At 32.5% G+C, this 72,089-nt stretch overlaps 6 protein-coding genes, 1 long non-coding RNA gene and 1 other non-coding gene across 8 annotated transcripts; 7 read left to right on the top strand and 1 right to left on the bottom strand.

Annotated features, from left to right (window-relative positions):
• The first annotated feature begins 4,773 nt into the window (after positions 1–4,773).
• On the top strand, positions 4,774–11,220 carry LOC11443825 (RNA polymerase II C-terminal domain phosphatase-like 3). The gene is made up of 12 exons (XM_003621596.4): positions 4,774–5,711; positions 5,811–5,937; positions 6,038–6,093; positions 6,194–6,248; positions 6,362–7,711; positions 7,941–8,480; positions 8,560–8,706; positions 8,800–9,053; positions 9,159–9,270; positions 9,349–9,606; positions 10,123–10,169; positions 10,271–11,220. Exons 1-12 carry the CDS (start codon positions 5,098–5,100, stop codon positions 10,338–10,340), a joined length of 3,630 nt encoding a protein of 1,209 aa, XP_003621644.2. The 5' UTR covers positions 4,774–5,097; the 3' UTR covers positions 10,341–11,220.
• A 9,563-nt stretch (positions 11,221–20,783) lies between these two features.
• LOC120577160 (uncharacterized) lies at positions 20,784–21,774 on the top strand. Its single transcript, XR_005643217.1, has 2 exons — positions 20,784–21,054; positions 21,489–21,774. It is a non-coding gene; the product is annotated as an uncharacterized lncRNA (long non-coding RNA).
• A 12,278-nt stretch (positions 21,775–34,052) lies between these two features.
• Positions 34,053–39,096, top strand: LOC11441814 (serine carboxypeptidase-like 45). The gene is made up of 10 exons (XM_003621593.4): positions 34,053–34,430; positions 34,544–34,645; positions 35,143–35,238; positions 35,557–35,649; positions 35,976–36,055; positions 36,465–36,746; positions 37,054–37,178; positions 37,692–37,784; positions 38,458–38,575; positions 38,759–39,096. Exons 1-10 carry the CDS (start codon positions 34,187–34,189, stop codon positions 38,906–38,908), a joined length of 1,383 nt encoding a protein of 460 aa, XP_003621641.2. The 5' UTR covers positions 34,053–34,186; the 3' UTR covers positions 38,909–39,096.
• Positions 39,097–46,946: 7,850 nt separating this feature from the next.
• Positions 46,947–47,543, top strand: LOC112416549 (uncharacterized). The gene has a single exon (XM_024770762.1). It carries the CDS (start codon positions 46,947–46,949, stop codon positions 47,541–47,543), a length of 597 nt encoding a protein of 198 aa, XP_024626530.1.
• An 8,624-nt stretch (positions 47,544–56,167) lies between these two features.
• On the top strand, positions 56,168–57,056 carry LOC112416548 (ankyrin repeat-containing protein BDA1-like). Its single transcript, XM_024770761.2, has one exon. It carries the CDS (start codon positions 56,266–56,268, stop codon positions 56,893–56,895), a length of 630 nt encoding a protein of 209 aa, XP_024626529.1. The 5' UTR covers positions 56,168–56,265; the 3' UTR covers positions 56,896–57,056.
• Positions 57,057–57,368: 312 nt separating this feature from the next.
• On the top strand, positions 57,369–58,260 carry LOC11437784 (uncharacterized). Its single transcript, XM_024769902.2, has one exon. It carries the CDS (start codon positions 57,623–57,625, stop codon positions 58,205–58,207), a length of 585 nt encoding a protein of 194 aa, XP_024625670.1. The 5' UTR covers positions 57,369–57,622; the 3' UTR covers positions 58,208–58,260.
• A 9,583-nt stretch (positions 58,261–67,843) lies between these two features.
• LOC11438833 (U4 spliceosomal RNA) lies at positions 67,844–67,993 on the top strand. Its single transcript, XR_003007408.1, has one exon. It is a non-coding gene; the product is annotated as a U4 spliceosomal RNA (small nuclear RNA).
• A 1,330-nt stretch (positions 67,994–69,323) lies between these two features.
• LOC11439760 (60S ribosomal protein L30) lies at positions 69,324–71,454 on the bottom strand. The gene is made up of 5 exons (XM_003621585.4): positions 71,295–71,454; positions 71,089–71,194; positions 70,712–70,813; positions 69,717–69,785; positions 69,324–69,635 (listed from the first exon to the last, which is right to left on the bottom strand). Exons 1-5 carry the CDS (start codon positions 71,313–71,315, stop codon positions 69,595–69,597), a joined length of 339 nt encoding a protein of 112 aa, XP_003621633.1. The 5' UTR covers positions 71,316–71,454; the 3' UTR covers positions 69,324–69,594.
• Positions 71,455–72,089: the final 635 nt, after the last annotated feature.

Genomic DNA, 72,089 nt, shown 5'->3' with positions numbered 1-72,089 from the left:
AAAACTGACATAAGTCTTAACATAAACAAAAATTGATAAATTAGAATAAAGAACAAAATCATAAACTAAAATAACTTAAGTACATTTGACACTAAAATACAAAGTCTCGTTCATCTCTGACATTGGAACATCAACTATGACTTTCGGGCCCTCATAAATTATGCGAGCTTTAATCATAAGCTTCTACTGTCCAACAATTCTAAAGTGTTTATATGGAAGTGACTCAAAAATTTGAAAGCAATCGAATTTGTTGTTGTAATCATCAACCATAACAAACGAAGTAGTCTGTTTGTTTAATGTTAACTCGCAAAACACAAGATACTCAAGAATTTACAAAAAAAAGTTCAATAAAAACTGAACTTATTGGACATATGTGTGATTTTCTCTGATACATCTATAAGAAATAAACAACTTACCAAAAATTCAGAAATAACATCATATGGAGATAGTCTTTTCTCATCGGAAAACTGAAAATAAACATGACCATGTTGATATGGCGGTGGAATACTATTAGGCACATGACCATCAACATCAGCTATTTCAACAACAAATTTCATAGGAAATGATCAAATTTAGGATATATCATCGTTCGATCATCCATGTCCTTAAGAATAATTTTAAATCAACTCAAACCCACAAAATTCATCGTGACCAAAGCTCCTAAACAAATATCATAAAAATCAAGAAGAGTTTGTCATCCTTTTGTTAAAAAAACACTACCATTGAACTTTTTTTTACCACTTCTTGGAATTCATTGTTGTTTGGATCAACCAATATTGCATAACAACCGATTTGATCACCAAAATCTCAAGTAAACGTATTTGGTAGCATTACGGTACCCCGAACACAAACAATTTTTTTGGCCAAAAATAATTTCGAAAAGGTATATACAAATTTGTGCATCATCATGTACAAAAAATCTTTATCTTTATTTTTTTTTTTTTGACAAAAATAAACGATATTCATTCATTCAAATTGATAGAGCACATCGATACAATACAAATTCAAATTCGCTAAAAACAAAAAGGATGAATCTATGAACAAACTCACAACATCCATGTTAATAGCATAAAATGGCAAAGTACATATGCCTACAAATATGACTAGTGTGATTATATTTATGTCTCCGGAATACTCAGGTCTTCGGATCTGCAACGTTGACGACGCCAAAGTCATTGTCATTGATCAGATATGCACTTGATCAAAGCCAATCTTTCAACTTGAGTCAATTAAACACCGCACTAAGACGGAAAATAAAAAACACACCGCACAAAGACGGGAAATCAAAACAAACAGAGTTGTTCAGAGACGACGAAATCACAGAAACAAACAAACAAAACAGAAAATATGTGAAATCACTTATTCAAATTAGAATAGAAGAAAAAACAATTCGGTGGGGTGATTTTTGGGTCAAAATTGACCCTAAATCACTCCTCTAAAAAGAAGAAGAAGAAGAAAGGGTGACGGCTAGGGTTTGAGAAGGAGAGAAGAGAGATTATCTTTATTATATTATATGTTAGATAGTGTTGTAAGTAACCCTTATTAACCATAACCCCGCCATTTTTTATTAGCTTAAAAAATCTTTTTATTATATTAAATGTTAAATAGTGTTGTAAGTAACCCTGGTCCCGAAATAATCCTAATCCCACCATTTTTTATCAGATTAAAAAATCTTTAAGACTATAAACCTTTGCAGGGATTCAAAACAGAGAGCTAATGGCTCCATCTCAACATTTTGACCACTAAGCCACTAGCAATTTTCTTGAATTAATTTTGCTTCCATTAATCCATATCCAATATCACACACCCTTCATTTTTAATTTGTTGCTTTAGACCTTAAAAATATGAAAATTTTCCAGATCAATTATATCCTTAAAACATGATTTTGGTAGTTTTTTCTTAAACCTCAAAATGTATCTTTTTTGTTGCCCTTCATGTTTTGATTTCAATCCTTCTACAACCATAATAAATTGTAGTGGTGTGTACTGGTGGTTTCAGATAAAGGACTATTTATACCTCTTTTATTTTTCCTCTCATTTCTATCAATTTATTAGGGTTTACAAATCTCTACTACCAATTTATCTTTGCCAACCATTTTCCTCTGCATATGTTTACTCTCAATGTAAAATTAGACTCTCTGTTCACAAATTCTAAAATGTACAAGAGGTTATGTAATTGATTACTTTTATTTCTAACTATTGATTTACAAATAATAATTTATTGCAATATTAAAATAGTACATTAGACCCGTGCATATACTTTCACATGGTGTGCATTAATCTCCAGGTAGTATGTTCTATATTTGATCCTTAGTTTGTTTACCACACTGTCAAACTCAGTCACTAGAAGCGAATCTAGAGGTGCTAATACATAAAAAACAAACAAGGCTACACGTTAGTAACATCAGAAGAAACTAAAATATGAAAAAAATAAAATATGAAACAAACGAATATCGGTCAAACAATGATACAAAAACAATTTCTCCATATTACGATCAACCATTGCGAAAAAGAGAGATGAACAACAACAAACTATGGATTAAGAAATTAGAAATACCAAAAGCAAAGATCTGAATTTATGGAGGAATGGGCGGAAACATAATTCATATATTTGAAAGGAACACTATTAATTTTAAATTTGAATATATCTCATTGAATCTCTTGTTATAAAAAGCGTGTTAAATTTCATTTATGTTAAAAAGAATTATGGCACGTTGTTAAACGTCATGTTAAATGCCACTTAATAGAAAACAATGGGAATGACAAAATTACCCTAATGGAAAGCAACCAGGGTCCTAATAGAAAGCAATGAGGTACAATTGCAACTTTTCAAGTGGTTTAAAAGGAAAACTTCAGGTATAGAATTTGCTCCACTTAATGAGCTTTTATAATAAAAGATTACTAAATTGACAAAATAACCCTAGAGACAAAATCACATTTTATTATTCATTAAACAATTTTAAATTATAATTGATTTTCATAATTTTTAAAATTCTTTTTATTGATTTAAGTTTTTCTAAAATATTATTTTTAATTCACTATATTTTAAAATGTTTTTTCATTAAATTTTTCAAAATCTTTAATATTTTTTTTTGAACAAGATCAAAATCTTTAAGATTGATTTATATTTTTCGATTTAATTTATCCATGAGACAATTAAATTCAGATTTTAAAATTAATTATCATACTTAGTTGGTGTCTTGTAGTTCAATTGATTTAAACTAAAAGATTAAAGTAGTTTTTTTTTGTTGTTGAAAGAAACATATTAAAGGAGTTAAAAGTACATGACTCAAATTCTGAAAAGTAGAAAAACTAATATAATTATTAACACATTAATATTTGTCCTTCAAAAAATTACCATACTTAGTAAAAAAATTATTATTATACTTTTTTCCCACCATTTTAAGACAAAGACAATAATTAATTTTAAGAAAATAGAACATTCACTGTCATTGCAGTCTGTAGATCAATCTTACATAGATATCCAATAAAAATTACAAGACTAACACTTTTTTAAACAATTACAATATATTCATTCTTACATGATACGATGATGGATTTCAATTGAATGATGTGAATCAGCAATTATTTTTAATAACGGTAGAAATATATTTTTACATGATAAGATAATAGATTTCAATTGAATGACGCAAATTGACGGTTGCTTTTAAAAAATGATTACAATATCTTACATGAAACGATGATGAGTTTTAATTGAATGGCAGGATAAAACTATTTTACACTATTTTTTTTTTTTTGAAAGGAACTATTTTACACTATGTGTACCTCCATTAAACCAGTTAGATTCACCTTCACATTAAACTCTTTATTTTTAATTCACTATATTGTAATATTGATTTACATTTTTCCATTTAATTTATCCATGAGACAATTGCATTCAGATTTTAAAATTAATTATCATACTTAGTTGGGGTCTTGCAGCTCAATTGATTTAAGCCAAAAGATTAAAATAGTGTTTGCTATTGAAAGAAACATATTAAAAGAGTTAAAAGTAGATGGCTCGAATTCTGACAAGTAAAAGTATTAATATAATAATTAATACATTAATATCTGTCCTTAAAAAAATTACCTTAATTAATAAAAAACTAATATAATAATTAATACATTAATATTTGTCCTTAAAAAAGTTACCTTACTTAGTAAAAAACTAATATACTAATTAAATGTACATGGCTCGAATTTTGACAAGTAGAAAAACTAATATAATAATTAACACATTAATATTTATCCTTAAAAAAATTACCTTACTTAGTAAAAAAAATTATTATACTTTTTTTTTTTGCATCAATTTGAGACAAAGACAAATACTTAATTTTGAGAAAATAGAACATTACAATATATTCTTACATGATACAATGATGAGTTTCAATCAAATGATATGAATTAGAGGTCTTTTAAAAAACGATAACAATATATTAGATTGTGGATTTCAATTGAATATTACAAACTCAATGATACTTTCGAAAAATGGTAACAATATATTCTTACATGATGAGTTTAAATTAAATGATGCAGTAAAACTATTTTAGCAATTTATACCAAAAAAGAAAAAACTATTTTAGCTATGTGACCTCCATTAAACTCGTTAGATTCACCTTCACATTGTACTGCTAACTGTCATTCTCCTACACTAGCCGCACGGTATTTACTCCCTAGATCACTGACGTGTACGGTCCAGATTCAATTCTTAGATTCACCTTCTTAATCACATTCACATGTCCCTATAAACTCTCTTTCTTCTTTCGTCACACTCAGATTAATATAAATTACTCATTAACTCTTATCGTATTCAATTTTTTCTCTCTTCATTTTTCATTCTTCAACGTTCGCAATTTTTTTCATCGGATCTGAAAATTCCGATCACCGGAAACTCGATCCGCCACCGCGAATAACGGATTTTGTTCTAACATTAATAGATCTAGAAGAATCCAAATCGGAAATTGAAAATTTGTAACCCTAATTTATTAATTATTAACCTAATTTTTTTCTTCAATTTTGAATACGTAACCGATTAACGGTTTTTTTGTTTGTATTGTTGTTGTGTGATTTGTTTTTTTCGTTGTGTGATTAATTATTCATGGTTTTTGGATCGTTATTGGATTTTGAAATTTCGAAGAATTTGATTGAAATGGGGAAAGAAGTTGAGGATGTTGAAGAAGGTGAGATTTCTGATTCTGCTTCATTGGAAGAGATTACTGAAGAAGATTTCAAAAAGGGTGATGATGTTAAGGTGAATAACAGTGATGTAAAGACGGATAAAAGTGATAATAAGGTTAAAACTGGTGGTGGAGGTGGTGGTGGTGGTGATTCTAGGGTTTGGGCTGTTCAGGATTTGTATTCGAAGTATCCGACTATATGTCGAGGTTATGCGTCGGGATTGTATAATCTTGCTTGGGCACAAGCTGTTCAGAACAAGCCTTTGAATGATATTTTTGTTATGGAACTTGATAAAAATGCTAATGCTAATAGTAACAATAGTGGGAACAAAGATGGTGAGTTGAATAAGTCGTCGAAGGAGATTGTTGTAGTGGATGATGATGATGAAAAAGAGGAAGGGGAGTTGGAGGAGGGTGAGATTGATGGTGATGCTGATGATGATTGTGTTATTGTTGGTTCTGAGAATTTTTCAAATTCTGAGGTGCTTGGTGTTAGAGGTGTTCTTGAGGGTGTTACTGTTGCGAGTGTGGCGGAGTAAGTGAGAATTGTTTATGGGTTTTTTGTTGAATTGCGTTGCAAATTTGCAACTTTGAATTGACTTGTGTTTTTATTGGGTGATTTTTGTTCTTGTAGATCGTTTGCTGAAACTTGTAGAAGGATTCAAGGTACCTTGCAGAGCAAAGTGTTTTCTGGATTTGATAGTGCCGAAAAAGATGATCTTGTTCGGTTGTTGTTTAACGCTGTTGAAGTAGTTTATTCTGTAAGACCCCTAAGAGATCATCATTTGCTGCACTTTTTGATGTATCATTTTGGTTTCTGCTGATGATTTTACTACAAATTTATTCTGTGTGTCATTGTAGGTGTTCTGCTGTATGGACAATTTGCAAAAGGAAGAGAATAAGGATAATATATCCAGGTTTTAAAAACATTAGTTCTTAGTTTTTTAGTTTGTAATTCTTTCTAGTTGCAAAGCCATATATCTCTAAACTATTATTTTGGTTATATTTTCATGTTAGATTGCTTTCTTTTCTGAAGAACCAACATTTATTTACTATGGAGCATATGAAAAAGGTGATTTTTAATGCTAACTTGTTTAGGTGTCATGCCCCATTCCTTCATTTAATGCCCAGTTTATAAAGTGAAAATTTAGGCAGAATCTAAAAGTTGTATGCTTTTTTGTACAGATTCAGGTCATGATTACTGTAATTGATTCTGTATTTGCTTTGGGCAATAATGAGGTTGTTGGCAAGGAAGAAAAAGTGGAGGCCCTTAATACGACTGAGCAAATTCCTGGTTTAAAAGCTGATGAGTATATTTCTTCTAGTCAGCTTGTCCATGATAACTCAACATATGCATCTGAAGCCTTGCAATATGGACAAAGCAATGTTGTAGGAAGAGGGCTTATGCTCCCTCTGTTTGACCTACATAAGGACCATGATTTAGACAGTTTACCGTCACCCACACGAGAAGCTCCATCGTGTTTCCCTGTGAATAAATTGTTTTCGGACCTTGGAGATGGGATAGATAGATTTGGGTTGCCTCCTGCTGTTTGTACAGAGGCTGAGAAGATGGAACTGGATGGGAAAGATTCTAAGTTGCACATCTATGAAACTGATGCTTTGAAAGCTGTTTCCACATATCAACAAAAGTTCAGTCGAAGTTCATATTTTACAGATGATAAGTTTCCAAGTCCAACTCCTTCGGGTGACTGTGAGGGAGAAGCTGTAGACACTAATGATGAGGTTTCTAGTGCTTCTATAGCTTCTTCGCTAACAAGCTTTAAGCCACCTCCCTTGGATCAGATTCCTGTTTCTTCTACTTCACTCGATAGGCCTAACATGCATGGATTAGTTGATTCAAGAATTGATGCCACAGGTTCTGGGTCTTACCCAGCAAAAAGTTCAGCGAAGAGTAGAGATCCTAGGCTTCGTTTCATTAATCCTGATGCAAGTACGTTAGATCTTAATCAATCTTTAGGGACACATAGCATGCCTAGAGTGGAATATGGTGGAAGAGTAATCTCAAGAAAGCAAAAGACTGTTGAGGAGCCTTCATTGGATGCTACTGCTCCCAAAAGACTTAGAAGGTCTTTGGAAAATTCCGAGCACAATACCAGGGAGGAAAGAGCTATGGCTGGAAAAGGTGGTTGGTTTGAAGAAAATACGGTGGCTGGATCTCAGTTGGCAGAAAGGAACCATTTAATGCAAAAAGGGGAAACTGAACTCAAAAGGACTATCAGTACTAGTTCTAGTAATTTGACCGTGTCAAATAATGGAAATGAGCTGGCATCCGTTACTAGTAGCAGCGCCACAGCTTCCTTACCCACTTATTTATTGAATAATGTTGCTGTAAATCCAGCCATGTTAATACATATGATTTTAGAGCACCAACACAATGAAGCAGAAGCCCAAAAGAAACCAGTTGATTCAGCGAGGGGAACGGATGCAACTGTTAACACTGGTCCAGCAATGACTGCCGGTCTTACGCAAAGTTCTGTTGGAATACTTCCAGCTTCATCACCAGCAACTTCCATGGTAAATTCCTTTTATGAGATTATTTCTCTTAACTAAACAAATCATAAGTTAATTCTTGATATTCTCCAGTGGCTTTGGTGTTATCTTCCCAATGATTCATTATTTTCTTTGACTTAAATCTGAGGATTAACATGAAAAGTTTTAACATTTTGATCCGTCGTTATGATTTATCATGGAGGCCCCTAAAGGCTAACTGTTGTTTAACTTTTTGCATGTTTTTGATACTCAGACACAAACCCTACCAGAGGATTCTGGAAAGATTCGCATGAAACCCCGGGATCCACGTCGTTTTCTCCATGGAAGTAGCACTCTCCAGAAGTTTGATGTCAGGGTTGAGACAAAATTGGCACCTATTCAGTCAATTGCACAACCTGATATTACTCGACAGTTTACCAAGAATCTGAAAAACATTGCTGATATTATGTCCGTTCCCCAAGAAACATCATCAAACCCTCCTGCTACTCAAAATGTTTCTTCTGCATCTGTTCCCTTTATGTCAGATAGATCTGAGCAGAAATCTGGTGTACCTAACTCTCAGAACCTGAAAGATGGTGTAGGATCAGCTCCTGAAACATGTGCACCAGGTTCCTCTCGACCCCAGAATACATGGGCAGATGTTGAGCACCTCTTTGAAGCTTATGATGTGAAGCAGAAAGCTGCTATACAAAGAGAGAGATCTAGGAGGCTTGAAGAACAGAAAAAAATGTTTGCTGCTAGGAAGCTGTGCCTTGTATTGGACCTTGACCATACACTTCTTAATTCTGCCAAGGTAATCTGCATAGAATGGGTTCTCTCCTGTCCCATGGATTAAAGTTTGGACGATGGCTTATTAACCTTCTGTCTTTCAGTTTGTCGAAGTTGATCCTGTGCATGATGAGATGTTGAGAAAGAAAGAACAAGAAGACCGTGAAAAGCCTCAGAGACATCTTTTTCGTTTTCCTCATATGGGAATGTGGACTAAACTCAGACCAGGAGTCTGGAACTTCCTGGAGAAGGTAATATAAATTTTATATTTTATGTTAGGTATGATATTGTTCCAGGCTTAATTTTGTATCAAAGCATTCACATCTTTCCCTGATGCTTTACAGGCTGGTAAACTCTTTGAGATGCATCTTTACACTATGGGAAACAAACTATATGCAACTGAAATGGCAAAGGTGCTTGATCCAAAGGGAGTACTGTTTGCCGGTAGAGTTATTTCTAGAGGTGATGATGCTGAAACAGCTGATACTAAAAGCAAAGATTTGGAAGGCGTTTTGGGTATGGAATCGTCTGTTGTAATTATAGACGATTCTGTGAGAGTCTGGCCTCATAACAAACTGAACCTTATAGTGGTTGAAAGGTCAGTTCGTAGCATGCAATTCTCTTACAAGCAATTCTTTAGTCTTTACTGTTATTATTTTTGAGTTGATGCATTCTCTCTGTATTAAGTTTTAAGATATTGCAGGTACACATACTTCCCATGTAGCAGGCGTCAATTTGGGCTTCCTGGCCCCTCTCTTCTTGAGATTGACCACGACGAGAGACCTGAATCTGGAACTCTGGCATCCTCTTTGGGGGTAAGTTATATTCAATTTTTCTTTGATATGGGATTTATTATTTTTTACAGTTGATAATTCCTTCTCTTCCCCGAGTAGGTGATTGAGAGAATACACCAAAACTTTTTTGCGTCTCAATCCTTGGAAGAAGTGGATGTCAGAAATATCCTAGCTTCAGAACAGAGGAAAATCTTGGATGGTTGTCGTATAGTATTTAGTAGGATGTTTCCTGTTGGTGATGCCAATCCCCACCTTCACCCATTGTGGCAGACAGCTGAACAATTTGGTGCTTCTTGCACAAACCAAATTGATGATCAGGTTACTCATGTAGTTGCTCATTCCCCTGGGACTGATAAGGTATACTGTAATTTCGAAACTTTCACCTTGTTATGTTAGTGCCTCCCCGGGTGCACATATTTTGTTCTGTTTGATGGTTGTATTAGAAAAACAGACACAAAACTACAGTAACTGTAAATAATCATATAAGATTAGCACTTGATGGCATAAAAAGAACAACACCCCAATGCTTGAAGAAATTCAGCGTATTTAAATAAATTGTTTTATTTGATTTTCATCTAACCAAAACGTGGATATCAAGGCGATCCATGCAGCTACGCTTGCCCTATTTACCATTTGCTAATATGGTAACTTAATTACTGAATATTTAGTAACATTTGTTGAAATCAACAAATAAAAAATGAATTAACTCATCAATTAGAAAAATCCCTTCCTTTCCTGTCCTATGTTTTTCTCCCCAATTTCTTCATTGGGGCCAAGCATATAGTAAAATCTTCATTACTGTGATAGATGGGACAGACATGGTGTGCTGTGTAATAAATCTATTTCTGACGAGTGCTACTTTGTTTTGCACAGGTGAATTGGGCTATTGCCAATGGAAAATTTGTTGTCCATCCTGGCTGGTGAGTACCTTATAAGTTATTATATTTGTATTATATCCTTTTCCGTCTTTTTAATTTGAATTTAATTTGTGCTGCTTCTTTCCTCCTTCCTAAAAAAACAGGGTGGAAGCATCAGCATTGCTTTATAGACGGGCTAATGAGCAAGATTTTGCCATTAAACTAGACAAATAACCACCTAATAATCCTCTGGTAAATTAAAATACGTGAAACGTAAATCAATCACATTGATTTCGGGTGTGTGAATTCATTAGGTCCGAACTGGTCAGGGAAAACAGTTTTAAATTGTGACCGCCTGTCCATTGGAGGTGGTTATTGGTGAGTGGGTATTTATTTGGCTGGCCCGATGCTGAGGAGTTTACGGAGGAATGTATAAATGCCCTTTGATTGTTGGGATTTTCCTACTGGCTTTGGTGGCTACGGTGGGCTGAGAAAATGAGTTGACTGCTTTAGGGACTAGGTGAGTGTTATTGTGGGGATGACTTATGTGAACCAGAGATGGTGACAAGAGGGAAATATACATCTGCCGACAGTAAAATTAGAGGCCTCTGCATTTAGAGTGTTAAAATATGGAAGAATTCAGACTGAAGATATATTGACTAAACTAATTTAGGAAATTTTTTCCTTGATTAGTCCTTGAGTCTAAGGAGGTGAGGGCGCTAGACAAAGTCAGGATTTTTTTGGAGGTGGATAGTTGGCCCAGCAAATTGAGTTTCTTATAATTGAATTTGTATAACAAAATGTGACTGCATAAAGCATTTTAGGGGGATGAAATTAATTACCATTCACCATTCCCTCCCCCAAAAACAAATAAAGTTGGTTAGGGAGGGAGAGGATAGAAAATGATAGAAAGTGTGTCTAAAGTCTAACCACAAATTGTAGTCAAGGTCTTTTATCCCATTGGTTGCTTCAGCCTTCAATTTATGCCAGGATTTGTCTTTAAAACAAACCCAATTGGAAAATTTTGAGAATTTGTAAAAACGGCAATATCATTCATCATGTTATTTTTGCTGAGAATCCCATTATGGCCAAAACAGTAAGAAGTTTGAAAAAACAGTATCTAATGTTCCTAAAGGATAATAATGGAGAGATTCCTGCGCATTACTGAAAAAGAACTACGCAAAGGTTACCCTGATGTTGTCTTTGTTGTGTTGCCTGTTCAAATTTAGAAACATTAATGGTCCCATATTCTCTGTCAGGTTCTCCTAGCTGTGGCATCTGTCATGCAGTTGCAATGTCTGTCGATGGAAACTTGTCATTCCAATAAATTAAGGCAACTGTACCGTGGTGTTTCAGAAGCAAGAGATTCTAGTGTTGAGTGATAACACCTTCAATAATAATGTGTTAAGAAACACTGGATAAGTGTGTTTCTATTGCTGTTTGCTTCCTACCCAAACCACTCTACATGTTTGAGGAAACATTTCCATTCTGTCTTATTCTAACTCTGTTTTACCCTTCTACTTGAAGACACATCTTTAAGACACAGCCTTTTAACTTGTGAGTTTTGTTCTTTAAGACACATCTTTGGAGTGTTCAGTGGCTATAAAAACACTAAAAGGGCTACACACATCTTTTCTATCGTGAAGCTAGTTACCTGGTTGGTTATTTAATGGATGCAACCAAAGGAGGATCGAGCTATAGTCAATGTTCCCTTAATGTAACCAAGTTTTGATTTGAAAATAAAAAACAATTAATGTTAAACTTAGGATATCGTCTCAAATGAATTGAACATAAGTTAATTGTCAAAACAGTAATAACACTTAAACATAGTTATTAAAGAAGATATTTTCTTCGTACAAAAAAAGAAGATATGTTTCTAATTTTGGGTGTGTTTCTTTCAAGTTTACTAAATTTATTCTTAGGAATAAACATTCCTTGGAATAGAAATATGAGAATTTTATTCCAAGGTATTTGGAAAAAATATGTTTTGTTAACTTTATAATATTTCTAAGAACCAAAAAAATATAGATTATAATAGGTAACTATTTATGACTTTATTCCCATCTCCATGGGAACTTTATTCCCATATTTTTCATTGGGAAAACTTTTCTATTCCCAGAAACATTTTATACTCGAAAATAAATTTAGTAAACTTGTAACAAACATAGGCATATATATTCATATCATTTATTTCCAAAAATCAACAAATATAACTTGAAACAAACACATATGAATTTTTATTTTTCATAATATTCTTAGGAACCAAAAAAATACAGATTATAATAGGTAACTATTTATGATTTTATTCCCATCTCCATGGAAACTTTATTTCCACCCTTTTTATTGGGAAAACTTTTCTATTTCCAGAAATATTTTATACTCGAAAATAAATTTAGTAAACTTATAACAAACATAGGTATATATATTCATATCATTTTATTTCCAAAAATCAACAAATATAACTTGAAACAAACACACATTTATTTTCATTAAGACATGCGGGTTTGTTTTTCATAGACCTATTTTTGACTTGATAAATTCATATGAATTGATTAAATAGTAATTACATCTGAAGTGACTGAAAATGGTAATATTAAGTATGAATTTTAAACTAAGTGATTAATTAAATGTATTCCATAACAATAGCAAATATAGTGAAAGAGATGCACTTTGATTAATATTTTGTAATTTCAACGATCATTTTGAAATATATTGATCACATGGGAGATCAGGTTGATTAAATCTAACGGTTATTAATTTTGAAGTGATAAGTTTATTCGAATTTTACTCAACAATAAAGATGCATTAAAGAGTATGATAGAGTGAATTTTACTCAATAGTAAAGATGCTTTAAAAGGAGTATGATAGAGTGTGTTGTTTGTTTTTCTTTGTTCTTGGCAAATAGAGTGTGTTGTTTGTTGGGTCTTCCTGAACAATGATTATTTGTTTTCTTTTTATATGAAGAACAATGTTATTTTTGGAGTTTATCCCCCTTCTATTCTACCGTTATTATAATGAGAAATGATATTTGTAAAATCATTTTGTGATAATTTTTAGATAATTTTTTTCTCTCATACTCACATTATATTCTTACCCTCTCCTCCTTTTTCTCTCTCCATTGTTTTTAACCAATGAAAAGAGATAAAAAGAAGATTGTCAAAAAGATTGTACCAAATGGTTGTTTAAATATCATTGCTCTATTATAATCCATCAATAAATTTCTATTTTTTCTAAACTTTCTTTTTATATGCTCTCTTTTTATAGCAAACAATTGTTAGTTACTCTCCATTTTTTCAACAAATTCATATTTTTTTTAACATATTCTTTTATTTTTTTCCTATTAGAATTGTCTTTTCATTTTGCACTTGAAACTTTTAACAATGTTGTTCATCATATTTATAGAAATAAACTCTTCGTGAAATAATTATTATAAGTATCAAAATTTGTTTAAATTTGTAAACAAGAAAAAAAAAACTTTATTTAAAGAAAAATAACTTAGAGTTTTTCAAATATATAAAATAAATCAGTTTTATTGAAAAAAAGCAAGTAAAAATAATTGAGAAATGGTATAATCGACAAATGATACTTTAAGCTATCAAAACGACAGTTAAGTAAAAATGTTAAATCTGTACTCAAATGATAGATAAAAAGAAATGAATTGGTCCCAAGGGAGTACTACTTTTTTCTTAAAAAATATCTTATTTTGTAAAATTATTATTCCAGTATATCTTCCAAAGGAATGTATTTTTCTTATATTTTTTGCTTAAGAGAGGGAGGGTGTGTATATTTTTTTTTGTGTGGTGTTCGAGATTCGAACCCTGTATCTAGTATATATTATGTATTGTTTTTACCAACTCACAGGGAGGGAGGGTATGTATATTTTGACGTAAGAGGAAAGGGTATTATAATTTAAGCATCTCTTACAGGAGGGAAGTTTTATTTACTCTTACTTTTTTGGGTGAGTTACTTGCATGTATTTGAAATATAATACTCATTCATTTCATTTGAAGTGTCATTTGATGCTTGATTTTATGTTCATATTTAAGTGTTTTGATAGTGTAAGGGTATGTGTCAAAAAAAAAAAAGATAGTGTAAGGGTATAAAATTAATTATTGTTATGTATTAGAAAAATTCAAAAAAAAAAAAATTAAACAAATTTTAAGTTAGTGTTTTTTTATTATGTCTAAATTTGGACTCCATTAAATAAAATTTTGTTACTTGTAATGATGATTTCATGAAGAGTTAAAATTCAATAGATAAGATCAGTAGCATTGTTAAAATTTCAAGTGAAAAATAGATGAACAATAATGATGAAAAAAACAAAAAACTATGAATGTAAAAAAAAAAAAAAAGGAAAAGGGAGGGTCCATCAATTTTATTGGAAAGCTAAAGTGTGTACAAATAAATAAGAATTTATTGAATAGAGGGAGAGTGTATTGCAATTGTTTGTTATTAGAGAAAATATGAGACCATCGCTGCTATGTAATATTTACAATGGTCGAATGATGAAAATTTATTGGTGTGATTTTGAAAATTATCAAAGTCGGTTTTTGCGGAATAAAAGCCATGTGGTGAATGGGATAGTTTGGGAAACGGTAAAGATGATTGCCATGTCTATCGTTGAATTTCATCTCGTATCATTAAGTATTTCTCATATGAGACATCAAAATTCTTGGCAAGTGAGAAAGTCCATGTACAAAAGTAGGAATTTATTGGTGGATCAAAATGAGGACATATAGAAAAAATTTCAAAAATCCACTTCCTTAATTTAAGTGTACTATTCTAAAATACACTCAACGGAAAAAATATTATGTATAAAATATTAAACAACCATTTATTATTAAAATATTTTTTTTGATAAATTTCTTATAAATGTTAAAAAGCTTAAAATAATGATAAAAATCATATTACAATATTTTTTTTTGACAGATTTCTTATAAATTTTAGGGGTAATTGTTTAAAATGATCCTGTATTATAAACGAAATTTGAAAAATGACCATGTAAAAATGAAAACACATATTCTAGTTCTGTAATTTCAGAGGACGATGTTAGAAATGTTAAAGGTGTATTGTGAGAATAGCTTTCAAGTTTTGTCTGGAGGAAGAGGTGGTAGAAGTAAGAAGAAGGGGGGGGGGGGGGGGGGGGGGGGGGGGGGGGGGGAAGAGGGGAGGGAGAGAAAGTTTGTGCAGTGCATTCAAGAGACGAAGTTGGAGGTGGTGGATATTTTTTTGTGTAGATCTTTGCGGGGATCATTTACCGTTGGTTTTTCTTTTAAACCTTCAGAAGGTGCGTCTGGAGGTATTTTAACTATGTGAGATCCTTTAGAGGTGGATGTTTGACTGTCTATGACTATTGATAATTGTTTGGTGATTAAAAGGAGGTTCATTAATTCTAATTTAGACTTATCTTTAGCCAGTGTTTATGCCCCGTATGATAGTGGGGGGAGACATGTTTTATGGGAGAGGTTGGGAGGCTTGATTAGGAATGATAATGAGGCTGCTTGGTGTGTGTTGGATTACTTTAATGTTATTCGGTCTCTGGAGGAGCGACTCAGTCGTGTGGTGGGTGATAGTAGAGAAGATTTTTCTCGTTTCAATCAGTTTATTGATGATAATTTGCCTTCATGTGGCCCGAATTACACCTGGTATCGGGGAGATGGAGTTTTGATGAGTAGGTTGGATATATTCTTGGTTTTTAAGGCTTGGATTTTGCTTGGCGCCTAGTTGCATACAAGCTGCCCTCCCTCGAGGCCTCTCTGATCATTGTTCGATTTTGTTAACTAGGTTACGAGGAGTTTGTTAAAGAACAATGGTAGTCTTTTCATGTTTTGGGTGGAGTGGTTTTGTTCTGAAAGAGAAATTCAAAATGCTTAAAAGGAATCTTAAAACTGGCATAGAGATCATATTCATAATTTAGACAGTAAGATGTTTGATGCTAAAGAGGTTTTGTCTGTTTTGGATATTAAAGGGGAGGGTGATGGGTTGAAAGATGAAGAGGTTAAAGAGCTTCATTTGTTGTCAGCTGATATTATGGCTTTCTCTAAATTATTTGCAAGTATGTAGTGGCAAAAATCTTGAATTACCTGGTTGAAGGAGGGGGATGCTAACTCAAAATTTTTCACGGGGTTATGTCCACTAGGAGACGCTAAAAAATGCTATTATTTCTATGTTAATAAATAGGACGCAGGTAGAGGGGGTTCGAGGTGTGAGAAGTGTTGTTGTTTTTTATTTTATTTTTTATTTTTATCATTTCAGCAACCATTTCAAAAAGGTGGATACATATAGACTAGGTTTAGGGGAGTTGATGTTTAAGTCCATTGATGATGTTGAAGGGGCTGATCTTATTAAACCTTTTTTGATGGAGGAAATAAAGGAGGCAGTTTATGAATGTGATAGATTTAAGAGTCCATGACCTGATGATATAAAACTTGGATTTTTTTAAAAAGATTTTTGGGATATGTTGAAGGTGGACTTGCTGATTTTTTTTTGCGAAGTTTCACGGTCATGAAAGGTTGACAAAAGGTTTGAATAGTACTTTCATTGCTTTAATTCCAAAAAAGGAGAATCCGCATAGACTGGCAAATTTTTGGCCTATCTCACTGTTAGTAGCTTGTATAAAATTTTGTCTAAGGTGCTAGCTAACAGGCTTGGAAAAGTGATTGGTAAGGTGGTGTCTGAATCTCAAACAACGTTTGTTTAAGATTGATCATATTAGAAGTAGACTATCTGGTTGGAAGAGTAAAAATCTTTCTTTGGGTGGTCGACTGATTCTCGTTAAATCTGTACTATCCTTCATTCCATATTATTTTCTTTCTTTCTTTAAAGCTCCCTCAAGTATCCTTTCTTCCCTTGACTCAATTTTTTGTTTTTTTTTTGGGGTGCGGTGGTGGTGTTGGTGAGGATTTTAGGAAATTGCCTTGGATAAAATGAGACACTCTGTGTCTAAAAAGAGAGAATGGAGGTTTGCGGTTTAAGAGGCTGTATGAGTTTAGTTTATCTTTACTTAGTAAATGAGTGTGGAGAGTGTTTGAGGAAAGGGGAAGTATGTGGTATAATGTGCTTTGTGCAAAATATGGAGAGGAGGGGGCATTTATGTGTTGGTAGAGGAGGGGGGTTCAGTGTGGCGGCAACACTTCCATCACATTCGAACGGAGGTTGGTTTGTTAGATGGCAAGTGGCTTTCAGATAATATTATTAGATATATGGGGATGGGACATCTACGTTGTTTTAGAAGGATCCGTGTTTAGATGGTGTATCTTTTGATGTTAGATATGTTAGGTAGTTTGATCTTGCTGTTAATAAATTAGCTACAATTGTGGATATGTTTTCTTTGGGTTGGGAATTTGATGGTGAGGCGTGGGAGTGGCGTAGGAGATCGTTTGCATGGAAGGAATGGTTGATGAGGGAGTGTACGGAGCAACTGTCACTTGTTGTTTTGTAGATTGGTGTGACTGACAGATGGATTTAAAAGCTTCATTCTTCCCATCGGTATACAGTCAAAAGTGCTTATAATCATTTGACAAATTCTGAAGTTTGAGTTGATGACCATTTTAATCATGTTTTGTGCCTTAAGCAAATTCCTCTTAAGGTGAATATTTTTATTTGGCTTTTGTTTCTGAATAAATTAGTAACTAAAATGAATTTGTTTAGGAGATACTTTTTGGATTACAATGATTCTTTTATGCACGGGTACTTGTGGCTGGGTGGAGGATCAATACCATTTGTATTTTACTTGTGATTTTTACATTCAACTTTACCTTTTGATACGGGGTTGGCTAGGCTTTTCAACGGCTCTTTATGGTTCATTAATTGAGTATTTTATTCAGTTTGGAGGTCTTGGAGGCTTTTCCAATAAGCCTCGTTTGACTTTTAACATAATTTGAATTTCTGTTCTTTTTAGGCTAAACTGAACTTTTTTCTCCCTAAGTTTTAAAATGTTGCGATTGTGGTCCCTTATTAAAAAATATGACAATTTTAGCCCCTTTCGTCCCAAAATTGATGAGAAGACGCCACATGTCTCAAAACAGGGGCCATAATCGCAACTTTTTGAGAAGATAAGGGGTCAAAAGAGCATATTTCCCTAAATATGGGGTCCCTTTTGCCATTTTTTTAATAAGGGGCCAAAATCGCAAAATTTTAAAACTTAGGGGGCGAACAGTGCAGTTTAGCCTTCTATTTATTATTTGAAAGGATCGCAATAGGAGACATTTCTATAATAAGAATGAACAACTTTTCTCTGTATTGGAAAATGTTGAACTTCAAGTTTATTGGTGGTTAAAATCATACTATGTCCTTTTCAATTTTGAATACACAACTTGGAGATTGAATCCATTGTTATGCTTTGAGGCTGTAACATAATTATTTATTTTCGGCTACTGTGTAGCAGCTTGTTTGTGTTATTGTAACATCTGAATATTTTAGATTACCTTTTGCTGGTTTTTAATATATTTACTTAGCTTTGTTAATTTTTTTTTTTTGAGATTTTTCTTATTTTTACCCTGTAAATACACGAAGTCAAAAAAAGTGACTTAGAGGTTTGAAATTTGTCATGATTTTGCAGAAACTTAAAAATTTTCGATAAGGTTTTCTGCAGAAACTTAAAAATTTTCGATAAGGTAAAAACTAATTATGATTATTTAAAGCGACAAAAACTCAAAATAAAACAACTGAAATCCCTATCTAGAAATCTAATTTTGAGTTGATTGTCTACAAAGACATATATAAAAATACATAGAAAGGACATGAAAAGTTTCATATCATTTCTAAGACGCCTCGTTTTGTTTTGATTTTTTAACAAAAACTCGAAATATATGTGATCAAAATAATAACATATCATGCAAAAATTATATCATCAAATATATCTAAAAAAACATCATATATTTCAAACTACTAGTAAATTCGAAAATTTCATCTATATCAATAGTATTTAGAAGTAGAAAAATTACTTACTTCTTGAAGCTTTATTATGAGAAGAACAAATCCAGAAGCAAGCTTTAGCAAGGAACATCAGGAGGAGGCAAAAACTTGGACACTGATACGATAAAAAATATATATGTTAGTACGTAGTAAAAAATAAAAACACAAAAATAAAATAAGTGAATAGAGTTTTACCAAATTAGAAAAGTTTATTGATGTCGAAGAAGAGTAGAGTGTAGAAGTGTATGAAGAAAATTGAAGAGTAGTAGAATTTTTTCTAAGTCTGAAACAATGCAATGGACACGGTTTGGAATTATATAGTGTAAAAAAAAAAAAAGGGGTAAACCAAGGGGCTACCCCTCGCAGAAGTGAGTCAAATCCTAGCTAGGTCTAGGTGCCAGAACGGTCACAAATGCAGACCAAAAAGCCAGGGACCGGTGCCAATTTCAGAGAGGTTAACCCCTGGCAGGCCAACTTTATCTGTTTTTTTTAGTATCTTGTAAAGTCAACTGGGAAATTGCAGAGATTCCCTGCTGTTGGACATATGCGAGGGGCAACTTGTGGGAACAACCCTCGGTTTGTGTCTGCAAAAGCTGGTGGCTGCAGGCCTTTTCAATTTCGGGGGCAAATGAAAGACATGGAATTATGTCTTTTTGCTAGGGAACACCCCTGTGTTATGGTAAGCGGGCCCGGATTTTACCTATGTCAATCTCCCAAGGGTTTTCCTTGGCTAAGGACATGGGAAATTTGCCAGGGGTTTTATGCCCCTGTCAAAATCCCTGGAAAATGAGCCCTTTTCTTGCAGTGAGTGTAGGTCTCGAAAGGGTGATGACTTTGCAATCTGGGCCTATCGTCAAAGGTTGATTCATGGTCGTAAACTTGTGGTTGGTTTTTGTGATAGTAAGTGGTGGGTACATGTAGTTGATTTCGTGCTGGCGGACAATTTCATTGACCAGTTTTGATATGGAGGAACACTCATTCCATTGATACAAAGAGGAACACCCATACACCAATTTTTTTTTTTGCAATTTGATTTCGCGCCCCGTGTTGGGTTCACTGGATTGTACGTACCTATAGTGGCTGAGTTTGTTCGCTTTATTTTGTGTTTCTTCGTTTATGTTTATTTTGTTAGTTAACCTTTAGGGAAGGTCATAAAAGTGTAGCTTGACACTTTCTCATTAAGGATTGTAATTATAATTTTGTACGATCTCACTGTGGATCATGTTTACACCCCCATACTAAAGCGTTTCTCATAGCACAAGCTTATACGTGACCAATCTGCCTCGAATGTTTCTTTTACATTCATTTTTCCCTTGTTCATATTCTTCTTGAGAGAAAAGGCAAAGGGCATATGGCTACCAAACCCTAGCCAAAAATATCAGCCAACCAAACCTCCTGTTGAGAGAAAAATGAATCACAATTTTTTTTGACGGAATTTCACATTATATTAATATTTATATAATCAAACAAAAAGAGGGGATACACTATTGTAAATACATTTTCACATTATATTATAAATACTAAGGACAAAATATATATATTTTTTGAAAGAAGGACAAAATATATTATATTTAAAGTTTTCAAATTAAATATAATATATTTTGTCATTAGTATTTATATAATCAAACAAAAAGAGGATACACTATTGTGAATACATTTAGACAAAATTTGTTTAATAGCAATTTATTATTTCACAATTAGAATAGGGATATTATTATTTAAAATGCGACACTAGTGATAATTTTTTTCAGCTATCGATGACAAAATTTTAAATTATAAATCCACTCAAGAAACCAAACATTAATAAACCTAATCAAAAAAGCAACTCTATAAAATTTCTATTTTAAATGATAATTAGTATCGGCTAAACTTTCGTGATGTATATATTTATGTGTAGTCTATCCCTCTTATTTGACATTGTTCTAATATTTCAGGATTGAACGTGTTTGAGAAAATATCATCATGAAACTAGGAAGCATTCTTTTACTGTTGTGGTCTTTCTTTGTTCTCTTCAGCCTCACCAAGGAATCTGGTATTATTATTATTATTATTAAGAGAAAAAAACTTTGGATTTTGGTCAAGTCCCTTCAAATTTATTTATTACAGGGTCATGTTAACTTGTGCCCTTGGAGAATAAGCATTATTTTCATTCCAATAATGGTAAGAATTTAATGAAAAAAAATTAATATTAAATATTTTGAACAATAAATTAACACAATTTTCTATACATAATTTTTATTAGTGAAATTCTTAACATATGCCATAAGGACACAAGTTAACATTTTTTTGATTGAATCATATATTTATTGTGGTGCTACAAATGACAGATTATTGTTTTTGGGTGCCAACATATATAGTTATGATGTCAATTCTTTCTTGTGAATATTTGAACTCTAATTATTGCTTAAAAACTTAAATCACTTGTGATATGTTTTTGTCATAATTTTGTTTCCTGTAATGTGTTAGATGTAGGGTACCCCAACATCAAGTATTGTGCTCGACCTCTGAATGGATTGAGTGGTACCTGTCTCACTGGTAAGATCGATTGCTATGAAGCATTCAGGAGAAAGTTTCCAGGCAGTGATCCTCGCCGTTGTAGATGTGACACTAATGGGAATACACACAATTGCACATGTTGTATCGTTTGTGGATTAAAATATGAGAAGATTCTTGTAAACCAAGATGATTATCAATGTTAATTATTAAAATAATTTAATAATTAATGACCTCACATACCTTTGTATGTGTTATATTTTGGGCCTCAATTAACTTTATGTACGGTTTTTTTTTTCTTTTTTTTTCTTCAAGTAATCTAACGACTAGAGAAATTTATATTTAGGGTGAATAAATGAGATATTTGGAGTTCGAACCTCAACCCATGTATATATTATACATTATTCCTTACCAAGTGAGCTAAACCCATAGAAACAAATATGTACAAGTTTTTTTAATTAAGTATGAAGCGTGACAAATCAAACCACATATTGTTTAAATTTTATGGCTGTGAGATACTGACATGTTAATTAGGGACAGGATTCTCTTTTCCCATTTAAAATCTTAACCTTCACATCTTTTGTTCTTGATCTATCAAATTTTTATTTATTTTTTATTTATTTTTTCTTTCTCTTTAGTTAAATAAAGGATTTTCACATATTTTCAGTTTTCTTTCGTTTGATTTTGTGATTTCTTAGTCTAACACAACTTAATTTATTTTGATTTCCTGTTTTTGTGTGGTGCGTTTTTTATTTCTCGTCTTAATGTGGTGTTTATTTGATTGTTGAAAGATTAACTTTGATCAAATGAATATTCAATCAATGATTTTTGCATCGTCAATGTTGCAGATCCAGAAATATGAGTATTTCGGTAGTTTGAATATAGTCATATTTGTAGGCATATGTACTCTACCATTTTATGCTATTAACATGGATGTTGTGAGTTTATTCGTCGATTCATCATTTTTGTTTTTACCGAGTTTGAATTTGTACTGTATCGATGTTCGTCGAATTTAAATGTAACGATTGCACTAACAAAGTCTTGAGATGACTAGGGAGAGGAAGCCAAAGGTGACGACCATCAAGGAGTCTCAAAATCTCCACACTCTAGACATCAATGCCATAATTGGAAAGCTCAAGGAGCATGATCATTAAATTACAAGGTTGAAAGCTAGTGAGGAAAGTGTTAAGAAGAAAAAGAAGAAATCTACCGCATTAAAAGCCTCTTTGTCCAAGGCAACCTCTTCAGTTCCAGAGGATAATGACTCTAATGAAGATTCTCCTTGTGAAGAGGATATGGGATTGTTTGTAAGACAGTAAAACCGCTATATTCAAAAGAATGATAAAAACATAGTAACAAAAATTTGATCAACTATAGAAAGACTTTCATCAAAGAGGATAATTTGGAAAGGAGTAGAAAAATATCAATTGTTGTGGTTCTGGAAAGGTCGCCCACTAATTAATGTCCAAAACTAGTCAAAGGAAAAGGCAAATCCAACTTCAATCGAAAATCGAGAGGGAGAAGAGCCTACATTGCGTGGGAGGATGATGATATGTGTCGCGTCATTTTTCAGAGATCGAGGCTATTTGATCAGCTTTTGATTCACTAATTATTTCACAACTGAACATTTAATTTTTTCAAAAGAAAGTGAAAAAAGGTTCAAATACCACATTTTTAAAGATTAAGGGTTCGGGGGTTGGTTATATTTAGGGAAGATATTAACACCTTAAATATTCGTAGTACTCAACGAGAACCTCTTGATTTTTTTTTCGTGCTATAACTTGCTTGCCTTTTTTGTTTAAAAGAAGGAATTAAAAAGTAGTGATTAAAAGAAAAGGAACATTTTTATTTACATTTTTTATTGATTTGGAAGGACAAGGTCCTTTGCCTACGTACATTTAGTGATAAAAAGTAGGGATCAAAACCTCGTAGTTCGGGGTAGAAATTGACGTTTGATTGATTTTGTGATTTTTATTAGTTTTGAAAAAGGTTTTAAAAGAAAAGCCAAGTGGCAAATAAGATTTGGTTTGTATTTTTTAATTTAAAAGAAAATGGACTCAAGGTATGATTAAATTGATTGAAAGTTTGATTAAGAAAAATAAAATAAAATAAAAAAGAATCACTTGATTTTGGAATTAAGGTTTATTATGAAAATATTTTTGTGATTTTGATTATTTGCATGTTTTTGTTGTTTTGGAATAATAAATGAAAATTAAACCAACGGATCAATAAAAATAAAAACGCGTGGATTTTTGTAGTGACGTTGGATCACCACAAAATCCCTAATTTAATTTTTTTTGCATTTTTGGATATATATATATATATATATATATAAGGCCGTAAAGAAATAAAAGGACACACACACACATTTCTCATTTATATTTACATTGGACGTAAATACATTCTAATTGCTGGAAAATAAATAACAATAATTAAAATGCTAAATAGAAATAAAATAATACTCTTTTCAGATTTTGTATTCCAAAGGGGTATTTCGTAATTTTTATAGCGCGAGTGAAATGGGCATAGGGTGGAAAAAGTAATACTCTTTTCCTTTTAGGGTTGACTTGTAGTTGTTGGGCCATGTTTATGTTCCCCAACTTTTGCACTGCTTTTTTTGTTTTATATATTTCACTTGCTTAAAAAAAAGTTCATCGAGAAGGAGCACACTCCCAGATCCCATTTATAGTTATATATATATATATATATATATATATATATATATATATATGCATGTTTTGTCGAAAGAATATGCATGTGATTGTAATGTGTAACTACCATTCCTTTTAACTAAGAGCAGTGGTTGTTTCAAATTAAATGAGAAAAGGGGCTTGAGAGAGAGAGAGAGATAAGGAGAGTTGAAGGTTGAGATACAAATGTTCTTAAAATTGATTTAGACCCCGTTGAAAGTTGTTTAAAGCAACTCAAATTAGGTTTACTTTTTCAGATTCTCTTAGTGTCACTTCATTATTCTCCTGTGAAGACATGATTATTAACCAAAGATAATCATACTTATTTTAGTTATTTAGGAGCAAGGATCATGAAATTGGCCAAGAGGATATTTCTCCAACGTGGATGCATGTATATGATTCCCTTTTGTGCTCCACTATATTTATTACACCAAAATGATGATATATAATGGATTATGGTGAAAGAGACAGTATTCTTGACGTTAATTTAAATGGACCAACAACAGAAAGGTAAGAATATATATTGTGGTTGAACTCCAAGAACTTTTTTTTTTAAAGGACTTAAAGTACTTTCTAGGAGTTTTCTAGAGCTATGGATATGGAAATGGATTCCCTACTTCAAATGTGTGACCCGATTACAAACCTTGGCAGTCATATTAAATTAGTGGCTAAGATCCTTTAAAAATAATTTATTAATGGTATACTTTAACTTGACTCGTTAGATTCTGAAATCAGCATTGGTTAAGGTTCATTATTCCGTGAAACTTCTATTAGAGGGAATCCAAGTCCCACAATGTACATATTTGGATATACAACTGTTGCACCAAATATAGATAAACACATAATGGTATACGTTTTCCGGTGAATCTTCTACGTATGTAACTCTCTTCTTTGTCTTAGTTTTTTATGTAGGATGTTTGTTTTTTGCGGAGCGAGTATCCGTTGTATTTTTCTCGATTTGTGGATTAAGTACTGTTTGTATTTCTCTCATTATATAATAAATTTTCTTGTGAAAAAAAGGTAAACACATAATCTGCATTCTTTAATTAAATATTTTAAAAACATAAGCTACAAAATACTAGTGATCGTAAAAAATCAACTCCTTTATCATAAACTTTAGTGACTAAATTAAAGAGGAATTTCATGTTTTCGCACTCTTAATTTCCTTTGTTAATTTATGCTATTTTAATATGGATTTTAGATTCAACAATTATGGATACGTGCCATTTTTTTTTTAAATAAATATGGTAGACCTTATTATCTATTATCTATATACAAGTAGTTGGTTAAAAAGAAAGAGAGATATGCTCAAACAAAGACAAGCTTGTTGTCTTGCCAAGCAAGTAGGATAAAGCTTTTACCAAACATAGTCAAGTGGTAATGATAACCATTGTGATCATAATATTCTACTACATCATGCCTCAAAGAGAAAGAAAGAAGGTGCAATTTCCAATCCCCCTCCCTTTTATTGTCCTTTTTCCTTCTTTTAAGTTTTTTTTCATCATCATGTATGTTGGCACACTTTTGCTTTACATGTTCATTAGTTAAATTTTCAAAACTTGTGTTCATATATTTACTCCTTTAAAATAATTTACGGAAAGTTCACATCCTTTATCATATATAGTTATTTCAGATTGGATTGTAATAGAACTAGACTACAAATCACTACAAGAAATGTAACAGGTTAGCAACTAGTCTTGTAAACTATATGCATATGTATATAATTTAACACATGCGAGAAAAATCTTGTAAAAAAAAAAACACATGTGAGAAAAAGGAAGAATTTGAAGTCATCAGAGATAAGCATAAGAGGTTTCTAACATTTAAGATACTCATGATATATATACGCGCGCGTGTGATCAGGTGTGGTTTTGATAGAAACCACAAAATATTTATTTTTTGACTGCCCAATATTTGGTAAACTTTGAGGTGGTTGGGGTTTAATTGTTCAGTGCACAATAATAGTTTCTCTCATATGATTGAGTTTGATGTGTTGTTCCCTCATGGTAGGGAAGATATTCATGTTAGGTTTAAATAGTTAAATTGTCTTCGTAAGTTCGCATGTTTTTTATTTTCGTCTCTGTATCTTTTTGGTTATAAAACAAACATTGTAAGATGCAAACATTTTGATTTTAGTTGCTACCATCATCATCTGTTATAAAAACGTATAGGTGGAAAACAGAGGATGAAGTGGCAGTGGCTGATGTGGCAGACAACGCTAATTTAACAAAGTAGATGATGAGTCACACAATAAGAGGGACCAAAACAAAAACAAAATTCATAGCGGACAAGTTCTTATCTTTTTCTAGATTCTAAATTCATAGAGGGACCAAAACGGCTTTTCAAATATTCAAATGCATCATCTTATCTTTTTCTAGATTCCATGAAAAATAAACATATCACCAGATGTTGAGGAAAAAACATGACTCTAGTTCAATTAAAATTGTCTTTTTTTGTAGAGCTCAATTAAAATTATCTTGACAACAGAAAAATGATATAATCTAAGCATGAATCTTCTCCCTTTTTACTTGACCATTACGTATTTGAATGACCTTTTCTATCAATGAAAGAAAAATAATTAATAACAGGCCTCAATAAAATATAAATTATGGAACCTCATTAGACAACTTTGCTGTTGCAGACAAGTTCTTGTCAAATTCACTATCAAGGTCAAAAATTGAGATACGTTTGTTCTGCTCTGACAAATTGGAAGCTTCTTGTTCAATAACATCTTTTAAAGGACCATGGTTATCCTCAGGAGGCTCTTGAAAAAACTTGATGATGAAATCCTAATTTATACTTTGGAAAACTTGAGTTTTAAAGGGGATATAATCTAGAAGTGTAATCATCAAAGAACAATTTGTTGGGGTTGTTAATTTGATCTTACCGATTTTTATACTTTTTTTTTTGTCGCGGATCCCCTCCTGTAACATATCTCTCGCCATCAATCCAACGGCTGAGAATTACAAAGAGAAAATTAATAGAAAAATGACATTATTGAAGAGAGAGAAAACAAAACGTGGTTAAAACAGTTTTTTTGGAATCAATTTTTTTTTTGTTAATTAGAGACCCACAGCAGCAGAGTGATAGATACAAGAACCTGCTGAAAGCAATCACACACCATCTTCAAACCTGTTGCTGAGAACAACTCTGCAACTACAAAAATATGTTTAATAACAACACCACAATTTTAACAATTTGACAATTTAAAAAATCTGTTTAATAACAACACCGTGATTTCGACAATTCTACAATTTCAAAAATCTGTTTAATAACAATGTCGTGATTTCAACAATTGGACAATTTAAAAAATCTATTTAATAACAACGCCGCGATTTCAACAATTTCAAAGCTTAACGACTTCAAGAGGCAGAGTCTCAGGGCGGGGATTTCTTTCTCTCTTAATGAAAGAATGTTTCATTGTTGTTTCCTCATTTTAGGAAACATTTAAAACACTTGTTTTGTTAGACTTTGTGTGTATCATGAAAGAAAAATAATCAATTCAACAAACTTGTTCATCTGCATAAACTTGTTATCATAACGATTTCATAAACTAGTTGCTTCAGCTCACATAAAAACCCAAAAAAGAACATGGGAAATCAGAAGTACCTACATAATTGTTCTCATAATACTTCTCTAAATAGTTGGTGTTCCTCTATCTAAATTAAGTACAATCTCAAAATAACATAAGTGATTCATATCCTTATGAGTTGGTCAATGTTGTGACACTGTATTCAGAATATTTGATTCACATCCTTTTGAGTTGTTCAATGTTGTGACATCCTCATCCTACAATTGTAGAGACATAAGTTAATAATTTAATTTAAATGTAGATATTAAGATAAATCACCTCATTAGAAATTGGAAATTATATAGTTGCTAAAACTTACCATCAATAGTCTAGTAAAACTAGTAACAACAAATTGATTTAGAGTGTCATTATTATCCTTCCTTCATAAAAGATAAAACCATTTAATCACTAAATTTATTTTTTGTACATTCACATACTCATACTGCTATTGGCTTACCACATTGACCTGGCTTTGAGAATCACCATTGTATGTACCATTGTATAACTCATATTGGGTTTGGCTTTGTGAATCACCTCTGTCACCATTGTATGCAACATTGTATAACTCATATTGGACTTGCCTTTGTGAATCACCTCTGTCATCATTGTATGCAACATTGTATGCCTCATATTGGACATGGTCTTGTGTATGCTTTTTAGAATTCTACATGCCATACAAGAAGAAAAATTTAATACTACATGTGGTTGGAAAAAAAGACAATATGAATATTCATATTTAACACTACCTGAACTTTTGAAGCTTTTGAGACATCATTTTTTTTGTTTTTGGGAAGTTCGCGCTCCAAACAACTTTTGAAACGCTTTGTACATCTTGTGCCTTTTTTTTCAAAGCCTTTTGCTTTTGACGAACCATCACTGCTACTTCCAATCTCTTTAACTTTAGCAACAAACTCATTCACTTTGCAAATACTTGTTGGATGGTGTTGAAACTCTACCAAGTGCCTATTCAATTCATTAGCAACTTTGCAAAGGAGAGTGAATGTTTCTGGATTTCTACATGTTTCAGCAGCTATCCTAATAAGGTGGGGGCAAATCTCATTGTAGCGTTGCACTGGGGATAGATCAACATCTTCTACCACATTACTAACACCAACATTAGATAAACTCTCACTTCTTGCTAACTTTGTCCACCTTTTTAAGATATATTGCTCTGGAACTGATCTGACATTCATATGAATAAATAATCGTAAACAATGACAACAAAGTATGCCAAAACTCTCAAACTTACGACATGAGCAGGAAATGGAATTATTGTCCAAATCATATGACACTTTCCACTCTTGCAAATCACTGTCCATAGAAATAACACAATCAATTAAGGTTGCTTGTGTTAATGCTTTTCACAAAACATGGTTCAAACAACTCATACTCATGTTGGAATTGATAAAAAATAGTGGGGGTGTAAAGCTTAGACACTTGCTGGAAGATATGTGAATATGAGTTCTTCAGTCTCGGAATCTTTTAGCGTGCTTCATATTCACATTTCAATTCATTTTTTTGCTTTTGTTGTACCACATCCTCAAAGTGCTTAAAGAATTTGATAATATTCAACTTGACATTGATAAAACTTTTAATATCTGCATTCACACTTTCACTTAGTTGAGTACTTCGCATGCCTAATGTAAAAGCTTTCTTCATGTAACATGATGCCCATTTCTCCTTTATAGACTACATTCTTTGCAGCCAACTATTTTTCTTTTCCTTCTCCTTTTCCATTTCCCCATACTTCACAAGGAGAGTTCTCCATCCTTTTTCAAATTGTTCTTCATTTTCAAAGCGTACATGCACTTCTTAAAGTCAATAAGAAAACACCACCCATCTTTCATTAAATTACATAAGTGCTTGATGCCATTTTGCATCAAGTGCCATGTGTGCATAACCCATGGTAAACTCCTGGCATAACCTCAACCAATGCGTTTGCCATTGATTGATCTTGATCAGTAAAAACTGTTTGAGGCATTTTCTGCTTATGAGCCTCTAAAAATGTCTCAGAGAGCCATTTGTAAGTCTCAGATGTTTCGTCATACAACAATGCAGCCCCAAAAATCACTGCTCCTCGATGGTGGTTAAATCCCGAGAACACTGCAAGTGGTCTATGTGAATTATTTGTGCAATATGTTGAATCAAGAGAAATCACATCACCAAAACACTCATAATCATTTAGCGTACCTGCATCTGCCCAACACACATTGGTGATTTGGTCTTCAGTATCCATTTGATATGCATGATAGAAAGTTGGATTTTCCACCAATTTTTTCTGAAAGTATTGCAACAGATAACCGACTTTTCCACCTACCATACCTCTCTCCCTTTTCTTTCGGAGATAATTCTTTTGATCAACACGAGTAAATCCTAAGTTAGTACTACCTCCCACTTCTTTACTTGTTAAGTCAAATGACTTTCTCTGTTGTAATCCAGCATCATCAGCTAGATCAATTTGCTAACATTGAATTTGAGAGATTTTTCTTTGAGATGGCAACATATGAGTTGTTTATCGTGTATGTAAATCATGGTTATGTTCCTCCACAAAATCAACTACCATAAATTTTCCACCCATATTCTTAATATTCAACTTTGCTTTACAATTTGTCCTAGTCTCTTGTCTCGGATTGATGGTTTTATAATCTGGTTTTCGCAGACCTTCTTTAGAACAAACACACATGTAAGAGGTAATTATATCATTTTTGTTCTTGTGTGAATATTGTTTCCCCACCCCAAATCCAACTTTTCCGCCATAATCATTGCAAAATTTCCAAGCATCTTCAACGCTATCAAAAATCATTTTCAACTTTGGTTTCCAATCTTCTTCCATTCTCTATAAAAAAAATCCTGCACTTTTTTTTTTACAGTGTATGAAAATCAAAAACATGTTGCTGGACTCTGCAAATACAAAAATCTGTTTAATAAAAACAGCGCGATTTCGATAATTCCTTCAAAGATGTAAGACTTCAGCAACAATATATATTGTACGACAATATATATATATTGTAACAACGCCGCGATTTCGAGAGTTCGTTCAAAGTTCCATGACTTCAAAAACAATATATATTACTTCAGCATCATTATATATTGTACGACAATATATATACAAGCAGCAATATATATTGTAACAACGCCGCAATTTCGACAATTTGTTCAATGTTTTTTGTTTTTCGGTGTGTACAATATATGTTTTTTTATATTAGCTTTGAATATATTGTTCTTGTGTGTACAAGAACAGAGCAGATAAAAACTTATTATAGATTATATATGGTTAGTTATAAGAACACAACAGATAAAAATCTTGTACACCTTACTATAACTAACCTGATTTTGTACAATATATTGTTTTCCCGACAAATATAATCTATTCATAATATTCCCAGAAAAACAAAAACCTATTGTTTGATAACCTTGCTATAATAACTAACCATCATGCCTTCAGAAAAACAAAGCAGATAAAAACTAACCTTGTACACACAAAATGACAATGGTAGAGCCACAATGTTTTTTGTTGATAAACAATGGCAAAGCCACTTGTAGAGAAATCCGTACAAATGCTCAGGTGATTACTTTTTAAACGGTAGTGGAGATTGTATAATTGAAAGCTAAATTGAAAATATTGGAAGTTGAAACAAGCACTGCACTGGAAGTTGTAACAAAAAATTCCCGCTAAAATTGTGCATTTACTTTCACCCACATTTTGTTTCTCTCTCTTCAATAATGTCATTTTTCTATTTAATTTTCTCTTTGTAATTCTCAGCCGTTGGATTGATGGCTGGAGAAATGTTGCAGGAGGGAATCCACATCCCTAATGGAGTGAGTAGTTTTGTATTCTTTATTCATTTTTGTCATCAATAAAAAAAGTACTTTTGTCGGATTCGCAAATTATGTAAAACATAAATTATTTGTTTTTATTTTTTATCGGATAGGTGAATGTTAGTAGTTAATAGTTTGTTAGGGGTGGGGAAAATGTTAGGAATTTGGATTGAACCTTGGATCTTTTACATATAATTTTCTCAATGTTTCAAGTTAACCACTAGGCTATTCTTTTAGGAATATATATATTTTTTTAAACTCAGTATTCGATTCAAAAAGCCATTAATCTCTAGGACCAATCCAACCGTCCATTAAAAAGCGATTAATCTTCTACATGAATTGACTGAACACAATAATTATTAGCATCGAGAAAATTCGATCATTAAACTTTGAGAGGAACACACTCTAATGCATGTCTGATGGGGTAAAATTTTCAAACTCTGAAGTGAAAAACGACAACAAAATGGCAAACTTTACCCACTTTGCATGTTTGTTTCGTGAGGTAACAGGGACTATGGGAAATCAACTGCAGCTCCCGTTGAAATGAAATGTGTGCTTCTAAACACCAATTGAATATGTGAACTTTAGGTGTTAGCTTCAAGAGAATCTTATGTATATTAATCATTGGATTGAAACTCACAATCTTTTTATTAAGAGGAGATATATTTTTGGGTTGAATATATTTTTAATATTCATAAATTTGATTTTAGTCATTACAAAATAAAATTGCATTTTTTAATCTCTAAAATCTTTTTCTTGCATTAACCTCCAATAAAAATTGCTAACATCCAACGTTGTGGATGCTGCCCATAACCAGTGCAGTGATTTAAGTAAACTACTTACAACTTTATATATGCAAAAATCACAAAAGAAATATTCTAAAAATTACAAACAAAAAACAAAAATATCCCCACAAATCATGGTTTAGTATTATTGCTTTTAAAAGAAAGATCTGATAATGAAAAATAATTTCAAAAATGGCATGATAGTGACATGGATGGGGACGCAAGGCAACGGTGTTGTGTGGGGACGCAAAGAATGCATAATTCAAATTGCAAAGCATGAATAAACCAGACATGATGGGAAATCACTCTTCACTTCACTATTGCATTCCATATGCATGCTAGCTAGCTAGCTAGTGTTACTTGAGAGACATGTCAATCAAAACCAAACTTCATTGTTACTCTTAGGGGTTTATTTCTGAGTTTGGAGGGGAGGGGAGCGAGGAGTTTTGAGGTGAGAAATATAGAGGAAAATTGAGAAATTTTGTACATTTTTTTGAAAGAGTGTTTTGAGGAAAATTAAAATGTTTATCAATTTTCCTCAAAACCCCTTATCTCAATTTTTTACATTTTTTCCCTTAAAATTAGAGTGTTTTGAGAACGGTTTTGTATTATGAAGAAAAATTAACCCTTCGAAGCCCTCTGTTCTCATTGTACTCTATTTCTTCCAATTGCTCCTTCATTTTTTTCCTAAAACCCTCCCCTCATTTCTCATCCAAACTCGCAAACAAAGCCTTAGTCAGGCAAGATGCTACGACAAAAAGTGCATGAATGTTTTTACATTACATTGAATTTGTTGAAATCTAACTATAGAAATTTTACAAAAACTACACACTCTAGCTTTTATAAGATCACAGTGTTGTAATACCAACATACACAAATAGATTAAGGAAATTAAAAGAAGTAATTTTGATTAAAAATGAGTTAGAGTTGAACAAACACTCTAGTCATTCTAGCCGTTACATTCATTCATGAAAGATAGAAAAGACTAAAAAAATGTCTAAAACTTCACGTGCACTTGCATTGCATATTGTCCAATTAACCTTTTCTCTCTTCACTCTTTCACGATTCTGTCTCATCTGCTGTTCACTTTCAAAGTTTTAAGTATTTTCCTTTTTGATTAAATATGTTTTTATTTCATACAATTGTCTCAAATTTTATTTTTAATCTCTCTGCTCATTTTTTTCAGGCTATAAAAATTGGAAAACTATACCTTTTTTTTTTTTTTTTTTTACTTTAGGGACTAAAATATACCACGCTAGTACACAGTTGTAAGTTTTGTAAATCACATGCTATCAAGTTTCTTTCTTAAACACAACATTTATGGATCTAGGAGACATGACATTGTTATGCAAGATTATTTTAATTTTACGTAGAAGGTCAACAACCTCTGATGCTAAAAAATCGAAACTGTCAAAAGCAAATGATATAAAAATATGTTGATTGTTAAAACGCCTGACAATTTGTTTATAAGCGGGGACAATCCTCACCTCATAAGCTCTTAGAAATCATGGTTGGGCCTAACACAACCCCACAAAACTAGCTTATGAGGTGAGGATTGCCCCCACTTATAAACAAATTGTCAGGCCAACTCCTAACCGATGTGAGACTCTTAACACCGTCTGTCCAACCATGAAAAGACTACCCTAATTCAATAAATGGTGAAACCCAAATCAACAAAAGGTAAAAACTTTTGTACTTTATATACAAGGAACAGAAGCATCACACTTAACACTAAGCTTTTTGAGTACTTGCTGCAACTGAAACTGAAAAAAACCAAAGACAAAGAAGAAGAAGAACAACAAAACCATGTCTTTTCTACTTTGTTGTTCTATTGCAATGTGTGTTGCTGCAATTATACTTCACCAATGTTCCTTTGCAGTTTCACACCCTAATAAGATCACAAATTTACCTGGTCAACCACATGTTGATTTTCATCAGTTTTCAGGTTATGTAAATGTTGATGATCAAAACAAAAAAGCACTCTTTTTCTACTTTGTTGAGGCTAAGAATGATGCTGTTTCCAAACCACTTGTTCTTTGGCTCAATGGAGGTGGTTCTTAGTTTTTTGTTTCTTTTATTAGTAACATTGATTTTCATAACTCATAGATAAAAAAAAATTGAAGTTTTGTGAAAAATTGAACTTTGTTTCATGTTGTTTTGAAGGACCTGGTTGTTCTTCTCTTGGTGTTGGTGCATTTTCAGAAAATGGGCCATTTAGGCCTAAAGGAGAGGCTTTGGTTAAGAACCAATTCAGCTGGAACACAGGTTTGTACTTTCATTAATCAATTCTTGTCTACACTAATTTTGTATTAAGGTTAAATATGTTTTTAGTCTTTATAGAAGCATGACTTTTGAAGTTTAATGTTTGTAAAATTTGTCTGATTTTAGTCCCTATTATTAAACCTTTTTTCGAAAAGACCCTGCATGGTTTAGTTTATCTCAGCTTATTTACTAGGATAAATGCTTGTGAGACTGTATGGAAGAATTTATGGAAACAACTTATGAAATGTCCACAAGTTGTTTCTGTAAGTTCTCCAAGATAGCTATTGAAAATAGCTTATAGTGTATATGAAATTAATTTAACTTTATTTTATCTTTTGTAATTGAATTAAACTATACATGAACATTTATATCATAAGTGCTTGATTAAAGCTGTTTATTCACACATGGCCAAAATAAGTGTTATTAGCACATGTATTAAGTCCATATAGAAGCAAAATAAACCCACTTTTCAATTTTTAGCTTGTAAATGTGAATTGCAGAGGCAAATATGTTGTACTTGGAATCACCAATTGGAGTAGGATTTTCTTATTCAACTGATACTTCATCTTATGAAGGTGTAAATGACAAGATTACAGGCAAGTTTTCAATTTTCATCCTTCTATTTGATCTTAGAATGATTCTCAATTTTATTCTTTTGAATGGTCAAGCACCATTTAATTCAAGCACTTTTATGTTACTAAAGATAAATTTATTTGTTTCTCTATCTCTCTTTTTCTTTTCTTGTACTCTTTACCTTTTAATAAATTCTGTCATGTCCCTTTCTCCTAAAGTTTTGCATAACATAAATTATGCATGTTATGTCCACTGCATAATAGTGTTGTTTTTCTTGCAGACATGTCATGTACCTTAAAGATTGCCTTGGTTTTCTGAAATTGTTGTCTTTCTCTTTATAGCCAGGGATAATTTAATCTTCTTGCAAAACTGGTTTGTGAAGTTCCCTGAATACAGAAACAGAAGTTTGTTCATCGTAGGAGAGAGCTATGCCGGTAAAACAATAATTTATTATTGAATAAATATCCAATTTGCATCAATCTTGTCCCTTAGGTTATAAATATTCTAAAATGATCCTGAAATTGTAAAACTTCAATCAAGTCCATCCATACGTTGGTAACAATGTCGAAGACACGTTTGATAACAAATCAAGACGAATTTGATTAACATTTTACAATTTTAGGTATCATTTTGAAACATAAATAATTAAGGACTAACTTGAATGTATACTCATTTATTATTACTTGTATATTTCTTTGTGGAAGTTTGAGGTAATAACATAATTATGCTGCTAATGATGTGTTTTGTAATTTATAATTAGGTCATTATGTTCCTCAATTGGCTGAGCTTATGCTCCAATTCAACAAAAAGGAGAAGTTGTTTAATTTAAAAGGCATTGCTGTGAGTTAAAGCACAAACTTCCAATTATTCTTCTTTTCTTATTCCTGCTAGTGCTAGGCATTCACCACCTTTTTCTTTATGTTAGTGCCAGCTTTTCCTTTCTGGTTTCTGTAAAAGAAACTGAAAAAAACTAAGCAAAATAAATATTACTAAAATTTGTAATTTGACAATGAAAATTAGCTATTTGAAGCTACTAATGAGCAATGTAACGCATACACTTTAGATCAAAGACATGTACGGTGTCAAACATGTGTCACAGTGTCAGTGTCCAACACGATATTAACACATGTGACATGTGGTTACATTCAATCACTTTTATTTTCTTAATTTATTACTGAGTGTTTATGTGTCAATGTCAGGATCGTGTTCGTATCAGTGCTTTGTAGCTAACGCGTTTGTTTTCATGCAGCTTGGTAATCCAGTTTTAGAATTTGCAACAGATTTTAATTCAAGAGCTGAGTTCTTTTGGTCTCATGGATTGATCTCAGACTTAACATTTAAAATGTTCACTTCAGTTTGTAACTATTCAAGATATGTGAGAGAATACTATAACGGCGCCGTTTCTCCCGTTTGTTCAAGTGTAATGAGCCAAGTTAGTACAGAAACAAGCAGATTTGTTGACAAGTATGATGTCACTCTTGATGTTTGTATATCTTCTGTGTTTTCGCAAACCAATGTCCTCAATCCTCAGGTGAGTTTATCATTGGGCTAAGATTGTGCTATCACGATCCCGTGATTGCATGCTGTCAGGCACATTGGCGGTCGTTTGATCAAATATCGCATGGTCCAAATTTGAAGTTCGTATTTTAGATTTTCTTTTAAAAAAAAATAATGCAAAAAAAATCTATACATAGAAATCTAGACCAAACCATCTTTGATCGATCGACCACCAATGTATCTGAATGCGTGGATGTCCTTCAATTACAGTTTTTATAAACAAGTTTAAAGTACTGAGGTTTGACATGATGGTCTGGTTTTTATTGTCATTTGTCAAATAGCAAGTGACCGAAACCATTGATGTATGCGTTGAAGATGAAACCGTCAATTATCTTAACAGGAAAGATGTTCAATCAGCTTTACATGCACATCTGATTGGAGTACATAGATGGTCTCCCTGCAGCAGGTAATTCACTCTATATATTGTGCTTACAAGAAACATTGTTTTAAATTCTGGTTGCAATTAGTATCTTTGATATTGCCGGAAGCCCGGAATGGGTGAAGAAATGCAGCCAATGTAGCTGCAATTGCAGTCGCGATACAATTACAAATATCTTAAAATCTGTATGCTACAACCAGAATTGCAGTTACAGACCTCAATTTTAAACCTTATCGCCGTGTCTTGCCTCTTGAATTCAGATTGCCTGCAGTCAACACAATTTCATGCACTCATGCAGTCAGCACATTAGTGGTCGTTAGATTGAGATTAAATGATTCATATTTCAAGCACTTTATTTAGATTATCTAAAAAAAACAAATGCTACATTGAAATCTGGATCGTCCGAACGGTCCAACGATAACCAATGTGCTAACTGTGTGAATGTGTGGGAGTTCCTTTCTTATCATAAAACATGTTTTTGTTTTTTTATAGTGTATATATAAGACAGAAATACTTACAATTTTGCTTTATGTCAATCAGTGTCTTGGATTATGAGTTGCGTGACTTGGAGATACCGACAATCACAGTTGTAGGCAAGCTAGTCAAGGCAGGAATTCCAGTTTTGGTCTACAGGTATATGCATGCATCATGTCTTACTTATTACATGTATTTGAAATAAAGACACTGACACGCCGACACCACTAATAATTTGAGAAAGTCACTTAATTCAGTGTAATTATATGTGTCGATGTCGTGTTGGTGTCGGACACAACACGTGCCCGACACCAAGACACACCTAATCTGAGGAGTGTGTGTGTCCATGCTTCCTAGTCTTATAGTTTATTTATGTTTTTCTCATAACATAATCATTTATATTAGTGGCTGAATACACTTGTAGAAGTAACTTGAGACTTTTACTGGCCTCAGAATAGTTTGTGAAAATAAGTACTAAATTAAGCTCTTTAAAATAATTTTGTGAATAAGGTACTTATTAATGATGCGCCCAAAAGATGTTTTCAGCCTATCTTTATAAGCTCTCCAATATTGCTTAAGAAAATAAATTATACCTTGTATGATAATAGTTTAACTTTATTTTATCTTTTGTTGTAAAAATAACTTGCATCTAAGCCCTTATATGATAAGCGCTTAATTAAGTTATTCATCTAAACAAAGCCTAAGTAATTCATTAAACTTAGTCCATAGTCCAAATGTAAATTTAACTTTTCACTACGCATAAACTCGACCATGTCTAGTTGTCTACATAAGCCTTCATAAATCACATTTAATTGAAAAATTTGTTTTGCAGTGGTGATCAGGATTCAGTTATCCCATTGACCGGAAGTAGAACTTTAGTACATCAATTGGCAAAACAGCTGAGAATGAATACCACTGTGCCATACAGGGTGTGGTTTGCAGGGCAACAGGTGAATCCTATTGTGTTTTGTTGATATTAAACGTGTGTCCATTGTCCTACACAACACCGACACATATAGTTAAATGCCCTTATTATATTTTTTTTCAAAATGTTAATGGTATCGACGTATCAGAGTCATGTTTCATGTATGTGTCTGTGTCATGCTTAAGAATAATCTCGCTTTTATTTTCAGGTTGGTGGTTGGACTCAAGTTTATGGTAACATACTATCATTTGCAACAGTTAGGGGAGCATCACATGAAGTACCCTTTTCACAGCCTGAGAGATCACTTGTGCTGTTTAAGTCCTTCCTAGAAGGAAGACCTCTACCAGAAGAATTTTGATTAGTGTTGTCCCTTGTTAAATCAAATCTTCTCAATTAAAAATCTAGAAAATTTTGTAAAGTTCTCAAGCAAAGAGGAAAAATGTGTGTTAATTGAAAAAAAAAAAAAAAAAAAAATCCTTTCCCTGTCATGTTACATTTTTTTTATCTACTTTTAATATTTAAAGTTGTCATGTAATTGTGCAGTAACTTCATGCTCTTTTAATCAGTTTTAAGCAAATTGACATGCAAAGGCATCCTTGTAGCACTATAAGTTAAACCTATGTTTGAAATTCTGGCACGTAGTAAAAGAAGTTGAGCACGATGTCAAGACACGCGGAATGTCAAGTACAATGTCAAAACATCGTGACAACACAAATAACAAACTAAAGATAAAGGTTGAAATTAAATGACACGAGTTATTTGTTAACCCAATTCGGTCCAACGTCTACATCTAGGCACTACTAAGACAGGAAGGAAATCCACTATAATAGTATTAGTTTGAAGCCTGCATAAACAACTTTCAGTTTACTAGTTTCGCACCTAATCACTACCCATGATATTTCTATCTAAGACACTCCTAGATATGAGATCTCTCTCACTTCCCCTCAATCACTCACCAATGATAATCAAATACAATGAAAATGGAGACACTCTCCGTGAAACAGAATCCACTCTTGCTTAAAAGCTTACGAGTGATTCACAACTTACAACTCAACTATAAGTCCAACTCAAGCATCAAGGTGATACAATACAAGAGTGGCTCACAAACAACAATGGACAGATTAAAACCCTAATAGACACTTTGCTTTTGCAACTTCCGTAGTCTTCTTAGGTTTAGAGTCTTCCTTTATGTAGTCATGATTTTGAATGAGCTTTTCTTCACACGTGCTAAACAATTCCCGTTGATAATAATTATATTTTCAACTACAATCTTCTAGAAGCAAAATATATTTTCTCACAAATATATTTGCATCAAATATTCCTTCCATAAATATATTTGTTGTCTATAAATATATTTTTAGCAACAATCTCCTTGAAGCACAAAAATATATTTGAAACAAATCTTTTATATTTTCTACAGCAATCTTAACAAAATATTATTCTACCAAATCTATTTTGCAAATACAATCCAAATATATGGCAGCATTAAACTGATAAAAGAAGTTTCTAGAAACACACGCCTCTTGAAGCACAAGTCACGTGAATCGTATCTCCAAACAAATTTTCAATGATCTCCCGCAAAAATACAATCTTCCAAGAATGCGAAACAAGGCATGCTACGATGTCGTACCAACATGTTAAGACATCTTGTCCAACATCTTGCTAGAACACTTATTTTAACAAAATGCTGCCAATCACAAACTACAAACCTAACAATCCCCCCTTTGACAAATTTTAGCTAAAACAATCTTTGCATAAACCAACAAGAGCCGGAGGGATACAAAACATACCTTCTTTCATTTAACTCAAAACTCATCTTTAAAGAAATGCAAAACATCTTCAACATTACTTAAATAAAATTCTTCAAGAAATAACGCACAAGTAAAACACCATGTCATAAGAGACACTCCACAACAGAAATAGAGGCACACTCAGAAATAAAACCTCCACAAAAAAAACTTCAGAAGAAATAAACTCCACAAATAAAACTTCGCACAGAGAGAAATAAACTCTCACAAGTAAAACTTCATCAGAAAGAAATAAACTCTCAAAAATACTTCATCAGAGAGAAATAAACTTTCACAAGCAAACAACTTCTTCATAAAAAAATAACTTCTCACAATCAAGATGTCTAGACATCATGTATGACATCAGTATACCAGAAACTCAACACACCCACATGCATCCATACATCAAGCACATAAACTAGTTAAAATAAATAATACTCCCCCTCAGACTCTATTTTGACAAAATTATGACAAATAATTTTGACAAAAGCAACCATGCATTCACCAAGAGTAGAAAAAACAACAGAAAAATCAGTAGCAGTGGCAGATCATATGGAGTATTGGGTAACAAACCAATAAGCACATATAGTGCACAAATATCCAGAGCACATTCACAAGAATCCTCTTCCAACAAACTTATCTTATGTTAGAGAACATGATATCCAGGACATCAACATCCATCTTAGCATAAGCTTCCTCACTCCTGCCCAAAAACATGTTGATCACATCAGGAGAAAACTCCAAACACTTTGGTCATCACCTTATGATCCATCCTTCTCCTCACCAACAAACACATAATTAACATCCTAATTATCAGAAACCTTATCCTCCTCATCATTATCAGTTACCATCGTACTTTAGCCTTTAGGATTTTTCATTATCAGAGGCTGACTGACTCAAACTCTATTTGATCAGGTTGAACCAAGAATGTTGTAACATCCGGCACAACATCAGGTTGGGTCAGGGTTTCCCGAAGAGGGCCAACAACAAAAGTTTTAGATGGGGCTAACAAAGGGTCAAAAACAACTATTCCAGAAGGAGTCACAAAAACACTTTCATCAATAATATTATCAACATTTGGTTCTGACATTACGGTTTTTGAAGGGTTCAACATACAAACTCGACATGGAATGAGGCTTATTGACGTCATGCACATACTCAACAGGGTTGTTAGACTCAGTCAAAACAGGTGGACATGAGTAATCAATAATTTTAATACAAAAAGTATTATATTTGTTTTTTTAACCGGTGTTCCTAGCCTTTCCTTTATTTTAATTTTTGATTTAGTTCTAAATAATCAATTTTCTAGAAAAAGACCATCACACAAATTAAGGACATGAGTAATCAATTTTCTTCGAATCAACAATTTAATGTATAATACACATGCATTCAATAAATACAAGATATTATTAAAATTAAAGAATTTAATACATTGAATCACAAACAAAGATAACAATGACAAGGAAAATTACAAATCGATATTGAGATCAATACTTTTTGTTGTGAATTCGGCAGCAGTGGTTTGAGTTGCAGAGATCTCAGTAGTCATAGTTCACGTACCAATAACCTTTATTGATATTTCTCCTACTGCACCAATGCTTTAACAATCATCTATTAAATTTAACTTAGCAATTCTGCGTTCAGCCCTTGAGTATAAGACTCCATTAAAAATGACGTGAAACACCACGGTAAATAAAAATGAAACAAAAACTATGAATAAAATCAAGGAATTGACAGGGGATATCCTCCACATATTAAATAAAGAGCACTGATACACATATCTCCATAGCTGGCATACCACTCATACACCCCTCTTGTGTAGCACATTTAATTAATAAAAAAATTGCCAAATCCATGTCACACAAAAATGAGTAATGATAAAAAAAAATAAAAAATTAAGGTTTAAATGTGTCATTGGTCCCTGCACTTTCATCCGATTTTGGCATTGGTCCCTGCACTTTTTTTTGTTTGGCATTGGTCACTGCACTTTGTAAAAATATTGGTATTGGTCCCTCTGTTAACTTTCTGTTAAAAAAAAAAAAAAAAAACCAACGGAGTGGCACGTGGCCCAATCATTTCACGCCACGTGGCACCAATATCAATATTTTTACAAAGTGCAGGGACCAATACCAATATTTTTACAAAGTGCAGGGACCAATACCAATAGTTTTGTGTTTTTTTTTAACAGAAGGTTAACAGAGGGACCAATACCAATATTTTTACAAAGTGCAGGGACCAATTCCAAACAAAAAAAAGTGTAGGGACCAATGCCAAAATCTGATGAAAGTGCAAGGACTAAAGACATATTTAAACCAAAAATTAACTGTAGTAGAGGATTGGGCCCATCTCTCTCTCCCATGCCATTTCCCTTTTCTCCCAACCCTAGCACCTCACGAGATTTCGCCGTCGTCGATATTCGATTCTCCCCTTTCACCCATCGCTGATTGAAATTCATTGTGTCTCCATTATTATCTATTTGTGCTCTCTCTTGTCGGCGGTTTTCTTTCAACTGTAGCACCCTCGCCGACGCTCTCTCTCGTCGGCGTTTTTCAACTCAGGTATATTCATTCATCTCCCTTTTGTTTGATTTGGTTGTTCAAACTGGTAATTTATATCTGTGTATATTCACTATTCTTGCGGTATCTGGTAATTTATCTCGTCGGCATTCCTCATTTTTGCGGTGATTCACTATTGTTGTTATTCGTACCAGTTTAATTTGAATTAGACTTAAACATTTATGGGTATATTGAAAATCTTTTTTTTTTTTTTTTAATTTATATCTAAGATTTTGGCAGTACTGAAGTTAAGAATGGGTTGAATTTGATATTATGCGTGTTTATTGATGGATAAAGTTTTGTTTAATAAAGGCTATGGACATTCATTGGGTTAGTCTATAGCCAGTTTTGTGGGTCACAACAAAATAGGAATGCATTAGCGAGAAAGTTTAAGGTTCAATGGTTTATTATTATACATGAGGTTTCATGAAAAAGCATTCTTTGATCCATCTAATTAGTCTCACCGAGTGGGAAACAACTTTGATGGTTATTGTTGTATGCTGGGTTTTTTACTCTGTGCCCTTATCTTTGAGATCTGTTTGTTATACACTTTTTATGCTAATATATTATATTAATTAGTATCATTCTTTGTAGAGGCGGAACTCGTAACTTATTATGTATGTTTTCAGGTGGCACCTGGTCTTAGCTTGAAAACTCCTTTGGCAGCATTGGCATCACAGTCAGCATCATCACAAACATCTGTATGTATTTCTTGTTTTTATGATCTGAAAATATTTCTTAGAATTCTATTATGGAAGATAGTATTAAGGACCTTTCATATTTTTTCTTTGGGATTCCTTTATTGTTGTCGAATGCTTTTGTCAGATATTTCCTTGCATAACGTTTAGTTTACCCCATTCACTTATACTATGAAGGTTATGGTTATTGCTATTAGTAAATTCACAATTTTCATAATTAGTTGGTCATTTTAACAAAGAGATGTTTTGATTTGTTCATTTGTGTTTCTCTGCCAGCCTAAGGATTAATGAAATTGTTTGGGAGAGATTCTTGAAACAACCTATATCATGGATATTTTACTTGAATTCTTTTCTGTGTGAAACAAAGAGATTGTTGTCAGAGCTACTTAAGGTTTCATTTTCTTTGTTTATGTGTAAATAAGCCAAACACTCTTCATGTACATAAACCAAACCTTTAGCTGTTGCAACAACTACATTAAATCTCTTATTCCAATCAAGTGAATTAGAACATAGATTCTCAACTAATGAACCATGTTCCGTATACTCATAAACCAGAAGCCTATGTTTCCCCTCAACACAATATCCCCACATATGGTTTAACATACCAATATTTAAGCTAGAAAAATGAATATTATTCATTCATTAATGACATAAAACATAAACAGTTACATACACATTAAACGTCTCATTAATTAAATTGTACTTACTCCAACACCACCATCCCTTTTTCGTTTGTTTTCGTTCATGATGTTGACCTTATCTGTTTTATACAAAAACAATTTCTATCAACAACAATTAAAACACACACAAATGTCCAATTTCTATCATAGACATACTGACAAAAATTTATCTGCACTTAACCATATTTTAATATAGACGTAGCCACATTTTTTTCCTTCAAATTTCCAACACTTTGACCATTTTTTAACACAAGTTTGACCACAATTCTTTTGATTAAGAATTTGACACTAACTCTATGTGATAACATTTAGAGGAACAACCGCAATCAAACTAAAAAAATTGGGGAAAGCTTAAGATTTTTTACTAACAATATAGGACATGTTTGACACAAACCAACTAAAGAATGACTTAACTTAAGCAACATAAATTTTCATTCCAGACCCATTTGCAATTACCAACAAATCAAACAGTAGCAACAACGCAACATCTTAATTGACAACAACCCATAATGCAACAATCAAACAGTAGCAAATAACAGAGATTTTAACTTAATTATGAACTAAACATCTAAATACTATCAAACTTTGTTTAACCCAAAATTATCACTAAATCAGTATCATACCCTAATATGATTAATTTCTTCATCATACCCAAATGATTTCAAAATAAATTTTAGCCTTCATCAAATACAAGATTCGAGAAAACATAACCTTCAACGGAGAGATTCGGCGACGGAAACTTTGACAAAACGCCAACTGTTGAATCACAGAAGGAGATCGCAGTTGCTTTTGATCGTATTTGTTGGGGAGAGAGCTAATTAAGCTGTCGTGGTTGAGGGAGAGATGGAGGCCTCGGAGGAAATGGCGGAGAGAGGGATGGAGAAAGCAGAATTCACTCTCGTAGAGAGAGAGAGAGAGAGAGAGAGAGAGAGAGGTGAGACACTGATTTTTTTTTTCTTTTTTAATTTTCTAGATCTATTTCTTATTTGTTTTAAGAATTATTTACCATGTCATCAAAGATCAATTTTTTAAAGTATTTTAGCCATGTCATTGGTGGTATGAAGGGGTGTGTGACATTTGGTGTGTCTATGTATACTTTCCGTTATAAAAAGCTTGTTTAAAAGCTTAATGTTAGGACGGATTTTAGGGTGGATGAGTGAGACATATGTGGATGAATGAAAAAAGGGCAAGTGCAGCCTACAGTCGGCTACACTAGATCAATTTCTACTCTCTCTTCTCCCTTATCAAATCGTTCAAAAAACTACCAGCAAAACCCATAACAGTTCCCATAGTTGACACAAATCGACCCATACATGCTTGAACTCATATTCAATCCCCGTATGTTAAGAATATCCCCATGCTTAACAAAAGATCCAACAAGTTGGTTCAGGACAAACATGATGAACATCTAAAGCTCTAAGGTGATTCATTGTTGTTTATAATATCTTATTTTAGTTTGTTAAAAAACAAAAAAAAAAAAAGTTAAAAACTTGCATGGAACAAATTTCTTTTAATAAAAGGTTATGGATGGAGGGTGTGATCAATTGATAAAAAGACTCAATAACTCGATTGATCAAGCAGTTTTGGGTCGCAACTTCGTTAACTATTTAGTTACCATTTTTTTTTCCGAGAAAAATGTAGTTACCAATTTTTGTATAATTCTAATTATGATCTTATATAATGCAGTTGTTTTTTCTGTAAACGATATTCATTCATTCAAACTGATAGAATATATCGATACAATACAAATACAAAATTGTTCAAAATAAAAACCATGAATCTGCAAACAAACTCACAACATCTATGTAAATATAACATAAAAAAAATATACTTCCTCTGGTCACATTTATAAGCAAATGTTTTTTTTCTTTCAGATTCATTGAATAATCGATGTAGTTGGACGTTGGACTACAGTAAAATTTAGATACATCAATTATTTATTAAATCTAAAAAAGTAAAAGTTGTTTATAAATGTGATTGGAGGGAGTAGTACATATGCCTATAAATAGAGGCTACAAAGTTGTTTTAACGCCAGATTAAAAAGATAAAATAGTTCGCCCCAAGAACAAAAGGTTTGAGAATCAAAAACATTGCTCGTGGAAAACTCACACAACTCAATGAATGGATAAAATGGTTACGCTAACAAGTGCATTTGTGGCATTAGTTAAGGATTTTATAAAAGGAAACAATTGTTAAATTTGACGTAGAAAAAGTAACTTTTTAATATTCTAACAAGTTAAATACACAATTTTCAAAATAAAATTTCTATTTTAAATTTCTTAACAAATGCTCGTCAATAATATTTGGGTACTCCTTTGGAATCTTAAGGTACCTCCTAAGGTGAAAACTTTTCTATGGAGATCGTGCAGAAATGCTCTTCCAACAAGAGTCCGACTTCAAGACAGAGGGGTAAATTGCACAAAAATTTGTGCTTTATGCGAGAATGAGGATGAAGATAGTATGCATTTATTTTTTTATTGCACAAAGAGCAGGCAGTGTTGGCAGCAATTAGGGTTGTGGAGCAAAGTTCAGCAAAAGGCTCAATTAAATCTCAGTTTTGGGGTCACCATGTTTGAAATCCTGCAGGAGCTAGATTCTAGTCAACGAGTCATTTAGGCTTGCGTTATGTGGTCTATTTGGAAATAGAGAAATGATTGTATCTGGAGGAATGAAGTCATGACTACTGCAGCAGTTCGTGACAGAGGCCTTAATCTTCTAACGGGTTGGCAAAACGCGCAAGATAGCCGTAATCGAGCGGATGTACAGCAACAACGTATTGACGACACAGTTTGGAGAAAGCCAGATGAAGGTCATTTCAAATGCAATGTAGATGCTGCTTTCTTTAAAGAAAGAAACCGGGTTGGCATAGGAATATGCATCAGGGATGATAGCGGGAGGTTGGTGAAAGCCAGAACCAGTTGGTCAATGCCGCTCTTAGATGTGCCTGAGGGAGAAGCTATAGGTCTTTTATATGCTATCAGATGGGCAAAAGAGCAGAATTTAAATAATATTACTTTCGAGCTTGACTCTAAGAGGGTAGTAGATAGTTTTCACAGCACTAGAAATGATGTATCTGATTTAGGAGCTATCATCAGAGAATGTATGACTACCTTCTCATCTTTTTTCACAAACTCAAGGGTAGAGTTTATTAGGAGACAAGCAAATGAGGTTGCTCATAGACTTGCTAGGGCGGCCACATTTTATGCTAGTATCCACTATTTCACTGTATTACCTGATTGTATTCAAGATGTCCTTATTAATGAAATGAGATAATTATCTTTCTGTAAAAAAAAAAAAAAAACATTTGTTAACATTTCTCTGAATAATAAAAAGGTAAAGGGTTCAATATGTTTTTAATTCTTACATTTTGTGACCCTTTGAAGAATAGTCCCTACATTTCATTAAATGTTTTAAAATCCTCACATTTTATCTGTTATTTTGTCAAAAAAAAAAAAAAATCTATGTTATCAAAATTAGTCACTAATGTTAATTCTCTAACTGAATGCTGATGTGGCAGTTAGTGGTCCCAAAATGTAAGGACTATTCTTAAAAGCCACGCAAAATGTAAGGACAAAAAAAACACATTTAACTTTAAAATAATTGGGAGGCAAAACGAAAGGACTCAAAAATAAAATCCTAAAATAATTCGCTTGAACGAGAAATGGTTTGGGAATGAGAACGTTGCACGTGGAAAACTTGGGCGCGGTTATGGTGCATAAGGAAATCCTTATGACCCTGCGTACATCCAGAAATGGTTTCTGTGAGTTGTACTCCAAAACCATTAGATGTACTTAATGGTTTCCAGCACCCTGCATAAAATTATGCAAAAATCATTTTGCTGTGGAAATGGTTTCTGTGTGTTGTACCCCAAAACCATTTATGGATTTATGCATAGTGCATAAGGATTTCGTTATGCACCATAACCGCACCCGAAAAACTCACACAATTCAATGAAATACACAAAACAGTTTTAAATATACTTTCTTTCAAAAAAAATGAAAAAACAGTTTTAAATACACCATGCACAGGTCAATGAAACAATATATTGAAGGCTAAAGTGCACTTTCTAAATACAAAAATTATAATTTTGGCCCCTTAAAATTTAGTCAAATTGCAAATTTGATCATTTTGACCTAATCAACGCCTATGTGGCATGCCACATGTGTAATTACTTGTTTTTTAAAAAAGAAAAATGACACTTGTGTATTAATTTAATTTAAAAAATAAAAATAAAAACAAAATTGTAAAACCCAGAAACACATAACCCCCGTTGTTTTCCTTCTTCTTTCTCTTCTCTGTCCATTGAAAAATCTCCTTTTTTTTTTTCTTCTCTCTTCTTCATACATACCTGACCCAAAATTTATGCCTACATACCCCAAAATTTTAGAACCTAGAAATTTTAGAATATTCCGATAACCCTCTCATCTTCTCTCAATCCTAAAATTAGGTTTTCTCTTAACCCATTTTCAATTTGTTGCTGCACGGTGGTTAGAGTCGTAGGTTTAGGTTTCTCTGAACCCATCTTCATCTCTTCAGTGTGTTTTTATTTGGTTGAGGAAATATATAAAAAAATATGATTTTTTTTCCTTTAATTGATTTTTATGTTTTGGGAAAGGGTTTGAGAGCTGAAGAAGGATCGGTTTGGAAAAGGGTGATTTAGTATCTTGTGGCGGAATTCTTCGTGGTGATGGTGGTAAATTTATTTGCACTTCTAGCAACTAACATTTGTCCTTGCTCGTTGCTTGAAAATTGCTTTGGGGTATTTTTCATAGTTTGAAAATTGTTTGGAGTAGAGAATTTAGGCATGTTCAGGTCTTTGTCGATTCTTCCATGCAATTAACTTTCTCAAAGATAACCTACTACCATGTTCAAAGGATGCTCATAAGCAATATTCATGGGATATATGATTATTCAGGTTTAATCTCTTCAACTAGTGTTAATCTCTTCAACTCGTGTCTCTCTTGAAGCCATGTTTATTGTAAAGTTAACTAAGCTGCAAATGGACTCGTCAAAATAACCGGAAAATAATACATTCATTATAATTTGATTTGATTTGATAAAACATCAAAATAAAAGTTTAAAATATCGTAAGATTGGGAAACGGTGAATTCTGACATATTAATTTGTTGATTATTGTAATGGTGAAGGTTTTTTTTCCAATCTGCTCATGAGATTGATGTTGGAAGTGGCTTAGCATTAACATTTGCGTGAAGGTGTAATGAGAACAATTGATATGGATGCTAATGAAGGTGTAGTGAGATTTGATTTTGAGATAATTTTAGTTTGAGTTTTTACTGTTTCATGGTTCTGGACATGTTTTATGTCATTATGTAATTTAACAAGTTTTGATTTTTTTTTTATAAGAAAATTTGTTTTTGTTATTACTGTGTTTCATTGGATCTGGATTTGTGTTTTGTTTTTGTTCATGCTTTTCATCTTCATATTTTTTTTTTTTTTCTGGGTTGGATTTGAAGACATGAATATCAATATGAAGAATGATGAATATGTACTGTTATAGGTTGAAATCGGTGGCGGAGCTAGAAATAAATTTGGAGATGGGCCAAGTTTAATGTGTAAATTTATATATTTTTTATTTGTTAATTCGAGTGAACAATAATCTTTTATCTATAAAATATAATTTAAACTGCGTTTTAAAGATATTTTAACATAAATATTATATAATTTTTATTATATTACACCATATTTTAAATTTAAAAAAGAATTGTACATAGGTTGGAGAACTATATATATTATTAGATATAAAAAGAATAAAAGCGAGTTTATGAGATAGAAATGTTGTTGATTTAGTAGTTTTGGAATTTTTAGAAAGACTATTTGTGCAATGGTTCGATTCTCTTAGAAGAAAAAAGACCAGACAGGGTTCAAACGCGCGACCCAAAGCCATCAAATCCACATATTTAACCGCTAGGACAAGCTAAACAATCATGAATTCTTGCGCAACACATGTATATATAATATAACTTCTTATTAAAATATTTGAATATATACCTGTTAAAAATTAATATTTTATGGGTTGGGGTGGACCATGGCCCACCCTGGCCCATGAGTGGCTCCACCACCGGTTGAAATTAATTTTTTTTTCTGATTTTTAAATTTTATTTAATTTAGAAAAATGATTATGTGGCTTTTTTAATTTTTTTAATTTGAAAATTACACATGTGGCATGCCACATAGGCGTTGACTAGGTCAAAATTGATCAAAATGATCAAATTTGCAATGAGGCAAAATCTTAGGGAGTCAAAATTGTAATTTTTATATTTAAGGAATCAAAATTGCAAGTTTTGAAAAGTTAGAGGAAAAAGTACACTTTAACCTATATTTAATTATCAAGAGCTACGGTGAGAAATTATTTTAATAGCAATAGCAGCCGAGAATCTTTTTTTTTTTTTGTCTTGCTCACATTTCTAAAATATTATCCAAGATGAGCAAAAGATTTATGTAAGGACAAATTCCTTACATAAAAAAAAAAAAAAAAAATCTTAACCTACTTTTTTTATTTTTTTTGTAAGAACTTTGTCGGTGAAATTTTTAAATTTTCAGTCTTTTGTTTATTTTTTTAGGTAGGAGGGACAGCCAAAAGCTGCTGGTCTCTTATGGGATTCCAACAAGTAGATGATGACTAAAGTTTGTACATTACTAGTGTAACGCCCCGTGCCAAGCACGGGATACATTTTATTTAAAATATTTTATCAGGGTTTACACATAATAAGTTTTTTAGATATTATTTGACTTTTTTAGTTTGATTTGATTCAGAATTTTGATATTATGTAGTACTTTATCTTCATATTTAAAATTGAGACAGAGTTGGCAGGTACATGCCAACTCTGCTTAAAATAGTGAGAAAAAGTACGACTATGCTTAAAATATAAAAATACTATAAATAATTACTATATTCTTAAAAATATATCTAATTAATAAGAGGTATGATTACCTCTATTATAATCTACCATTATGGCTCTGCCCTCTCTTTAGAAATCTTCCGCCACCTCACCCCCTTTTTTCGATACCTTCATCACTTACGATGTACCAACATGCAACGATGGTGCGATGAGTGGCGTCGTCCCCCCGCACCACCCTTTTTCCGGTTCCCACAACAATTCGTGTCGTTGGTTTTCGATTCAACCAGTACCGTATTTGCTACGGGTGGTGGTTGTTGAGTTGTTGGTATTCATAAATTGTTGGTTGTCACCGGCGATCTTGTTTGGTTCTATGTGTTGGCTTCTCAATGGCTGAACCCCGCGTTGGTTTGGTTGAAACTCGAAATTGTCCGTTCTTTATCCTCTATTTTGCCACCGTTTTAGACCTTTTTCGTAGCCGTGTGGATTGGTTATGGTGGGTCATTCGAATCCGCCATCTCCTCCCTTTCTTTGGAGGTAGTTGCGGTTCTATGTTGGGCCAGAAATGACTGTTAATTTGATGTTGATCATAGCAGTAAACTGTTAGTGTGTGTGGATTTGTTAATTACCGTGTTGGCGGTTGAATCTACTCCACACTCTCAAGAATATGTATGTGTTTCGTATCCCATTAATCCTTGATTGATATGAGACTGTGTGGACTTAAAAGAGTCGTTAATGCTTGTTGCCGTTGTTGCAGGGAGTTGATGGCACGTGATCCGATTTTGTGTTGAAGATCGATCAATTCGCCAAATTATAGACCCGCTTTGCCCTCACAAACGTCTATCGTTAATGGTATTCGTTTGTTAGAATTAATTATGGTTGAATCCACTTTGTTGATCTTTTTTTATGTATTTCCCGTTAGGTTGGATCTACTTGGATTGACTGGACCAGATTTTTTGTCCTCCTAAATTTCATATAATTTTTTTTCTTTTTTTAATAATATATATGAGCAACTGACAATCGATTAAAGTAGGGTACCAACTTAATTCAGATTATTCTTTTTGCTCTTGTCTTATGAAAATATAATAAAAAATCTACCATTTTGAATAAAGCTATTATTATTTTTATTTAATCACAATACTCTCTCGGATTTCAATTATTAAAAAGATATCTAAGTTAAAAAATGTACTTATATGCAATTAGTTTTCTCGAATGTTTCTAAAAAAAGATAAATTTGTGAAAAGTACCATCTATTGGAACTTGTTTCATGAGAATAAAAAAATATTAAAAATAAAACTTACATAAATGAAAATGTATATTAGGATAAATAACATTAAATAGAGTCAAAGTAAGTTATATATTTTTTTTAATTTAAGATAATAAAAGGTAGTTGTTTATTTTTTATATCTAAGATTGGAGAGAGTTCCTAAAAAAATATTGGAGAGAGTGAGTATTTCTCTCGGAAGCAAATTATCTCTAGTGAGAAAAATTTGAGAAAACAATTTTATTTAATCTTCTCTCTTCATTTTTTTTAATTAGAGATCAAGGGTCACAAATTAAAACAATCTAACCTAATTTCGTTATGTTTTAGTGTAGTTATGATTTCGAATTCATCATTTCCTCTTTTTTCCAAGCAAACACTTCCTCCTTCTTAATGTTCCTAACCAAAATCCACAAACTAAAACCTCCATCAAACATGGGAACAAAAAGGTAGGAGATCTATGTCAACCCACTCAATTTCATGCAAGTTCTTCAACTCCTCAATGGCGATCCTAAAAGTAAAGTTAAAAAAATTCTTCTGGTATGCTAATGTGGGATAGATCAGGCAACTAAAAATAAAGGTAATTGTTTTACCATTTATTAGAAAATGTATTTACTAAAAGGATTGTGGAAAAAATCTCCTTCATCAAAATAAGCATACATTTTCTTTAGTTCTTTTTGTCTCCATAATTTAACGGTTGAATTTGATCTTAGTTGATTGAAAAGAATTTTGTAACATCGTTTTCCAATCTCTAAAGAAACAAATAAAATGGTTCAAGTAAATGAATAAATATGTACGTTTCAATGGTATTAAATAAGTTATAAATACATACCTAGGAACAACTTAACTTTTGCCAACAAAATTGTCAGATTCGCCTTTTTAAATTTATCGGAAGATAGAAAAAAGAGTACGTACAAACAGATATCTCTTAAAAATTAATCGACAAATAATTAAAATAATAATAAAATATCATAATGTATTATATATTAAAAATAAAAACAAATCGATTTCACCCATTCAAATTCAATTCAATGTTCTTGTAATGTATCTTTGTACTCTCCTTCAATATCCACCACAATTGGTTTAATTTCTTTCATTCTTCAAGGCTTACTTAAGTAAAAATTATTTTATTGAATCCTTATTATTTTTAGTGTGGAGAGAGTGCGGAAGCTAGGAAAGTCGATTGGGTTAAGTGAGATAAGGTGTGTCGTGGTCGATATAGTTGTTGCTTGAGGGTTCGTATAATGCAAAATTTCAACTTATCTTTGTTACGTGAATAGTTTTGGAGGCTAATATGGATCAATGAGTTTGCATTTTAAAGTTTTAGCTTCTTAGAATAGGTTGGTTGAGTTCATGTGAAGAGTGGGGACAATTAGGCATATGTGTGGTAAAATTACTTCCATGGTGTTAAAATAGGGGCGGAGATGGGGATTAGAAATTGGTTTGATGACAACTTGATGATAGTGGACAGAATGAGAAAAATACTTTTTTTTTTGCAATAATTCGTGGTTGTAGAGTGGTCCTTTGTGTGATATATTTAGAAGAACTTTTGAGTTATATCAAAATAACTCTCAGCCATTTAAGGAGATACGTAGGTTATGGTTGGATGGAGTGGAGACGATGTCATAGAATTTTTCTTGGAATGAGGTGCAGGGGATATATTGTTGTTATTTGTTGGACAACATTATTTTTAAGGCTAGCGTTTTTTATAAGTTTCTTTAAAGTTGATCATGGTGAAAGGTACCCTGACAAAGGGGTATATCATCTAGTTGCAAGTGGAGCATGATGAACCTATGGCTCTAAAAAATCTCATTAGGAACAAAGTAGCTCCTCTAAATGTCTCTCTCTTTTCATGGAGGCTCTTGAATATCTGAATTCTAATAAATGGCAACTTAGTTTGATGGAGTAGTTAAAATATGGACTTATTTTTATGTTCTGGCAGATGTGAAAAAGAGAAGAATTATCTTTTTTATTTTTATTGTGATCTTCCAATTAATTATTGTGAGGGTACTCTTCATTTCAGCGGTTCTCAATTGTTCAAAAAAAAGTTCGTTTTAGTTTTTAGTTGATTTTGCTGACTTGCATTTGGATTATTTGGAAAGACAAAAATTCTTACATTTTTGTCACAAGAACCAGTTTATGGTGTTGTTAGATAAATTTACATTTCTCGTTTACTGGATACAAAATGATAAGAAATCATGTATGTATTTTGAGTTGAAATGTTGGTGGAATAATCTTTCTACTTGTCTTGGTTATTCTACCTCATGTTTCGTTCTTTTGTATCTATGCATCTTGAACTTTGTATTTTCCTTTATTGGGCACATCTTGTGCTTGAAGGGTTTTTAATATAATTGATTTGAGGTTTTCATACAAACAAAATTCACCCCAGTCAAGACACCAACTACATAAATATATAATTTATTTCATGTTGTTAAAAAGGGATGGGGGTTTGAAATTAGTTTGATGATAAAAATATGATTCAAATTACATTTCATGTCCTAAGCATCGTTGAAAACATCATATGCAGTGTAAACGAATAGATGTTTGTAGGGACCAAAGAAGATTTAGATATTTTGACTTTTGTGTTAATTGTAAAATTCAGTTTGTATTCGTTGTGTAATGGTTTATACGAACCACTATTGCAAGCAAAATCAAATGAGGAAACCGTGAACACCATTCCCTCTTAGTGCTGCTCCTTGAACTTGTAGAACAATGTTCTTTGTATAAACTCACCTATTCGATCACCCTAGATAACAAAGATTAAAACACTATACTTTAAACAAAAAAATACAAAAAATACAAACAAAAAAAAAAAACGGTATGAAAAAAGTACCTTTTTATCCATTAGAACCAACTCCTTAGAAAATTGTAGTTTTTTATTTTTGTAGTCTTGAGACGAACAACCCTCACAACCAATGTCCACGATTATTTTCTTGGCGAAACATCAGAGATGAAGTAGTGTTTCGTAGACATTTTTCTTTGCAATAGAAAAAATTACAGAAATTACTTAGAATAGATATCAGAGAACCAGAGAACAGAAAAAGAAGAACTATATTTTGTGATTGTTGTGTACTCGTATCCAAAAGCGCTACTATTTATATAGAAAAATAGTACCATAACGGTTAATATCTATTAATTATTACATTGACCGTTTTAAAATTAATATTATCAACGTATTTAATATTATAAAATGTGCATTAAACGATTAGATTATATTTCATGTAACCTACAAAAAATTAACTTCATAACATTTGAAATTTAATAATATCTTATTAATATTAAGTAATATATTTTTGTAACGAATAAAAATTAATTATATAACCTTAAAAACTAATTACTACTATTAAATTTTTAATTAGTATGTTACTGTCATATTGTAACGGACCAAAATTCAAAATATAATTTATTCAAGTTATTTATTATAATTTTGTAACCTACCAAATTTTTAATGTACCATATAAATGTTGATTGAATAATAATTATATTAATAATCATTTGATTCTAACATACAAATTTTTAATGTAGCATATAAATTTTAATCGAAACAATTATTATATTAATAATTATTTTATTGTAACCAACTATGTATTTTATTTACAATTTAATGATTAATAAAAAATGGTTTTTAATAATAATTATAATTATTAAGCTTGTATTAAAAATTAGGAGAAATTTTTGGAACAAATGCCACGTAGGATTATGATGATGTGGACATCTTTAGAGGAGAGAATTTTGGAATAGGCTATTTCTAAAAACTCTAAAGTGTTAATATAAAGATAAAGATTACTTTTTGGTTACATAATCATTTCATAGTTGATCTAAATACTAGTTTTTTGATTGCATGTGTAAAACTTACCTGTGAGTAACAGTTTCAAACATGAACACAAATAATGGTGAGAAGCTAAAAGCTGCAGCTCAAGCAGGCAACATAGATCTCCTCTACGCAGTAATTGATGATGATCCATTCATCCTGGAGCATATAGATTCGATACCATTTGTTGAAACTCCTTTACATATATCTGCAGATATGGGTCATCTCCAATTTGCTACTGAAATTATGATGTTGAAACCTTCATTTGCTTGGAAGCTAAACCCGCAAGGATTCAGCCCCATCCATCTCGCTATGCTAAACGACCAAAAACGTCTGGTTTATTGCTTCGTGAACATCAATAAAGACCTTGTTAGAATTCAAGGAAAAGAAGCCATAACTCCTCTTCATTTTGCAAGTCAAATTGGTGAGGTTGATCTTTTAGCTAAATTTCTCAAGTTGTGTCCGGAATCCATTGAATATTTGACTGTGAGGCACGAGACTGCACTGCATATTGCTATTAAGAATCAACAATTTGAGGCCCTTCGAGTACTTGTTGGCTGGCTGAGAACACATGTAGCGATAGGTGCGCAAAAGCTGGAAAATCAAATATTAAACAAGAGGGATGAGGCAGGCAACACCATTTTGCATATTTCAGCACTAAGTACGGAGCGCCAGGTAACCTTATTGAATAACTAAAATCACATGTCTCCTTTACATATTTTGTTCTGATCTGGTATGACCAAAATAGATGGTTAGACTGTCGGAATCCACTATATGGAGGGATCGAGTCTTGATCTATTTGCCGTTGGCTGGGTTTCGTTGAGCCGTCCGTTGAATGTCTGTAACACCACTTCTAATTTAATAAAATTAAATAAATAAAATGAATTTAAAAAAAAATACCTGGGTATAAAAAATGTCCTAGTAGGGCTAGACGGTCAAGCCTTATCCTGACAATCATACATTCGGTGCGAACATGAGTAACTCTCGGTCTAGATAGTGAACTACCCTCGGCCTTCATAGGCGTGAGTAACCCCAGACCTGTGAGCAGCTCTTGGCCCGTTCTGCGGTCTGGTGTATTTTAGGGGACTTGGGTCTGATTCGAGCAGAGCCAGATTGGGCCTTAGGGCAGTCGGAAACATGTTTCTTTTTGTTTTTGTTCTTAACGATGACCATATTTGTTATTATTTTTGTGTTCGAGAATAACATGAATGACAACTTATAGATTACCCCCTCTGTCCCATTTTAATAATCGTTTTAAGTTTTGCGCAGTTCTTACAAAAATAATTAGTTTAGTTGATTTCAATGATAAAATTAGAGTCTTAGATAGGTGGTGTAGTTGGTAAATTAATGATCTCTGACAATTGTATACTTGGTAGAACAGGCAGTTCGATTGTTGGTAAAGACTAAAATAAATTTGAACACAATGAACTTGGAGAGCAAAACAGCATTAGACATAGCAAGCACTCCACGGATCAAGAGTATGTTATTCAGAGTTGGAGCAAAACCTAGCTTAGAAGTCACTCATAATCCCACACTTGCACATAGGTTCAGGATTGGACGTAGACGGTCTAAGTTCAGAATTAGAGCAAATATGACAGAGGAGAACCGTAACACTTGGTTGATAATTGCGACTCTCGTTGCAACTGCCATCTATCAATCAGGATTGAGTCCTCCTGGTGGAATTTATCAGGTTAGTGTTGGTGATGACAATGGTGTGAACATCACTTCCTCAAATTCTACTATTTCTACTCCAGAAAATGCTGGGAAATCGGTCATGCCTGGATATGAATTCTTTTTGTTTTTAATTGTAAACTTGTATCCCTTTACTGTATCAATTATAGCAATATATCTTATGATACCAACATTAAGTGGACAATTTATGGGCTTTCTAGTGGCTTCTCCAGTGGGTTGGTTCAGCGCTAGTCATTTATTTACGGAAAGTATACATAGACACACCAAATGTCACACACCCCTTCATACCACCAATGACATGGCTAAAATACTTTAAAAAATTGATCTTTGATGACATGGTAAATAATTCTTAAAACAAATAAGAAATAGATCTAGAAAATTAAAAAAGAAAAAAAAAATCAGTGTCTCACCTCTCTCTCTCTCTCTCTCTCTCTCTCTACGAGAGTGAATTCTGCTTTCTCCATCCCTCTCTCCGCCATTTCCTCCAAGGCCTCCATCTCTCCCTCAACCGCGACAGCTTAATTAGCTCTCTCCCCAACAAATACGATCAAAAGCAACTGCGATCTCCTTCCGCAATTCAACAGTTGGCGTTTTGTCAAAGTTTCCGTCGCCGAATCTCTCCGTTGAAGGTTATGTTTTCTCGAATCTTGTATTTGATGAAGGCTAAAATTTATTTTGAAATCATTTGGGTATGATGAAGAAATTAATCATATTAGGGTATGATACTGATTTAGTGATAATTTTGGGTTAAACAAAGTTTGATAGTATTTAGATGTTTAGTTCATAATTAAGTTAAAATCTCTGTTATTTGCTACTGTTTGATTGTTGCATTATGGGTTGTTGTCAATTAAGATGTTGCGTTGTTGCTACTGTTTGATTTGTTGGTAATTGCAAATGGGTCTGGAATGAAAATTTATGTTGCTTAAGTTAAGTCATTCTTTAGTTGGTTTGTGTCAAACATGTCCTATATTGTTGGTAAAAAATCTTAAGCTTTCCCCAATTTTTTTAGTTTGATTGCGGTTGTTCCTCTAAATGTTATCACATAGAGTTAGTGTCAAATTCTTAATCAAAAGAATTGTGGTCAAACTTGTGTTAAAAAATGGTCAAAGTGTTGGAAATTTGAAGGAAAAAAATGTGGCTACGTCTATGTTAAAATATGGTTAAGTGCAGATAAATTTTTGTCAGTATGTCTATGATAGAAATTGGACATTTGTGTGTGTTTTAATTGTTGTTGATAGAAATTGTTTTTGTATAAAACAGATAAGGTCAACATCATGAACGAAAACAAACGAAAACGGGATGGTGGTGTTGGTGTAAGTACAATTTAATTAATGAGACGTTTAATGTGTATGTAACTGTTTATGTTTTATGTCATTAATGAATGAATAATGTTCATTTTTCTAGCTTAAATAAGCAAAATTGGTATGTTAAACCATATGTGGGGATATTGTGTTGAGGGGAAACATAGGCTTCTGGTTTATGAGTATATGGAACATGGTTCATTAGTTGAGAATCTATGTTCTAATTCACTTGATTGGAATAAGAGATTTAATGTAGTTGTTGCAACAGCTAAAGGTTTGGTTTATGTACATGAAGAGTGTTTGGCTTATTTACACATAAACAAAGAAAATGAAACCTTAAGTAGCTCTGACAACAATCTCTTTGTTTCACACAGAAAAGAATTCAAGTAAAATACCCATGATATAGGTTGTTTCAACAATCTCTCCCAAACAATTTCATTAATCCTTAGGCTGGCAGAGAAACACAAATGAACAAATCAAAACATCTCTTTGTTAAAACAATGACCAACTAATTATGAAAATTGTGAATTTACTAATAGCAATAACCATAACCCTCATAGTATAAGTGAATGGGGTAAACTAAACGTTATGCAAGGAAATATCTGACAAGAGCATTCGACAACAATAAAGGAATCCCAAAGAAAAAATATGAAAGGTCCTCAATTACTATCTTCCATAATAGAATTCTAAGAAATATTTTCAGATCATAAAAATAAGAAATACATACAGATGTTTGTGATGATGCTGACTGTGATGCCAATGCTGCCAAAGGAGTTTTCAAGCTAAGACCAGGTGCCACCTGAAAACATACATAATAAGTTACGAGTTCCGCCTCTACAAAGAATGATACTAATTAATATAATATATTAGCATAAAAAGTGTATAACAAACAGATCTCAAAGATAAGGGCACAGAGTAAAAAACCCAGCATACAACAATAACCATCAAAGTTGTTTCCCACTCGGTGAGACTAATTAGATGGATCAAAGAATGCTTTTTCATGAAACCTCATGTATAATAATAAACCATTGAACCTTAAACTTTCTCGCTAATGCATTCCTATTTTGTCGTGACCCACAAAACTGGCTATAGACTAACCCAATGAATGTCCATAGCCTCTATTAAACAAAACTTTATCCATCAATAAACACACATAATATCAAATTCAACCCATTCTTAACTTCAGTACTGCCAAAAACTTAGATATAAATTAAAAAAAAAAAAAAAAGATTTTCAATATACCCATAAATGTTTAAGTCTAATTCAAATTAAACTGGTACGAATAACAACAATAGTGAATCACCGCAAAAATGAGGAAAGTCGACGAGATAAATTACCAGATACCGCAAGAATAGTGAATATACACAGATATAAATTACCAGTTTGAACAACCAAATCAAACAAAAGGGAGATGAATGAATATACCTGAGTTGAAAAACGCCGACGAGAGAGAGCACAGAGAGAGCGTCGGCGAGGGTGCTACAGTTAAAAGAAAACCGCCGACAAGAGAGAGCACAAATAGATAATAATGGAGACACAATGAATTTCAATCAGCGATGGGTGAAAGGGGAGAATCGAATATCGACGACGGCGACGGCGAAATCTCGTGAGGTGCTAGGGTTGGGAGAAAAGGGAAATGGCATGAGAGAGAGAGATGGGCCCAATCCTCTACTACAGTTAATTTTTGGTTTAAATATGTCTTTAGTCCTTGCACTTTCATCAGATTTTGGCATTGGTCCCTACACTTTGTAAAAATATTGGTATTGGTCCCTGCACTTTGTAAAAATATTGATATTGGTGCCACGTGGCGTGAAATAATTGGGCCACGTGGCACTTCGTTGGTTTTTTTTTTTTAACAGAAAGTTAACAGAGGGACCAATACCAATATTTTTACAAAGTGCAGGGATCAATGCCAAACAAAAAAAAGTGCAGGGACCAATGCCAAAATCGGATGAAAGTGCAGGGACCAATGACACATTTAAACCTTTATTTTTTATTTTTTTTTATCATTACTCATTTTTGTGTGACATGGATTTGGCAATTTTTTTATTAATTAAATGTGCTACACAAGAGGGGTGTATGTATGCCAGCTATGGAGGTATGTGTATCAGTGCTCTTTTATAAGACAGCCTTTGAGTGCTTGTGGAGGTTCAAGGCTTCCGTTTTTTGGGTTAGTGTACTTGGTTTCTATATTTTCAAGGAATTACTTACTTCGTATGGAAATTTGGTATACTGTCGAAGGCGTATATGGTATTCTATCCTTCAATATAATTAAAAAAAAAAAAAAAAAAATCAATTTTGCTTATATTTGTGCATAACTACTAAGATACTTAGGTACCGTTTGACCATGCTTTTTTTCGGTCTAAAAGCTACTTTAAAATAAAGCCTTTTTTTGTTAAAGTTGTTTGGTTTCTTTATTTTTTTTAGTTCTAAATTTATTTTATTTTTTTTAGTTCTAAATTTATTTTTAAGTTAAAATCTGTTTGGCAAAATATTATACAAAACTTTAAATTTATTATTTTTTTGGTGGTGTATGGGGTTCGAACTCGGAACCTTGCATATTGCATTGTCTATAAATAAATAAAACTTTGAATTCATTATGAATTAACATAATAAATAAAAAAATGTCTAAAATATTTTTTGAAGGGAAAAAATGTTTAAAATATAAAAGATATATTTTTACAAATCCTATATTTACACAATGACGTTTATTTTGTGTAACATGAATACAAATTTGTATCATCATATAAATGACTTGTTAAATATTTGAATAGGAGAAATAATTTAAGGAGGCTCAAATAATAACATAAATAATATCAAAGTAATTTGGAAAATTAAAAACAATAATCATCTTTTTTTTAAAAAAAAAAACATAAATCATCACAAACTCAAACATTTTACTCTCCATCAACGCAACTCATATTTAATTTCTAACTTTATTCATGTAGCCTCCATCTTGTACTCTTTCTGGATTATATGAACTTATTTCTTCATTTATATTGCTTTCTTCGTCACGTTCAATCATATATTCAGAGATAACATCTATAATATGTATATGTGTGTGTGTATATAATGAGAATAATTGGTTTTTTCTTTTCCAATTATACTCTATAACAAATTTTGTTATAAAATTTTTTGTTATAAGAATATCATATTTATAGTGTCAGTCAAAAAGATAAGAATTTATATTATATAATATTATATTTGTTACATTGCTGGTGTCATTGGAAAATATATGTTTAGTTTTTTTAATAAGAAAAAGATATTCATAGTTTGTTACAATACAAATGTGTAAAATATATATAAGTATAATTTTTTTAGGCAACTACACTTGTACTTTTAATTAAAATCAAAATTTTATAAAAATAATTATACGCATTACGCAACACTAAAAAAAATTATACGCATTAGCGTAACAAAAAAAACAGACAGACGAACATAAAGTATTACTCTAAACACTAATGTGTGTGTATATATTTCCGAGGTTGAAGAAAGGGAATAAAAATATTCGGTGTCATTCATTGACAGCGTGAATAAAAATATTTGCGAGGTTGTGATAATCAAAAGATATTGAAATTAATATATAAGTGATAAAAAAGATAATAAAATTCCTTAAAAAATAGATAATAAACTTAAATGGACCGTCATTAAAAAAAATTAAATGGATCGGTTCAAAAAATAAAATAAAATGGAAGAAAAAAGCATATTGAAAAAATAAAAGAAAAGGTTGCCAGCGTGAGTTGTAGAGAGGTGCTTGTAAAATAAATTAGGGAGAAGTAGTTTTTTGAAGTAGCATTCAACAACTTTTGGTTAAAGCTCATTTCATTCAATTTTATGCATTCTAAAAAAAAGTACTTTTTTTTCGAAGGTACTTTATTAATATTGTGTTTGGCCTAGCTTCTCCTTAAAAACGTAGAGAAACTGGAAAAAAGCCGGGTCAAACGGTACCTTATTGTGACTTACTGTGGTTTGAGGGGCAATAGGTCAATCTTATTGTATTTTGTTGATATTGAATCTATTTAGCATCGACACTTTATATTAAAGTCGTGTCTCGTTTCCAACACAACATCGACACATGTAGTTAGTTTTAAATTATATTCATTTTTGTTTTAGGTGGATGGACTCAAGTTTATTGATTAATACCTCAAATTTGTCCTTGAATTTTAAAAAATCGGTCAAATTTGTTCCTGAATTTTGCGAAATAGCTATTTAGTCCCTGAATTTACAAAATGCCAATCAAATCAGTCCCTCCATTAAGTTGGTCTGTTAACGGATGTGACGTGTAACGTTAACCTCTTACAAGGCTTACCACGTCAGATGCCACACAAGCAGGGACTAAATTGATTGATTTACAGAAAATTGTCAAGGACCAAATTGATGGATTTTCAGAAAATTGCCAACGGCTCTTGCTCTTCTTTCTCATTAACGGTTTTTTCTCATCTTCCTCATTAATAGCTATTTCTTCCCCAAATATATAAATTTGGAACCCTAATGTTATAATTTGTTACCTAGAGTTCAAAATCCCCCAAATTTCTTCCATGAATTGATGTCAATGTTTTTCCCCAATTCAAAAAACTTAAAACCCTAATTTTTTTGATTCAATTCGAAATTCAAAAACCAGTGGTCATTGTTGAAGATTCGGTGTTCGGAAATGATGGGTGGTGGGTGTATGGGCAAAAACAACTACAACAGTCGGTCTTCATCTTCAAGCTCTATGTACAATGTGAGGTGAGAGAGCTTCAATGTTGGTGTCCTAGAATTTATGTTGTAAGAAAAGTCAACTATGTCAATAACCCAGGAAGGCCTTTCTATGCCTGCCCTCTGCCAAAGGTTTGTTTAACAATGGTTATGTGATGTGTGAATAGTTTGTTTAAATAGTACTTATTTTATCTTTTGATTGTATAGGATGATGGTGAAAATTGATGGAGAAGCCAAAGGATAGGGGCAAAGAAGAGGTTTGAAGGGCAAGGTTGATGGATAAAGTTGATTGTATAGGAAGTGAGCTTAGGTTGATTGAGATATTGATAGGAGTATTTTGTTTGATTGAGTTGTTTAAAATGCTATTGTATTGTGCCAAGTTCATGTAATGTTGTAATGAAAAGAGGTTGTCAATGAATGAATCAAACCTTTCTGTCAAAAAATTTCAATCAAATTGGTCCTTGAATTATATGCATATCCATCATATCGATCCTCAAATTAGTGAAAATACCATCAAATAGGTCCTTGACTTTTCACAACATATATCACTGTGATCATTGGTGCATACATTTACTGAACAAAGTAAAAAGTAAAAGACAGACACTTTGATTATAAAAAGACAGACATTTGCATACCATCATAAGTCATATATTTGATGTTCATAAGTCATTACATAGCAAAAAAAATTAACATTACATAGCCACCAAGTCATCAAATCATTTGATGTTCTTAAGTGATTACATATCCAAAAAAGCATAAACTAAACAAGTCCAAAAAGCATAATTTAAACAAGCATCAATGCTTTGGAAATCCTGGAGTTGGGATAAACTCCATGTATTGAGGTTGAGTAGAAGCGGATGACTCGTAATTTGGATTTGGAACTCTAATAACTCTAGGAGCAGTTGGATTTTGTGGAGCAGGACCCCTCAGTGATGTTTTTTTTATGCATGTCATTTGAAATCATAAGTCCTTTCATGCCATATCTCCTTGTACTCATTCTCTGCTTATAAAATCAATCATATCAGCCCTTAAATTATAACAAAATCCATCAAATTAGTCCTCAAATTATGCCAATAAGTCTCAAATCGATCGTTATGTAATAGTGGGTTATGTAATAGCGGGTGATAGATATTTTGGCAAGTGTACCAAATACTATCGAAGTAGTAAAAATATCGTTCCCACGAGGACTGTGTTAATCTCAATTTAGCAATAACGTTAATATCTAGGATGTGTAAATTTCTTTTAGTGTCCGAGGCAGTAGTTTTGATTGCATAAATTTAAATAACAGAAAATAAGATAGTTTTGGAAAAGACAAGGACAAAGATGAGATCAAGTCTTTCGAATCATCGATGTTCCCCTAATTGGTATACTGCACCTATTCGTATTAATGATTTTCTAGTTCCACGATAGTTAACAAAATAGCCCTAATCAATCCCTTGAGTTAGGACCCTCTTCTCAAACTACAGCCCCTAATTTCTTAGGTGGTCTAATAATTCTCGAAGGTTTAAAGCACGTTAACCTAATATCACTAACAAACGATTATCCATTCCTAGACTAACCATGTTTATTAGAACAATTCAATTAGGTCTAAGTCGAAAGCTAGGGTCAATAGTCATTCGTTCTCACTAAATCATGTTTATATTTGATCAGGATATAAAAAGCATTAAGAACAATTGAATTGAATAAAAACTAGATTGTCATTAATAATAAATAGAGTTTCACAGCAACATGGATCAATTAGGGTTACAAGGATTCATCTCAGACCTAATCTCTAAGAGATTTAGCTACTCATAATTGAGTTTACAAATAGCATAATCAATGGAAGAATTAAAACATACATAAACTGGATTAGAGATGATGAAATCGCCCCTTCTGTAGTCTTCTGGGTGTTAAAATTGCACTTTAGCTCTCCAAAATCGTAACCCTTGTTTTCAGAATAGTCTTCAGCTTAAATAGGCAACATTTTCTGCGTCCAAAATCGCACCACGCCTCATAAAATCGCGCCACGCCACCAGAAATCGTACCACGATTTCCGTGGCAGAACCAAACCTTCATTCTGGTCACAAAATTGCGCCACGCCACTCAAAATCGCGCCACGGTTGCCAATTTCCAGCACTTCCAGAATTTCTGCTTTTTACACCCCCAGGTTGTCTAAAATTGCTACAGACTCAATAAAAACATCAAAACAACTGTTTCTTCAAAATCTTGTATTTTTCATACTTTCCTTGTTGTTTAAGCTTGCTTGTGAACTTAAAACATTATGAACATGACACTAAAAATAACGAATGACTGACTGTCATCAGCGGGGTATAATTGGAATACAAGAAAAATTACACTGAAAAGATAAATCTCGAATTTTTACCATTTCCATCAAATTAGTCCTTGTACACGTGGCTGCCTGGTTGACACGTGTACATGACAACACAGCATGCAAAAGGACATGTCATCACCACTAACGGAGCTTTTGGACGGAGGGACCATTTTGATGGACGTCTGTAAAATTCAGGGACTAAATAGATATTTCGCAAAATTCAGGGATAAGTTTAGCCGATTTTTTAAAATTCAAGGTCGAATTTGAGTTATTAGTCCAAGTTTATTCATGGTAACATACTATCATTTGCAAGAGTTAGGGGGGCATCGCATGAAGTACCCTTTTCACAGTCTGAGAGATCACTTGCGTTGTTTAAGTCTCTCTTAGAAGCAAGACCCTTGTTAAATCAAATCTTCTCATTTTCAAGTGTAGGCAATTTTGTAAAGTTCTCAAGCAAGAAGTTTTTTTTTTTTTTTTTTTGTGTGTTAATTGGAAGAAATTTCCTTTCCTTGTTTTTTCACGTTACATTCCTTTCATCTATTAAAGCTGTGACATGTAATTGTGCAGCAATTTCATGCTCTTAATCATTTTTTTTTAAGAAAATTGACATGCAAATGCAAATTGACAATTTGTAGCACCATAAATATAAACTATATTAATACTTGTACTCAGGAACTACAAATCATCTAATGGAATTAACAAAACAAAAGCATGGGGGACATGCACCTAACTCGCTGAAATTTGTTATATTTGTAAAAGAGTTTATGTAGCCCCAACATTTGTGATGAAAGGCATGTTGATATTCAACATGTGTCAATTTTCAGCATAACACTGATACACGTGATTACGTTCAATTAATTCATCTTTTTCAAACTTTTATCGTTGTCAACGTATCCATGTCAGTGTCGTATCCGGTGTCCGTATCTAATTCAATGTTCCTAGAAAAGAGTTGATTAAGCATCTGTTTTAAAGGTTCAATGCTCAGATGTAAAGACTGGGGAAAAAATGAAACTTTCTTGTTAGGAGAGAGAATTTTCAGAAGCAAAAAGTGTTTGCATATGTATGAGTTCTTTTGGCTCTGTTATTATGAGTCTCTTCACATTGGATTATTTGAGATTATCAACTTGCATTAGTATTTGTGAGACCGTTTGAAAGAACTTATGAAAACAAATTATAAAATGTCCATAAGCTATTCTCAGCTTATTTTCATAAGCACTCCAGAATAGCTTATAAAAACAGCTTATATAGATATTTTTTATATAGATATCTGAGAGATAAACACTTATATGGTAAGCACTTATCCTATACGCACTTAATTAAGTTGTATGTCCAAACAAATACTCTTCACTCTTTGTGGCTTATATAACTGTTTCATTTGGTAGTTTGGATCACTGATATGCAACAGCCTATTTGCATGACAGTTTTAGTTGTAAGTTCATGAATAACTTGGATTTTAACGTGTTTTTGTTAAGTCAAAAGATTGTTGAATGAGGTATAATGGACTTGTATTGAAGGCAAAAGCGTGGCTAGTGGTGACTATATAGTTTCGAAATTCTGCATATTTTGTCCCACATCGCCCGGATCTGAAAAAAGATGAGGCTGAAGTCCATATATAAACAAGCATAGTGGAGATGCTTAAACCATCTTTGCGCTTGGGGCAATGACGCAGCTAATGAGGTTCTAACCGAGGCGCGTCTATTGCTGGTTGAAAACTATTTCCAAACCCCCTCTTAGGCTTAGGGAAACTTAAGCCTTTGAGAATTTCTGGAAGGACTCCCTTAGGGGTAAAGTTCTACGATATTAGTTCAATTTTTTTATTTTATAATCAAAATATATTTGGTTTTAATTTACAATTTTAATTTTTTTTTTAATTTGAACTAAATATTTTAATTTTTGTTTAATTTAAACTAAACATTTTAATTTTTTGTTTAGTAATTATATTTAAAATTTGTAAAAATAAATTATAAGTTAATTATGTCTTCGTTACTTGTTATGATGTCTCTTAATTGGTCATGTTTTTTGTTGTACACCCAATTTATAAAAAAAAAAAAAAAAAAAAAAAAAGTAAATATGCAGTTTAGTTCCTGACATTCTCATCTTCATAATCAAATGGCAGAGCCTACATGGTCATGGATAGTTAAATGTGCAACAACTTGGCAATGAATGTGACATGTTATCAAAATTAATGTGACTAAGGACCAAATTGATTAACGTTTTCAAAAGTTATAGATTATTTTGGAAATTCGATTAAATTGATTAATGATTGAAAAGTTATTGAAAGACTAATTGAGCATTTGCTCTTGGCAAAAATTATCTCGAGACATTTAGTTGACAGTTTGTTATTCCTTGAGTCGGTATATTGTCTTCTATAAACCCCTGCTGAAGGCTGCTCCAGCATGGGTAGCCTCTAGCATGTCCTTAGTTTTTGCCCCTCAATGAACTGTAACACCTCACACTTTTAAGAACTATTCTTATCGTATAAGTACAAGGAAGAGAAACAGATGGCCTTATTATGGGTTTTGAAAGCACTAGGATCCGGATCTATCTTATCGATCAGCTTTGATCGAGCTACCACTACATTCCTAGTCTTCCTCTTCTCAAATGAGAAGGTAGAGGAAGACACAAAAATTAGTAGAGTTAGCCAAATTAACCATTGCCTATTTATCATCTGTGTACCATGACATGTGACTATGAAAAACATGACACATTCCCACCCATAACATGTTTATCATTTCTACAATTGTATACACATAAACTGAAAATTCCGTTGGAGTGCTCAAGTGAGTATTTGTAAACAAATTTTATTGTTAGGGTCGTGGATTATAAGTTCATCCTAATATACTTTCAAAAATAAGTTGTTTCCCATATTAATCAAAATGCTCCCATATTAATTCAAAATGATGCATTAATAAAACATTCCGCATCACCAAAATGATGTGCATATTAAAATTTCAACTCACTTCACTAAATTTTACCAGGATCCGCCGGTAAGAATTGATTGTTTTTCTCCCAATCACTCATCCTCCATACTCATTAATTCTATGAAACACATTAATTCTCATTTTTCACCCATCCTAAATCCACCTACATTGACATAAAAGGTCAACATTTCACTAGTATTCTTCCTCCAATGAACTAGATTGATACTTTCGGGGTTCCAATACAAATTCAATGTCAACACAGATAATAGACATTATAGATCAAACTAGAAATATAATCTATATAGAAATGAGCACAATGAAACAAAAATTGAAGTCAAAATTACTCAATGCTCAATCAGCTGGGATATCCAAAATAACAAGCATCGTACACCATAGTCTACAACTAGAATTTCTTTCGACAACGTCTAAACAACATAGAATTGAAAACATCATGGAAAAATCTTTACTTCGTTTACTGATCTCCAGGAATTGTCTTAATGATGTCGGAATCACCTGAAAACACAATAACAAATAAAATTAGAGGAAAAAAAGAAACTAGTTTTAAACAACACAGTTAAAGGAAGCAATATATACCAGGATCAACAATGCTGAGGCAGCACACTCTGTAATACTTTCCGCAAGCAGTGCCCAAGTCAACATTGTCTATGATAACACAAAAGTTCAACTTGTCAATATAAGTGACTTACAAATATACATGCAGAACCTTAAAGAGTCAATTGATAAAAGACATCATTGTAGTTGACAATTAACATCAATAGGAAGAAATCCAACAATTCGAGAAACAACAATACAACAACAGTAAGAAGTGCTAACCAAGGTTGGCCAGCAATAGCATATGCATAATAATCTAACTATGCATATGCATAATCATCATACTATGCATCTTTCAAAATTCATTGCATCTTTGGAAAACCAATAGTATACATTAACAGAAGCATATTTGGAAAATTAATTGCATCTTTCAAAATTAGTTCCACAGAAAGATTATTATAATTTTTAACAAACATCACAAAAGTTAATACAATCAAAACATGCCCATCAGCAGCGTAAACCATATTAATTCATTTACCAGAATCTTGGAAGTTAAGTCAAATGACATTATTGTACAACAGGGTTCGATGTATCACATTCGTTCAACCATTTAAAATATTCTCAGTACAACAGGGTTCAATGTATCACATACTTTCAACCATGTATAATATTCTTTCAACATGATTAACAACTCTATGCATGACAAATATTACAATATTCATTCAACATACAAACTAACAAGTCAATGCATAGACAATTACTACATGTGACTGTGATGTTATGTTGGGATATATGAAATAACATCAATTTTAAAGTATATTAACCAGCTTAGTTCATTTTAATCAACTACATTGGATTTCATGCTATACCCCAGGTACAAACATACACTAAAGTTCGGTTAGCTTGAATCAATCAGGATCAAAAATAAAGAAAAAAACACATGATAAAAAATGATTCCAAACAATCACCCATTGCAAATCAACATCGAAAAAAAATAAACACCACAGAGAAGAATAGGAGCTAGATAAACAACTTACTTCCATTGTAATGGTGAACTCCAACCTTTGCTAACATAGCATAGTACTCAATTTCAGACTTCCTCAAAGGAGGACAGTTGTTAGCAATGATAATCAATTTCCCTACAAATAATCAAATCAAAATCACTTAATTCCACTTTCAAATCAATGTTCAAAACTCCAAAATCACTTAATTCCATTAATAATGCATATCAATTAATTTCAACCACTTTCACTAATCACTTATTTCCAGTACAAAATCAATCTACAACAGTTCAAACTACAAAACATCTAAACAATTTCAAACAAGTCCTTGCAATCTAATCAATTCATAGCTTATCAGCAAAATAAAAACGACCCACTACACATTTCAACAACAAAATGGATAAAATTTTTACCTTTAGAACTCCTAAGGGATTTGAGAACAGTTTTATACCCAAGGGTATATTTTCCACTCTTCATGACAAGAGCGAGCCTGTTGTTGATGCTCTCATGAGTCTTCTTCTGTAAAAATCAATCAAAAATTCGATTCAGAATCAAAAACCCTAAATCTGAAACAAAATCATAATGAAAAATCAATAAATGCTGAATGACAGAAGCTTACGGTCTTCTTTGCGGCCACCATTGTTGAAGGTTTGGTGTGAGATTCGCAGAGAAGAAAATGCGGCGAGGGAAATGAATGTGTAACACTGCCTCTAGGGTTTTGGTTTTTGGGATGGATCTATTTATATATACAAATGGGTATTGGACTTAGCCAATTTCATTCAAGGCCCATATATAATTCAAGGATGAGTGTTTCTTTTTCCACCCTCCACACTTCCTTCAGATTATATAATTTGAAATCTTGTAGGACGTTGGACGCCGAGGGTGTTTTTAACGTGTTTTTACACTTTTGGATTATATAATCATCAATGTTGCGAGGAACACGAGAAATTAGTAGGGTTAGGTAAGAAACTTTCATCAAGGATTATTAATGGATTTTGTTTTGGGTCAGGTCAAAGCTCAATCCTCAAGACCCAAAGACCATTTTCCAGCTTAGGCTTGATAGGACATCCGCCCACAACTGTCGATCACATGTACCAACATAGATATGCATCGTTTAATACGCTTAGAGCACATCTGAATACTTTGTATGATCCAATGGTCGCCTGATTATTGATTTATAAGGGAAGAATCAACTTATCTGCTTAGAGGGTCTATAAATAGAGTGGCTATTCTGAAATCATATACACATTCTCATTATGATAAATCACCTCATAACATCTTGAGATTTCACTAGCTTAAACGAAGAGTATTTTTGCAAGTTAAACCCCCACAAAGGACAATCGTCAACCATCGTTGAATTTGCATTACACCTACTCTAGTTGACTATTATGCTCTTCGACAAGAACATATTAAA

Source organism: Medicago truncatula, chromosome 7, assembly GCF_003473485.1.
Source record: "Medicago truncatula cultivar Jemalong A17 chromosome 7, MtrunA17r5.0-ANR, whole genome shotgun sequence".
Taxonomy (NCBI): Eukaryota; Viridiplantae; Streptophyta; class Magnoliopsida; order Fabales; family Fabaceae; genus Medicago; species Medicago truncatula.
This window is presented reverse-complemented; position numbering and strand designations above follow the sequence as displayed.

What these genes read in the sequence shown, in the direction of transcription:
- LOC11443825 (XM_003621596.4), top strand. Translation starts at nt 5,098, where the DNA reads ATGGTTTTTGGATCGTTATTGGATTTTGAAATTTCGAAGAATTTGATT. An exon ending in ACTGTTGCGAGTGTGGCGGA is followed by an intron (nt 5,712 to 5,810) that starts GTAAGTGAGAAT and finishes TTGTTCTTGTAG; the next exon opens with ATCGTTTGCTGAAACTTGTA. An exon ending in ATTCCCCTGGGACTGATAAG is followed by an intron (nt 9,607 to 10,122) that starts GTATACTGTAAT and finishes TGTTTTGCACAG; the next exon opens with GTGAATTGGGCTATTGCCAA.
- LOC11441814 (XM_003621593.4), top strand. Translation starts at nt 34,187, where the DNA reads ATGTCTTTTCTACTTTGTTGTTCTATTGCAATGTGTGTTGCTGCAATT. An exon ending in CCAATTCAGCTGGAACACAG is followed by an intron (nt 34,646 to 35,142) that starts GTTTGTACTTTC and finishes TGTGAATTGCAG; the next exon opens with AGGCAAATATGTTGTACTTG. An exon ending in TTAATTTAAAAGGCATTGCT is followed by an intron (nt 36,056 to 36,464) that starts GTGAGTTAAAGC and finishes GTTTTCATGCAG; the next exon opens with CTTGGTAATCCAGTTTTAGA.
- LOC11437784 (XM_024769902.2), top strand. Translation starts at nt 57,623, where the DNA reads ATGAACTTGGAGAGCAAAACAGCATTAGACATAGCAAGCACTCCACGG.
- LOC112416548 (XM_024770761.2), top strand. Translation starts at nt 56,266, where the DNA reads ATGAACACAAATAATGGTGAGAAGCTAAAAGCTGCAGCTCAAGCAGGC.
- LOC11439760 (XM_003621585.4), bottom strand. Translation starts at nt 71,315, where the DNA reads ATGGTGGCCGCAAAGAAGACC. An exon ending in AGTTCACCATTACAATGGAA is followed by an intron (nt 69,786 to 70,711) that starts GTAAGTTGTTTA and finishes GTGTTATCATAG; the next exon opens with ACAATGTTGACTTGGGCACT. An exon ending in CCTCAGCATTGTTGATCCTG is followed by an intron (nt 69,636 to 69,716) that starts GTATATATTGCT and finishes TTGTGTTTTCAG; the next exon opens with GTGATTCCGACATCATTAAG.
- LOC112416549 (XM_024770762.1), top strand. Translation starts at nt 46,947, where the DNA reads ATGACTACTGCAGCAGTTCGTGACAGAGGCCTTAATCTTCTAACGGGT.